Raw genomic sequence first — 72,089 nt, forward strand, 5'->3', positions numbered from 1 at the left:
AAGGAAAAAGAACTTTGCACACGCTCAGGAGCATAGGAAACTGAGTCGGACAATTGTCCCGTCTAGCTCTGCATTGGCCACATTGAGTGGCAACAGGAGTCTCCAGGATTTCAGGCGCGGATCTCTCCCAGTCCATCCCGGAGAACGCACCCGGAACTTTACGCATGCAAAACTGATGCTAAGGCCCCCTTTTAAAAAGCATTGTGCACCCTTGCTTGGGAGTGATACCCGTTGAACTCGATGGGGGCTTACTTCTGAGTAGGGAAATGCTGTTGGAGTGACCCCCCAGCTAAGTCACACTCAAGAGCAGACCCCTTGAAATCAAGACTAAAGTTACGGAAATGCACTGATTTCAACAAGTTTGCTCTGAGCTGCAGCAAAAATCAGCCAAGAACCGGGTGGTACTGTAAAAATTAGTACACGTTTTATTGCTGCCTGATAGCTTTCATGGCCTTAATCAGGTGTGGGAAACCTTTGAGCCTCCTGATGCAGCTCCCATCATCCTTGGACATTAGCCATGCTTGCTCAGACAGATGGGAGTTGTAGTTTAGCAATATCAGGAAGGCCAAAGGTTCCCCACCCCTGGCCTAGATGCATGGAGTGTTGGCCCCCATTGATATGTAAATATATGCATGTTCCTGTTGTGTTAAAAGTAAAGGGACCCCTGACCATTAGGTCCAGTCGTGGCCAACTCTGGAGTTGCGGCACTCATCTCGCTTTATTGGCTGAGGGAGCCGGCATACAGCTTCCAGGTCATGTGGCCAGCATGACTAAGCCACTTCTGGCGAACCAGAGCAGCGCACGGAAATGCCATTTACCTTCCCGCTGGAGCGGTACCTATTTATCTACTTGCACTGGCGTGCTTTCGAACTGCTAGGTTGGCAGGAGCAGGGACCAAGCAATGGGAACTCACCCCGTTGCGGGTTTTCAAACCGCCGACCTTCTGATCAACAAGTCCTAGGCTCTGTGGTTTAACCCACAGCGCCACACGCATCCCTCCTGTTTTGTTACTATTGTAGTAAAATAGTAACCTCTTACTGTTTCGTTCTCTTCCTGTTCCAATTGTGCCTTTGAAAGTGGGGTGAAATAGCCAAAGATGTGGGAAGAGCAGCCAGCCAGGAGTCTGAACTAGGTTGTCCAGATGCAAAAGAGGACAGGGATGATGCTACAGATGAGGGAATTTGCATCTCGCCTCTTGCATCTTGTGTATACAGCTTGCAGGATGTGTAGTGGTTACCTGGTATCCACATGGATGCTTCTTCAAGTATGCACCTGAGATGGGGGAAAGATGCTCGGTCTGCACTTTGCACATTACAGAAGTGGGCTTTTGCGCATTCCTAACAATGGTGATTTGGGAGTTGTCGTTGTAGATCCATGCGGATACATGTGTTTCACGTTCATCAGATACTATTCAAGGTTCAGCAGCGGAGCAGAATTCCATCACTCCGCCCATAATTCGAACGAATGGGGGAAAGTCTTTTTGTCTATACTGAAGTTAGGTTTCCAGGATCTGCTTCAGACTGCAGACAAAGCAGATTTGCAGCGACAAATGATTGGGTAAGAGAAAAAGGTTAAAGAAAGTGAATTATAAGTAATTGAGATCAGGGGTTGCTGAAAAAGTTTAAAACAGGGATGCAGAAAAGGGAGGCATGGGGAAGTCGTTGAAATTGGGTTTAAGAAAAAAAAAGGTTATGAAATTATACATGTTTATATGTTTGTTTGTCTTTGTATTGTCAGTTGTAAGGTGTTATAATTTATGTTGGAAAATCAATAAAAATTTTATAATAAAAAAAAACAGACTGCAGACCTTTCTGTGTGTATGGACGAGGCGATAGGTTCTCCTTATGTCCTTATGTTCCAGGAAGGAAAAGCGCTCTGCAGAAGCAGGCTTGTGAGCCCACAGGCATTGCAGACGCAGGTGTGCCTCTAGCATGGGTAGGCAAACAAAGGCCCGGGGGCCGGATTCGGCCCAGTCACCTCCTAAATCCAGCCCACGGACGGTTCGGGAATCAGCGTGTTTTTACATGAGTAGAATGTGTCCTTTTATTTAAAATGCATCTCTGGGTTACAGTGGTACCTCGGGTTACAGACGCGTCAGGTTACAAACTCCACTAACCCAGAAATAGTACCTTGGGTTAAGAACTTTACTTCAGGATGAGAACAGAAATCATGCTCCGGCGGCGTGGCAGCAGCAGGAGGCCCCATTAGCTAAAGTCGTACCTCAGGTTAAAAACAGTTTCAGGTTAAGAACGGACCTCCGGAATGAATTAAGTTCTTAAGCCGAGGTACCACTGTATTTGTGGGGCCTGCCTGGTGTTTTTACATGAGCAGAATGTGTGCTTTTATTTAAAATGCATCTCTGGGTTATTTGTGGGGCATAGGAATTCGTTCATTTCCCCCCCAAAAAATATAGTCCCCCCCCCCAAGGTCTTTGCGACAGTGGACCTGCCCCTTGCTGAAAATGTTTGCTGACCCCTGCTCTAGAGGCTTACAGGTATTCATCCAGGCTCTGTTGATGAAGCAGGGTGCATCTCTTTATGCAGATGCAGACATGCATCCCTACCCATGACCACCAGTTCTTACATGCAACTCTTTGGGTCTTTGCATCAGGTAAAAAGGTAAAAGTAAAGGACCCCTGGATGGTTATGTCCAGTCAAAGGTGACTATGGGGTTGTGGCACTCATCTCGCTTTCAGGCCAAGGGAGCTGGCGTTTGTCCACAGACAGCTTCCCGGGGTCATGTGGCCAGCATGACTAAACTGCTTTTGGCGCAACAGAACACAGTGACAGAAACCAGAGCACAGAGAAACGCACTTTACCTTCCTGCTGCAGTGGTACCTATTTATCTACTTGCACTGGCATGCTTTTGAACTGCTGGGTTTGCAGGAGCTGGGACAGAGCTCACCCCGTCACGCGGATTCGAACTGCTAACCTTCTGATCAGCAAGCCCAAGGGGCTCAGTGGTTTAGACCACAGCGCCACCTGTGTCCCACTGTCTTTGCATTAGAGCAGCAGGAAAGGGACACTGTGGACCTTCAGATATTGTTGGGTTGCAACATCCATCGTCCCTGATCATTGGATAGGGAATCCATTGGAGTCCCACCAATTTCTGAAGGTTTCCCATGCCTGCATCTGAATCTTTTGATTTCTACAATCCTGAAATGCATCACGCCGTTTGTTTTTTCTGCATTGCTTGTTTTCCCCATTATTTTTTTTAATTATTGCTTGTAAATCCTTTTTTTTCAAAACCACCCACCCAGCCTGTGTTTGCACTTCCTCCCGCCTTATGAAAAGGCAGGTGGAGCAGCCATGAGGAGCCGCTCCATAAATGCAATGCCAGCCATTTGCTCCACTCACAGAAGATTGTAAGCCATTTTGAGCAGATTGCAAAAGCATTATATAGATGTGTACCAATGTTTTAATATTGTTGTGAGGCTGTGGGTTGGGGCAGTAAAGGTCAATGGAACCAGAGGTAGCTTTAACAGCCCTCGCGTAGTTGCCAAGTATCTTCTTTTCTTAGGGGAATCAGCTGATGGTTTGCAGTGGATTGGAAATAACTGAGAACTGGATACCTTTCTCTTCGCGGATCTCTACACAGGGAAGAAACGCTATAAATAAGTCAGAAATCAAATAGTTATAACAAAAGAAAAAAAATGCTTTGGAAAATCACATAGATTTTTTTTTTTACTTTCCAGCGCCATCTGGTGTTGCATGTTTATAACGCATTCAAAAGTTGTTTTTTGACTAATATAGCTGAGTCCTCACTCTTTTCTTTCCACCCTTGGCTAAGGATGATGTATAATCTAGAGCAGTGTTTCCCAAACTTGGATCTCCAGCTGCTTTTATTGGACTACAATTCCCATCATCTCTGACCACTGGTCTTGCTAGCTAGGGATGATGGGAGTTGTAGTCCAAAAAAAGCAAAAAAAGCTGGAGACTCAAGTTTGGGAAACTCTTATCTAGAGGCACTTCCAGGCTTTCACTATTTTCAGGTAGGATTCAACCACACAGCAGCAAATTAAGGTTGTGCAATTATGGTTGACTGGGAACTCATGCACAACAAATCTGCTTTATCCAAAAGATAGTTCTATTTGTGGCAGGAAAATGCACTGGAGAGCATGGGATAATGCTTGCTTTGATATGGACTGGACTGGTTGGCATCTATCTGCCTTGGGAGGCAATCGAGAGGTGAAGTCAAAGTGTTGAAGAGTTACAGCGCCTGCTGTGGCTGTAGAGACCAATGTGGGAGAGACATGCTTTGTTGCAGCTGGGGCAGGTGAAGGCATCTGGCTGTGCTGATACAGGTGCACCATGGCGTTCCTTTCTGCGATCCTCCCAGCTGTCATTCCTTCTCTGGTCACTGCTACACAACTTGACCGATCATCTCCAGGCGCTGAAGAATCTCCCCCACGAACAAATCGGAATGAATGCTCAATAAACAGGCTATCCAGAAGCACCGTGGGTTGTGCTTGTGATTGCAATTTGAGAGAGAGCAACAAAGGCTGAGTTTGGGCTATGTGGGCAACTTAGAGTGTTGACTGTCTCTCTGGAGATCTGATGTTGGGGCTGTGGACTTTGAAGTGTTCAAGCTGTGCCTCTGTTGCATAGGCTGTACACAACCTATATATTTGCATATACAGTGGTACCTCGGGTTAAGAACTTAATTCGTTCTGGAGGTCCATTCTTAACCTGAAACTGTTCTTAACCTGAAGCACCACTTTAGCTAATGGGGCCTCCCGCTGCTGCCGCGCCACCACCACGCAATTTCTGTTCTCATCCTGAAGCAAAGTTCTTAACCTGAGGTACTATTTCTGGGTTAGTGGAGTCTGTAACCTGACGCATCTGTAACCCGAGGTACCACTGTATGTTGTGTGGATGCCTGGCTATTGTCTTCCAAAGCAACTACTCTATTCCAAACCTAAAAATGGAAAGTGTAATGCTGGTGGCAAAAACAAAAGAGGTTTAAAGACTCTCTCAAGGCAAATCTTTAAAAATGTAGTATAAACACCGACAACTGGGAAACACTGGTCAGCGAGCGCTCCAGTTGGAGAACAGCCTTTACCAAAGGTGTCATGGGCTTTGAAGACGCTCAAACTCAGGACGCAAGGGAGAAACATGCTAAGAGGAAGGCACGCTTGGCAAATCCACACCATGATCAACTCCCGTCCGGAAACCTATGTCTCCACTGTGGAAGGACGTGTGGATCCAGAATTGGCCTCCATAGTCACTTACGGACTCACTGTTAAAATCGTGTTTATGGAAGATAATCTTACTCAGCTACGAGCAATCGCCAAAGAAGAAGAAAAAGAAGATATATTTGCAAGCATTTAAAAACACCAACAAGCCTCCAGTAATAATAATAATAATAATAATAATAATAATAATAATAATAATTTATTATTTATACCCCGCCCATCTGGCTGGGTTTCCCTAGCCACTCTGGGTGGCTTCTAGCAAAATATTAAAATACAATAATTCATCAAGTATTAAAAGCTTCCCTAAACAGGGCTGCCTTCAGATGTCGTCTAAAAGTCAGATTGTTGTTTATTTCTTTGACATCTGATGGGAGGGTGTTCCACAGGGCGGGTGCCACTATCTTCTAATGGATGCCACGCCTGGGTAAGTTTTGTGTCCTTGGAACTTCTTGCTACTCAGAGAGCTGGAATGAGTGTTTGTCTCTCTTTCTCTCTCTGTGTATAATGCATATACTCTGCCTTGGGCTATTTTTCTCATTAAATGGAATGAAAAAGACTCCTGGAAGATAATCAGAGGCCTTTTCTCCAATCCTGTTTGCAGCATTCTGCTAGGTTTCAGAAACCTCCAACAGGATTTCTCATTTTTGTATCCAGTATACACACGCACACCCTAGTAGGTATGGCTATAATAAGTGCCTGTGACTGTGTATCAGGTTTCAAGATCCTTTAAAAAAAATCTTTATTCATCTTACTCGTGTTGTGCCAAACCAGCACACCACATTCTGGTTGGACTGCATAGTTGCAACTATCTATGGAGTCATGTTGCAATTTCCAAGCATGAAAGAGGTGTTTGGTAGTAATAAAAATGATACAGCATAGGTCTGATCCTGAACTGGGATAGGAATTACCCTGACGTAGAAACTCTGGTTTCTGGTGTAGGAGGGTTTCAGAGATGAGCCGCCAACAACGAAATTGTGTCAATGCTCGAAAAAGGATTTAAAGGAGGTTGCTCCAGACTAGATGAGGCTTTGCTCTGCTCTAGCAGGGCTATTCTTATGTTTTTAAGCAGAGGCTGTAAAATACACTTATGTGTAGATAAAAGGCAATCCTTTTGGAGCAATAATAATACTTCTTCTTCTTCTTCTTCTTCTTCTTCTTCTTCTTCTTATTATTATTATTATTATTATTATTAACTTATATCCCGCAAATCTGGCTGGGTTTCCCCAGCCATTCTGGGCGGCTTCCAACAAGAAATAAAAAATACATTAAAACATTAGTCATTAAAAACTTCCCTAAACAGGGCTGCCTGTTTTCTAAGCATCAGATAGTTGTTAATTTCTTTGACATCTGATGGGAGGGCGTTCCACAGGGTGGGCACCACTACCGAGAAGGCCCTCTGCCTGGTTCCCTGTAACTTTGCTTCTCACAATGAGGAAACAGCTAGAAGGCCCTCAGAGCTGGACCTCAAAGGAGGAATAGGATGGGGAGAATTAAAGGAGCATAGGATGGGGCTTGTTTGTCTGGAATGCACTACTGCAAAAGACCACTCAGAATGCATTCAGACCAGGCATAGACAAACTCGGCCCTCCAGATGTTTTGGGACTACAACTCCCATCATCCCTGACCACTGGTCCTGTTAGCTAGGGATCATGGGAGTTTTGTGCCAAAATATCTGGAGGGCCAAGTTTGCCTATGCCTGATTCAGACATTGCGATTATTGTGTTTGTTTTCCTGGTTAGATTCTATCCTGGTTTCTATCATTCTGTTTACACAGCAGTGCCTGCTGCATTATGGAACTGCAGCTTTTTGATCAATATGCCACCATGTTGCCCTAAAATTCATTCCAAGTGAAAATCCATTCCACCCCAACAGGTGGGCTTGCTGTGATGCAACAGCGGGCATCAGCGGGCATCAATCTCCACCATTCTGTGCCTCCATGAATCACCCACGAAAATGGCGGGAAATATCTATATGCTGGAATACCACCCCAAATTTCATTGCATGGCAGGGCCCACAAAAGCAGCGGGAAAATTGCAGGACAAAACTCCCACGATTTTCTGGGTTAACCAAGTTGCAGACTCCCCCTGCCCTTCCCCTTAATATGCATATGAGCACTAAACTTCACTAGGCTTTGTGTTGTGTGAAAAATCACATTGAACACAGAAGTTAGGTTAGGAAATTGTCGTGAAAATGGAATCGAGTGCTGCCTCAGTGCACAGCTATGGTGTTGCCTATGTGTTGGTTGCATTGATCAGTCCCAGTTTATTGAGAACAACAACAACAAAAGGGTTGCTCCAATGGAATTTAAATTCATTTTTGCACATTTTCAGCAATAATGCTTGCCGGATCATGTCCTTCTACGAAGGAAGGCAAGTGAGGAATGTCATTAGACAGGTTTCCCTTGCAGGTGGCAGCTGTTCTGTGGTCCTCTGCTGGCACACAGCAGCTGCAAGTCTTTTTCAGCTGGGCACTTAAGCCAGGAACACACTTGCTTGGGGCATTCAGACCATAGTCCCATGCAGATGGTGTGTTCCAGAGAAACTGGTCCTCCGTGCTTCTATTCACGGTTGTTTAATTTCAGTTTTGTGCTCCTGAAATCCAGCAGGGCTGGAGTTCTGCAGCAGTGAAGCGGCACAGCCACAAATCAGTCCCTGCCAGATTTTGCTTTCGTCAAAGATAGCCGTCTCATCAACGTCAAAATTTAACGGCGACCCAGTACCCTGCCGAGATTTTGCAGACACCTAAAATGAATAAAGGGATTCAGGTGGCGCTGTGGGTTAAACCACAGAGCCTAGGACTTGCCAATCAGAAGGTCGGCGGTTTGAATCCCCGCAACGGGGTGAGCTCCTGCTGCTCGGTCCCTGCTCCTGCCAACCTAGCAGCTTGAAAGCACATCAAGTGCAAGTAGATAAATAGGTACCACTCTGGCGGGAAGGTAAACAGTGTTTCCGTGTGCTGCTCTGGTTCTCCAGAAGTGGCTTAGTCATGCTGGCCAGATGACCCGGAAGCTGTACGCCGGCTCTCTCGGCCAGTAAAGCGAGATGAAGGCCACAACCCCAGAGTCGGCCACGACTGGACCTAATGGTCAGGGGTCCCTTTACCTTTACCTTTAAAATGAATAAAGTTCACTGTGACTGTAACTTCTCTTCCTTGTGCATACAAAGTGCACTGTTTCGTTTAACCCAGCTGTGAGGAAGCTTTGGCTCTTTCAAATGATGCTGAAGTACAACATCCATCAGTCCATGTTGAACTCCCCCCTGGAAAAAAGGACCCTTTCGCAATGCAGATTGAAGGCATGGGGACCCTGATCTGGATTGGGACTGCAGTGGGATGGGGGGGGGGGTGGAGAGCAAAGTTTTAAAGATGCCACGCAATCAGCTTCCAGAATTTGTTCGGGGAAATCATGAGTGTATCATAGTTCTTTAAAAGCATAGTGGACATGCGGGTGGTGCTGTGGTCTAAACCACTGAGCGTCTTGGGCTTGCCGATCAGAAGTCGGCGGTTCAAATCCATGTGACAGTGTGTGCTCTGTCCATTGCTCTGTCCCAACTCCTGCCAACCTAGCAGTTCGAAAGCACACCAGTGCAAGTAGACAAATAGGTACTGCTGTAGCGGGAAGGTAAACAGCATTTTCGTGCGCTCTGGTTTCCATCACAGTGTTCCAATGTGCCAGAAGCAGTTTAGTCCTGCTGGCCACATGATCCGGGAAACTGTCCGTGGGCAAACGCCGGCTCCCTTGGCCTGAAAGGGAGATCAGCGCCACAACCCCATAGTCACCTTTGACTCGACTTAACTGTCCAGGGGTCCTTTACCTTTAACTTTTTACCTTTTGTTATATATGCATGCCATATAAACTTCAGCAGAAATGACTTCTACACAATGGACACGATCCTGCTCAATTAAGCCCTTTTTAAAGTCCTGTTGGTTTCAGCTGGTGAGTTCAGCCTGTGTTTAACCTTCCGGTCAAAATCACTGAGGCTGTATAGGACTAGAATGTTTGGCACTGGGATGCCAAATGCACACTTAAAATTAAACACAGGCTTAAGCGCTGAATCATCTCTTAAGAATGGACATGCCTTTGTACAGACCTGTGCGCCTTTCATTATAATATTTGTTAAGGATTTCTCTGTTGATCATTGTTTCTTCCTGCTAAACAGGACTCTGTGAGTCGTTCCAAGATTCCACCCTTTTAATGAAAATCAAGAGAGTAAAACACGGGCTGTGAAACTGCATGGTGCAACATCGCAGTGGGGAAATATTTTGGGGATGGCTAAGGGTGTGGCAGGAAGGCAGGCAAGGTGCAGCAACAACATTTGAGGGGAAAAGGCATTTGCTCTGCCCTGGAGGTCTCACACACCACACAAATCTAGCATCAATACAGATCAATGCAGTGGTACCTGGGGTTAAGTACTTAATTCGTTCCAGAGGTCCGTACTTAACCTGAAACTGTTCTTAGCCTGAAGCACCACTTTAGCTAATGGGGCCTCCTGCTGCCGCTGTGCTGCCAGAGCACGATTTCTGTTCTCATCCTGAAGCAAAGTTCTTAACCTGCAGCACTATTTCTCTGCTATTTCTAGCAGAGTCTGTAACCTAAAGCATATGTAACCTGAAGCGTATGCAACCCGAGGCACCACTGTATAACCATCACTGAACTGGAAGACCTCTTGGCTATATTTAACACCAAGGAATGAGCCCCCCCCCCCAGCATTAGTGTGTTTTTCAGGGTTGCCATCGTTCCGGCTTTTCCCGGACAGATCCGGAATACTGTAGTTGGCAGCAGTGTCTGGGCAGAAATCAGGAAAATTTCCGGGACAATCTGGACGTCGGCAGTGCAGTTTTGTGCCATTTCCCCATAAAAATAGCTTGAGACTGGCAGTTTTTAAAGCAATTTTGTCCAAAAAGCCCAACAACTTTGGGCAAAACTAATAAAAGCTCAACAACTTTGGCCAAAAAAACCACACACAAAAACACAGCTCAACAACTTTTCTGTCCAGATTTTTGCTGTTTGAAATATGGCAACCCTAGTGTTTTTGAGCTTGAACACAGATTGCAGGGGTACCATACGTAGTTCTGCCGGTGCTTCCCTCCAGTTGTTCTGGACTACAGCTCCCATCAGCCTCTGCCAACATGGCTTATGGTCAGGGATGATGGGAGTTGTAGTCTACAAGTCTACTACATTTGGAAGACACCATGTTGACTACCTTCATGTACTGAGCAGAAGATACTCCACAAAACAATTGCATCTAAACTTCTTTGCCTAGGGCATTGTGGAGGATGCTGTTTCACTGTTAATTGCTCAAAAAGAAAAAGAAAACAGGGAGGAAGAGAAAGAAGCTGTGCTATTTCTGCCATTACCCCAGGGACACTTTTGGAGAATTTCTCATTTTCCTGCAGAAATTTGGTGAAATGGCCCCTCCAGTTCCTCTGCCCAAAAATAGGATACGAATTTTGAGAGCCCATTCACTCACAGTTGTTTCTGCTGTTTGTGAATGACTGTCTTTCATTGGTATGGTTGCAAAAATGAGGCGTGTGATTCACTGGAACCAAAGGCTATGTGCAAAACTGAAGAACCTTCACCCTTGTTCTTACTCTGTTCCCAAACTGACAGCTGATGCCTTTGACAAAAGAGGCAGCGCCTGCATTTGAGGAACAAAGTGTGCAGCTATATCCGAAGCTTTTCATGTTGGTGAATGCACCAGAGAGAGCTTCCAATATTTGGATGGTAAAGGCCTTGGTTATATATCTTAGACTTGCTCCATGATCCTCTAGGGATTTACCTTTGGCTTCACTGCTCTTGGTTATATGACCTGTGAAAGTAGCCCAAGGCAGAAATCTTATGCACAACTTACAAAAGAGCTCTCAGATTTTCTGTTGGGCAAACATGCTTCAGATCCAGTTGGCAATAGGCATGGACAACTCAGTATCCAAAGATGATGTATTAATTTCTCTCCCTCTTGTGTTTTCTTGGTGCATCATAATGGGGTCCTTCTGTTTAAAGGACAACTAGACTTGGACAGTACTTGGTCCTTTGCTATTTTGTCACTTTTGCAAGCCATGGGGCCGTTCCTATCTTCTCTTTCATCATCTCTACCGCCAGTAGTGCTAATTTGGCAGGCAGATGCCCGCTACTAGTCAACACCCATCCCAGAAAGCTCGTGACTCAGGTGATATCTCCTGAACTAACCTGTGAATCAAGTTTCTCTGCTCATTTAAACTCACAATTATTGTGATTCATTAACTAGCTCTTGGCAAAAGTCCCTAAGAAGAACAGGAAACTAATAACCCATTCCCCACCCACGAGGGTTGGAATTAGGGATGGATGAGTCTGTCAATCTTGGTTTCTCTCAGTTTCTCATTTTTCCAATCTTGATTTCAGTTCTCCGCATTTCCACATCTTTCTGCAGTTTTGGTTTTTTTAAGTCCTTGTGAAAATTGATCAGGGTTTGATCATGATTTTTGCCAAATAGAGTGGAACCTCAGGTTACGTACTGTTCTCCTTATGAATGCTTCGGGTAACGAGCTCTGCTAACCCGGAAGTAGGTCTCTTGGTAGCGAACTTTGCCCCGGGATGCAAGCAGAAGTTGCGTGCCAGCGGTGCGGCGGCAGCGGGAGGCCCCATTAGCAAAAGCTCACCTCAGGTTAAGAATGGTTTCGGGTTAAGAACAGACCTCTGGAATGAATTAAGTTCGTAACTGGAGGTACTGCTGTATACATATTGTCAAAGCAATCTCCCCCAACACATTTTTTTTGTCTTATTTTCACCAGTATATAAATATGCACACCTTTTTTTGCCAGTATATATGCATTTTTGTACACATCACTTGGTTGGAAAACAGTGCCGCAAGATTCGGAGAAGTGTGAATTTTGGGAGTGTTTCAGTTTTGCATCTTGTTTTGCAAAATGCGAAGTATGTTGCTTTGCCTTGAAATGTGAACTGAATAAAATTTCTCCTCCATCTCTAGTTGGAACAGGGAGACGAGTGGGAGGTGGGTGCCTGTTTTTTAGGTGAATGTAAGAAGAAGTGGGATTTCTATAGAGGACTACTTATCATGCAGTACATCATAGTGCACCATGCTATAGTCTTTATTGTGTCCTAACCTTCACAACAATTCTGTGATATAGTACACGGCATGAGAAATGAAGCCCCAGGAATAATCTCACTGACATCGCACTGAAATTTATCAGAAGCAGCCAGGCTGCTGTGTCGGAGGAAGGGTAAAGTCCTAAATATACTTACGCTGGAACCAACATGCAGGGGAATGAGTTCCAAGTGTGGTGGTAGAACAGACTGTGCTACAGCCAGTAAGGGATAATAATTTTGATTGCTTCCGTGTAGAAAAGCAAAATCAATCCTGCCTCCAGACAGAAAACCAGACCTTTACTTGTTACACTGGTTCTCTATTTGCTGGAGTTCCTAAAATACAATAATTAAGAGGGGAGCAGAATTCATAAGCATTCACTCCACCACCTGCTCTCTGAAGCTGTATTCTATTCTCATTTTTCTATATGTGTAGACCAAGCCTCAGTCCTATTGAACTCGGTGAGATGTACCCCCAAGAAAAGCTGCTTAGGACTGGCCTGTAAGTATTCTGAGGATCGGTGCCATATAAGGATATGCATACGTCGAGGATGCCCTTTCTTCTATCACTTGTGGCTTTGGCACTCATTGTGTTTGCCAGTGGTTGTCTATAATCAGGCCTGTGGATGAGCTCCAGATGTTGGAAGCAAGGAGAAAGGACAACAGCTTAGGGTGCTGTGTCTGAAGATAATGAGGAGACCTAGCAGAAGGCCCAGATCTCAAACTTCAGTACTAAAAGATTTATTGAGTAGTAAATATCCAAATTATAGTGTCATTGTTAATGTCCCTCCAGAGTTTGTTGAACTCCAAGGGCCATCAGCCCCAGCCAACATAAGGATGAGGGGATTTGGAGTCCAACAATTTATGGAGGGCCACCAGTTCTGTATACCTGGTGTATTGGAAGCAGATTCCTCTCCTAGACTCTTAGTTCAATAGCTGACCAGCACAGGGTGATCATAGGGTGTGCCACAGATTCCCTCTGGCGCCTACTTTCTCTTCTTTGGGAATTCGCAGACAAAGTACATCGTGTGATGGCACTCCGTATCATTCCACTGCCCGGTGCTGAGCATTTCCACGCAGTCTTCCTGCCCGGAGGTGTCCTGAGGTTCTCCTTCCTTCCAATTGCTGTAGCTCTGCAATGGAGTACGGTCAGCATACACGAACTGCCCTTCGTTCTCCATGTCGCTCAGGCCAATGAAGACTCGGAAGAGGCCACTTTGGGATACATAGTCAGAGATCACGGCGTTGGCAGCCTCATCCTTCGGCATCGCCAGAACCCCATCTCGAATCCTGCAATGAGTGAGCGCTTCCTTGTAGCTTTTTTCTTCCTGTACGATGTAATAGTATTTCTCCTCTGTTTCCCTGATACCTGCTAACACTTGGAAAAGAAAAACAAAAAGCCCGTTTTAACAAAGCAAACTTTTTCAGGATATCCTCAAAAGCCCCGAATCATTATTGTTGTGATTGATTAAATTTCTACACGACCGTTCATCCGAGGATAGCAGGGAGATTTACAATATAAAAACAAAAAGATACATGTCAATCAAATATTTATTACGGTCATAGACCAGCATAAGTAGGGTGGGGAACAATCATTTAAAATCTGTAAAATGTTTTGGAAAGCTAAAATTATTAAAATAGAAGGTATATATAAAAGACTATTGTATTCTAAAAGACGCTAAAAGAATGTAAAAGAAGGGTTAGAAGCATTAAACGGATGTGGAAGAACATAAAAGGTCAGTATATAAAAGGCTATGGTATAGTCACAAACAAAAGCAATAAATTCTCACCCACAGTTTAAAAGGCCATAAGTTGATTAATTAGCCAAAGGCGTGGAAGAAGAGGAATGTTTTTGCCTGGTGCCTAATTACATTTTTATGCCACCTTTCCCAAATGGCAGTTTTAGAACCAAGGAAATGAAACATACCATTCTTCACAAACTTGATGGAACTCTTGAGCCGAGCAACGTTGATGTCCAGTTGTCCAACGACTTTGCGATATTTCCCGCAGTCACAGACAGCACCTAACCCCATATAGGTATATAATCAAATAGTCTACCCAAAGCATCAAAGTGGGTAAGCATTACATAGCTGTTTAAAACAAATATACATATGATAAAGTCAGGAAGGACCTGGGTGTGGTCTGATGCCCCACACAACTCCCAGGAAGGAGTTTTCCTCATGCAAGCTGCTCTGAAGGTTCTCACAACCTGTTCGCCTGAGTCAGTTTGGGGTTGCAGGGGTAATGCCCAAAGGAAAGGAGGAAAACCCCTGTTGCATGACTGGAAGTCCTTGTGCTGATTTCCACTAGTGAAATGAGTTAGTTGAGTCCATCCCATGGAATTGCACTGACCATTTGCAGCACCCAAAGCATGGAGACATGTTGGCTAACCTTTAACTAAGGTTAAAGGGGACATTTGAATTATGGTGCTGGAGGAGACTCTGGAGAGTCCCATGGACTGCAAGAAGATCAAACCTATCCATTCTGAATGAAATCAGCCCTGAGTGCTCACAGATCCTGAGGCTCCAATACTTTGGCCACCTCATGAGAAGAGAAGACTCCCTGGAAAAGACCCTGGTGTTGGGAAAGATTGAGGGCACAAGGAGAAGGGGATGACAGAGGACGAGATGGTTGGACAGTGTTCTCGAAGCTACCAGCATGAGTTTGACCAAGCTGCAGGAGGCAGTGGAAGACAGGAGTGCCTGGCGTGCTCTGGTCCATGGGGTCACAAATTGTCAGACACGACTAAACAACAACAACAAAGGGGACTTTTGCCACGCAAAGCCAAACTATGGCTCAGAAGCATGAATGCAGAAGCATACAGGCTCTGGGAAGGGAAATAGAGGCCGCCTCGCTCCTCCCATGCCATTTTGGTACTGTGCCACACTGAGCTAAGCCATAGTTTGTTGTAGCATGTCGTCCATTTTCCCAGCCAAACCATGAGCTGTGAAGCAGAGGACAAAGCTTGCATTTAGAAGCAGTCTTGAGACTGGGAACCGTTATAACACAAGGTCCTCATTTGTAAGACCTCCTTCCCTACAGACCCTCTTGGGCACTAAAATTGGCAGAAGGGGCCGTCGTGGTAGTTTCACCACACTCAGGATTTGGTGGGTGGGTGTGGGTGGGTGTGTCCCTGGAAAAGGCATTCCCTGTGGCAGCTCCTAAATTGTAGAATTGCCTCTAGACAGGACAATGCATGTAGCACTTTCAGTGTGGAGTTTCTGTTGTATGGTGAGTGTGCACCTTTTTAACCTCATCCTTTGACACCTGATAATCATGTTTTTAGGATCCAGACTCATCTTGTGACTGCAAATTGTTTCAAACCCTTTTTAATATTGCATTTTTAAATTGCTGCAACCCAATCCGGGACCTTATGGTGAAGGGCAGCTAAGAAATTGAAATAATCATTATAATACTTCTAAGGGTGTTCAGTCAAATGCACACGGAAGCCCCCTTTTTGTTTAACACTGGAAGGTCAGGGGTAGAATGTGCAATGGGACAATTTGGACGTAACTATCCTGGCTTATTCAGCCATTGCTTCTTAATTTAGGAATGAGCATTGTGCTGGGAATGAGCTGGGATAAGGCTCCAGCTAACATGTCCACACTCTTCTCTTTTACCCACAAGGTAAAACAACTCATGTTAAACAACAAGGTTAAACAACTCATGGTTCCACATTTTGTCAGGGGACTATGGTTTGTTTAAACTCTAGTGAGGGTGCAAACCTGACTCGGAAGCCAAAGAAGCCCTGTACAGGTGCTCAGTCTGAAATGCGAAGGGCCCTTAAGGAATGTGCAGGGCTAGCTCTGCCCCTTTGGTGACACTGTCCTGAGCCTACACGTGATTGGGCAAGTCTGAAGGAGGCTACCATCACGGCAGAGTTATCACAAAAAACCCTGATTGGCCAGAATTCCTGCCCCCATGTTGGAAATTCTGTTGCTCCTTTCAGATTCGGCAAGCGACACACTGGATTGGGAATACTTCTAGTGTACTTGATGTCACTGAGAGGCGCAGAATTAATCACACACGTTCCAACGGGCCTCTTTGCATGTTTGGAAGTGAAAGCCCGAATAGGGCTAGTTTGATTCTGGTTTGTTCTCACAAATGTTTGGACGTAACAGGAAACCGTGGCTTCCATAACAACAGCAGCAGCAACAAAAACTTCCACTCTCCTCTGGTATGTGAAGGGGGGCGAACCTGCAGACATGATGCTCATCACAGCATGTTCACATAATGCAAAACATGCTTTCTCATTATATATGAACCAGGCCTCTGACTTGAAACACGGCAGAACTTTTCCCGTGGGCCTGACTCCCACAGCAGTCCAGCGGCGTTAGTCAATGTTTTTGGCAAAAGCATGTTTATTGCCGCTGTGTGTCCTCTGTCTTTTATAGGTTTCAATGTGATTATTTTACAGTCGTGTTTATAATGCAAGCTGCCTCAAGCTCCTGTGGGAGTAGGGAGGATAAAAATACTTTTTTTTGTGGGCTGGGAAAATAGGCAAGCTGTTATGGAGGAAAATGCAGAAAGCGCCTTTGCTGTCTGCCACCTGCAATCTCAACCTGTGTTCTGCTGACTTTTGCTGCTGGAGTCAGGTGAGGCTACAGGAGAGAAATTTAGTAATTTCTTTTTTTTGTGGGGGTGGCTTTTGTCCACTGTTACTGACCACATGCTACAGCAGCTGTGAGGAACCTTTGCCCCTCCAGATGTTGCAGCTGAACCACAACTCCCATCAGGCTGAGCAAGCATGGCCAATGGGCAGGGATGATGGGAGTTGCAGTTCACGTCAGCAACATCTCGGGGAGGACAAAGGTTCCTTACCCTTCCTCTGCGGCAGTGCTTCCCAAACTTGTGTCTCCAGCACTCGCATCATCCCTACCTAGCAAGACCAGTGGTCAGGGATGATGGGAATTGTAGTCCAAAAGCAGCTGGAGACCCAAGATTGGGGAACACTGCTGTAGAGTTTTTGGTACTGACGACTCTTTGGTAACTGTCCTCTCTTGCAGCTGTTTTGTCTAGTGGGCTTCTGTCATCTTGTAGCTAGAGCCTATTAGCATACTGTAATTTCAAATACACACAGTTTATCACAGCCATGCATTCGGGATGAATGCTTGTTGCAAAATGCTGAGGGCCTTTTCGCTGGACTGCTTTAGTCCTCAGCACGTGCTTCAGCTGGGCTGGCAAGAAACACCCAAAATATTCAACCTTGCAAACTGGCCTTGGATTCTGTTTGGGCCTGGCAAAAAAAAAGGCCAAAACGAAAACACCCCGGCAACCTGTACTCCTGAACTCTTTCTAATTCCCCTGTTGAAAGGAGAAGGATTAGAGTTACGTTACGCAAGATCTTTCCTTTGTTTGCATAGTACTCTCTCTGCTTTAGGGAGAATGTCAATATGTGCTTTAAAAAATAATTTGGTGCCCTTAAGAAGGAAAAAAACTGGATTTAGAACAGAAAAGCCCTTGTGTGACAAAAACAAAAAAGAGTTATGTCTTTCTTTAACAAAAGTTTTCAGTGTGTTAAGATAACAGAAATCAGGACTTAATGTGTGCCAGGTTTTAATGTTGCATCACTGACCTGGGGTTTTGTATATAACTATTTATTTATTTATTTATTTATTTATTTATTTATTTATTTATTTTCTATCTCTCCTTTTTCTCCACAATGGAACTCCAGGCGTGAATTATTGGCGGTGCCATCACTGGCTGCTGCCTGGTTACTGCTGAACCATAACGGGGCCTTCTTGGTGGTGGGTTTGTTTGTGGAATGCCCTTCCCGGTGAAGTGTGTCCCTCATTAAAACCCAGAAGGGATTCAAACACAACCCTGTTCAACCTAGGCTTTTAATGGCGGAAATATACTGTCCCCAGCAAGCCTTGAAATTCTTAGCTGCGAGGGTGCGTGGCTGTTTTTAAAATGCTTTTGGACATTCTTAATGCTTTTAAATGGTTTTTATTGTTTGACTGCTTTGCTGTTCACTGCCCTGGGAGGAAAGGAGTAATAGAAACTGAATAAATAATATTTAGTCGGGCCCGTAGGAGCCAACTCCGGGGGCCCGAAGAGGTCTTCACCCTCCCCCCAAAGTTGATGGGCACCGCCATTCAAATGTTGTGGGTGCTCTGCGTCATGTGATCGATTATGCAGGGTGGGGCATACCTCCCCCCCCCGTTACTTTATTTAAGTCAGAACCTCTGTTTGGACCCAGACTTGCTAAACTTGGGCCAAAGTCTTCTCCACTCACTTTCCATTCAAAGTAGAGAAGGAGAGGGAGTGGAACCCTACTGTTGTCGCTGCTTCCAACACCCTCTGACCTTAACCTCTGACCTTTGCTTTTAAAACCCAAGGTCTGCAAAGAGACACCAAATACTACACCATACACCTACTTGTATGGTGTCAGGGGTGTTGGTCACACCCCTGGGTGGGGTGGGCTCATTCCTCCTTCTCCACAGATACGTTGCACGTTTGGTAGGTAAAAGGTAAAGGACGCCTGGACGGTTAAGTCCAGTCAAAGGCGACTATGGGGTTGCGGCGCTGATCTTGCTTTCAGGCCAAGGGAGCCGGCATTTGTCCACAGACAGCTTTCTGGGCCAGCATGACTAAACCGCTTTTGGCACAACAGGACACTGTGATGGAAACCAGAGCACACGGAAACGTTGTTTACCTTCCCGCCGCAGCGGTACCTATTTATCTACTTGCACTGGCATGCTTTCAAACTGCTACAAGGGTTTGCATTTGATATCCCGCTTTATCACTACCCTAAGGAGTCTGGTGGCGCTGTGATGGGATGCGGGTGGCGCTGTGGGTTAAACCACAGAGCCTAGGACTTGCCGATCAGAAGGTCGGCAGTTCGAATCCCCGAAACAGGGTGAACTCCCGTTGCTCAGTCCCTGCTCCTGCCAACCTAGCAGTTCGAAAGCATGTCAAAGTGCAAGTAGATAAATAGGTACCACTCCGGCGGGAAGGTAAACGGCGTTTCCGTGCACGCTCTGGTTTGCCAGAAGCGGCTTAGTCATGGTGGCCACATGATCCGGAAGCTGTACGCCGGATCCCTCGGCCAATAAAGCGAGATGAGCGCCGCAACCCCAGAGTCAGCCACGACTGGACTTAATGGTCAGGGGTTCCTTTACCTTTACTAAAGGAGTCTCAAGGTCACCCAGCAGCTGCATGTGGAGGAGCGGAGACGCGAACCCGGTTCCCCAGATTATGAATCTACCGCTCTTAACCACTACACCACACTACACACAGACACACTACATCACACTGGAGAAATGCATACACTGGAGAGGGGCTGTGGCTCAGTGGCTGAGTCTCTGTTCTGCGTGCAGAAGATCCCAGGTTTGATCCCTGGCATCTCCAGGTAGGTCTAGACAAAAGGTCCCTGACTAAAACCCAGGATTGCTGAGGCCTGTAGAGCTAGATGGACAGAAGCTACCCCTCAGTATAAGGCAGCTTCCTATGTTCTCCTCCACCAGGGATGGGGACCTTGTAGCTCTCTTGATGCTGATGGACCACAACTCCCAAACCCTCCCAAGTTCTCCAATTTTCCTGGGACAGTCCTGGAATTGCAAAAGCCATCCCAGCTTCTGATTTGATCCCGGAATGTCCCTATTTCCCCTTCCAGTTCTTACGCTGCTGAGCTCAGGGAGGAGAAGGGGCTGGCGCTTGCCCTAAGTGGTGGCAAGGGAGCATCCCTATCAGGATTTACGACCTCCCTCTCACACCAAGACATGGCAGGCTGGTGGTTTTATAACTTTCAGATTTATTGGTATTTACACGCGGGTGGTGCTGTGGGTTAAACCACAGAGCCTAGGACTTGCTGATCAGAAGGTCGGTGGTTCGAATCCCCGTGACGGGGTGAGCTCCTGTTGCTCTGTCCCAGCTCCTGCCAACCTAGCAGTTCGAAAGCACGGCAAGGTGCAAGTAGATAAATAGGTACCGCTCCGGCGGGAAGGTAAACGGCATTTCCATGCGCTGCTCTGGTTCGCCAGAAGCGGCTTAGTCATGCTGGCCACATGACCTGGAAGCTGTACGCCGGCTCCCTTGGCCAATAAAGCAAGATGAGCGCCGCAACCCCAGAGTCGGCCACGACTGGACCTAATGGTCAGGGGTCCCTTTACCGTTACACAGTAGTTCAGTCAGAGCACACAGCTCAGTCTTCCTCACTAGATGGGTCAGTTGAGCCCACTGGAGGGTGGGCTCTTTTCCAACAGGATATACGCCATCGGCTGCTCCTCCTTCTGTGGGCTTGACGCCAAGCCTGGACTCTGCCCATCCTCCTAGTACGAGGAGACTCAGGAGCAGATTGTCCAGTTTGCCCCTCTTCCCCTGAGAACATGTCTGAGAGCCATGGCCCCTCTGCCTGCCTTATGCTGTCCTGAAAATTTACAGCCTGCATTCCTGGATGGGAGGTACTCACTTCACTCTCTGCATGTGAAGAAAGCAAGCCTCCATCTATTTCTGCCTGCCACCCCCCTCAGTCCTCAGAGCCCTCGCTGTCACTCTCGGAAGGAACGTTCCTGACAATCCCATTGCCTCTCCCTGGCCATTGCCGCTGGCCACCTCCCGTGGGCAACTTGTAGCAGTTGCTGGCGAGTGGGCAAGGAGGAGGAAGAGAGGCTGTAGCCACAGAGGCCCGGCCCTACGACTATGAGGACAAGGCAGTGGGCAGGAAAACAAGGGAAGCAGAGTGGAACACAAGGAGTCTTGATTTTATTTTAAAATGCTTTGTGTGTCCGCGTCTGATATTGTCTCTTTCTAAAGTTTACAGTGGTACCTCTGGATGTGAACGGTATCCGTTCCGGAGCCCTGTTCGCATCCTGAAGTGAACGAAACCAACGTCCGTGCGTCTACGTGTGTGTGAGTCACAATTCGCCGCTTCCGCGCATGCGCGAGCAGTGAAACCCAGAAGTAACGTGCTCCATTACTTCCGGGTCGCCACAGAGCGCAACCCGAAAATACTCATCCCGAAGCTACTTCACCCCGAGGTATGACTGTGGTGGCGCTGTGGGTAAAACCTCAGTGCCTAGGACCTGTCGATCGTATGGTCGGCGGTTCGAATCCCCGCAGCGGGGTGAGCTCCCGTCGTTCGGTCCCAGCTCCTGCCCACCTAGCAGTTCGAAAGCACCCCTAAGTGCAAGTAGATAAATAGGTACCACTTTATAGCGGGAAGGTAAACGGCGTTTCCGTGTGCTGCGCTGGTGCTGGCTCGCCAGAGCAGCTTCGTCACACTGGCCACGTGACCCGGAAGTGTCTCCGGACAGCGCTGGCCCCCGGCCTTTTAAGTGAGATGGGCGCACAACCCTAGAGTCGGACACGACTGGCCCGTACAGGCAGGGGTACCTTTACCTTTACCTTATTTTTCAGTTGTGGGGGTGAGAAGTGTCTCTATATTCACCTGAGGAATGCTGGATGGTATGAACTCTCATCATCACTGACCATTGGCCAGGCTAACTGGGCTGGTGGAAGCTGGGTGGCCAGATTGGGAGAGCTACCATCCCTGGCTTACACGCACCTATGGAATCACTGCCCGCAGACAGAAGCTGCTTGGGAAGCCAAAAAGAAATCAAAACGGCCTACCTGCTTTGCCCTTTCCTCCAGATACACCAGATAACCCCTTCAGTCCTTTGTCACCTGATTAAAGGAAGAAAACACAGGATGTACACATAAGAAAACAGAACTGCTCTGTTGAGTAATGTTTGCTGAGTGGGTTTGAGAGATGGACAGGGCTAATAATAATAATAATTTATTACTTATACTCCACCCATCTGATAGGGTTGCCCCTGCCACTCTGGGAGGCTCCCAACATAATAAAAACACAGCAAAACGTCAAACATTAAAAGCTTTCCCGATACAGGACTAAGCGGATGTGCCAAATTAAACAGGTCTGCTTCAACCCTACCGACCCGTTTGGATGGGACTAAGTTCCACTGAGCACAGTGAGACTTATTTCTGAGTAAACACACATGGAATAGCTCTCTCGGGCTTTTGTTTTAGTGGACAAAGCTGCGAGCTTTTAATAGCTGACCCATTAAAAGTTCAGAGGCTTTGTGGCTGGACGGCGCCTGGTACTGCCTTCCTGCATGTGTGAACAGCAAGTAATGGAGACAGATAATAGTTTTTCGAAGAGTTGATGGGGGTATTGTGAGAGAATCACAATTGCTTGTGATGTGCACACGCACATCCATTTATTGGGATCTCGCTATCGTTTCCAACCGAAGAGTTCTGAAGCATCCCGATCCAAACTCGGCAGGTTGCTAAATGTGTCATGACTGCAAACCACACCTGTGTTTCTTAAAATATTAATAGCAGGCACTAGTGGGAAGGTTTGTTGTTGTTGTTTTTTGCTGGAACCTCAGTGTGTGGGATGGGGAGATTTTTTCCCCCTTGTTGCAACCTCAGAAAAAAATAAACCCTCCCCCAGTTGTTATTAGCCCCGGGGTGGAAATGTCCCACTTGCCCAATAGGAGTATCCATTTATTTATTTATTTGTCATTTATTTAAGGTATTTCGAACCTGCCCTTCATCAGAACTGATTTCAGGGCAGAGTACAATGGCGTTATGCCATGAGATAAATCTCATTAAAATGATTACAAACCTGAAATCTGTGAAGTGCAAAAACAGGTAAAAACAGCTGTAATTAAAATCGGAAATTCTTTTTTTAAAAAAAACAGCACCCCTACAAATCCTTGCAAACTACAAACAGGCATCTTTCATTTCTGAAACAACCAACCTACGAATGCCTGGGCGAACTAATAGGCTTTCTGTTGACATGAAAGATGATTTAAGTGCCAAGCGTACCTCTAAAGGCGTCCCCCAAGGAAGATGGCACCACAGATGCACAGGTGTTCTGTAGGAAATTGCCCCCCACCCCAGTGCATACTATTAATTTTTAAAGAAAGACAGATGTGGTTTGTTGTACCTGCTTAGGGCCACGTCTGGTTTGCCTCTAACAAGGGGATTGTCAATGTGGTGCCTGGTGATATGAGGAAGCTCACTAGCACTCCTATGGTGCTTTCTGTAAATATTCCCTCACAAATTCACAGTGCGTGAGAAACTGTTTCCTCTTCCTGCTCAGTTCTTGCCTGTAAAGGGCAAGCAGGGAGGCACATCTGGTATGCGTTATAAGAATTTTAATGTCTCAGATACAGAATAAATTTTAAGGTCTCAGATACAGAATAAATATCCATAAATGCACACATATCTAAATATATGAACCATGTGTCTGAAATAGTATGGGGGAGCAATCCTGAAGTCATTTTGACTCATTTAACCTCAAATATTCCTCTGCAAATGGGGAAAGCCTTCCCATTGTCTTTTTGCTTGCAAATCCTGTCTGTAAGGGCGTATTTGTGTTTGAATAGGGTGAGCCTGTGACCTGGATTCGGGAACTAAAGTATTAACCATCACAAAAGAATGGCCAGGCTGCCCAGGTAATGCAATCAGTGCCCATTTTCAGGTATCCTGGCAGGCAGGATTTCTGCTGTAGACCGCCTCCTTCTGTGAAGTATGATGTTTTGGGGGGTGGTCTTGGGCTACAGGGTGGACAATTTCAAAAGTTGTTCAGGGTTCTTCTCCCTCCTGCGTGTGGTGAGTGGGGACCCTGTTGCAACAGTTCCCTGAATAAAGATCAGGCTTACTAGCCACTTTGCTTCTCAATATACTCTGGTTGGCCTCTGTTATTTTCTCCTACCTATAGGGAACCCACTTAAGGACTCTATAGGGGGTCTGGAATATCCCATAAGGGAAAGAGGGCAGAATACATGGAAAATCACAAAATTCAGAAAACAGCAGGACCTCTCTTGGGACATGCCACTGGTGGCTCTAAAGTTACCACTCTCCAAGAGAATAACTTCAGAGGAATACTTCAGCTTGAGGGTGCTGAATGGGCATTGTTAGCTAGTTTGATTCTATTAATTTAGGATTCAACCGATACCAAGAGTTTCTTTCTGACCACAGGTATTAAATTAGCACACTGAAGCTAGCAAATTGGGTCCTCCCTTAAAGAGGGCAAGTATTGCGGCGAGACCTGGACAACTGACACCCTGTGTTGTGGGTGGGTACAACTGGTTAGCCACAACACCCGATTGGTAGGTCCCTCAAAGCTGGGTACAATCTGGCCAATGGGATGCAATCTAAACGGTTCAAGGGACCTATTTATGCCCATGCACGTGACCCAGAGCTTCCTCTTTCAGTGCATGCATTCGGAACACCCACCCACCTCACCCTACTTTTAGGGCTTGTTGTGCTTGACTTTGCCATGCCGTCATGTGTCGTTGGGACAGGGGTACAGCAGGAATTTCCCCCACTTGGCTGATTGGCTGTTGCCATTTGGGTTTCACCTGCCAAGTAGCAAATCGTCACAACTTGTAAGGTTGTGGATAGGCACTGGTTCAGGTGATAGGGATGGGAGAATGTTCTCGCCATCCCTATGTGAAGGGTATTCTGTTAAAGGAATCCAGGGACTCGATGGTTTGGTAAACCCCTGTGAGGGGGTTGTGCCCATGCCTGAGTCCAGGGGGACATTTGGGTGGCAGAGTTATTCTGTGCCCGGCTTTCCGCTTATCCGGGTGTTCACCCTTGGCTGACCTATGCTGGTGCCCTGGGTCAGCACTACCTGCATGGCAGGGAGCTAGTCAAACCAGAGCCTTTTCAACCAGTCACTTTCTGTAATCAATAAAGTTGATTCTGCCAAAAACCAAACCAAAATCTTGAGTCAAGTGTGAATTTATTTAGGGGGGAGGTTTCTGGGTCTGAACACACAAAGGGTGTGTTATTGTCAATCACTGGTGTCATGAATGCTCACTGTGTGCTTGACCATTGCATAGAAATTCCAAAGAAAAGAATAAATAAATTCATATAAGATGTATTTTCAAAAACTTTTAGGCAACCCTGGTAAATCTCAGGTCTTCTACTCTGCCAGTCATGGGTTGAAGGCATAAGACCTAATGTAATTCACGACTTTCTTTTTTCTTTGGCAATAAAAGCCATCTGTTTAATTCGGGAAGCGTAAATAGCAGATGTTCCACATTTTGCTCTGCGCCATCACAACACCTTCCAAAAGTATTAAAGGCAAACCTACCCTTTCTGCCAATCGGTCCAATTTTACCCATGATCCCTTGGTCGCCAATATCGCCAACCGCTCCTTTGTCTCCTGCAAAGGAAATACAGCAACAAGTTCCCGTTTTATTCATTCTCACACCATTTTCATATGACCTTATGTAACTAGATGACCCTACCACCTACTTCTGAGAGGACTTCTGCTCTTCTTAATAGCCATGTGACAGGCAGAAATTCATCAGGGCAAATCTTTCCCCAGTGCAGTGATGGGAAAGATTTCCCTTGTTACAATTCTGATTGTCTCTCAGAGGCCCTTTAAGGGGTGGTGGTGGCAACATCAACAACACTGTTGTTTTTTTAAGAAGTGGGGACATTTAGTTTCCTCCAGCGAGCCAAGGCTTCAGCCATGATGCTGAAGCCATCTGTAGAGCTGAAGCTGTGAACATTCATGCTTTCCCTTGTTTCCCAGCCGAACAGTAGGTTTCCCATATGCTCTGAGAGCCCAATCCAACAGAGGGACTGTCTTTGATTCACCGGCACTGGAGGTTCTGAGCCGACTGGCAGCAGATGGCTCTGCGCACCCACCACCGGCACTCTTGCAGAAGAAACAGTATGAAATTTCAAAGCTTATTTGCCAAACTAAAAGTTCCCAGTTGAGGAGCCTGGAGGCATCTTTTTTTGGTTTTGTTATGTTTTTGTTTCATAAAGCTTTTTTCTTTCTTTTTTTAAGGACAATGCTGAAACCAGAATGTGACAGTCTTAATCCACAAGCCCCTCTAGTGCTTACTGATTACCAGCAATGTGCTTTCCATAATGATGGTGCTCAGGTTGTGTGTGTGTGTGTGTGTGTGTGTGTAAAAGGAGTATTGCCAATGGCCAAGGCTGATGGGTGGCGTTGGTAGATGTAAAAGCATCTTGATGACACCAAGTTGGGAAGGCTGTTATTCATGTCTCCTCGGAAGCAAACCCCACTGAGATTAAAAGTGTCTTGAGCCACCCTTTGCAAAAACTGGATAAGTGTGGATTTCAAAGGATGGCTGTGTTTCTGTTCATGTATGGAGCGGGAAAGGGAGACCTTAATGCAGGGATGGTTGCCCCACTCCATGGCAGTGCTATGTCTTTTTAACATATACTTTAAACCCCAGGTGCACTATACAGTGGTACCTTGGGTTACAGGCGCTTCAGGTTACAGACGCTTTAGGTTACAGACTCTGCTAACCCAGAAATAGTACCTCAGGTTAAGAACTTTGCTTCAGGATGAGAACAGGGATCGTGCGGCGGCAGCAGGAGGCCCCATTAGCTAAAGTGGTACCTCATGTTAAGAACAGTTTCAGGTTAGGAACGGACCTCCAGAACGAATTAAGTTCTTAACCCGAGGTACGACTGTACTTTAAAGTAGTATCGTGCCACTTTAAACAGTCATGGCTCCTCCCCTGCAAGAATCCTGGGAACTGTATTTTGTTCAGGGTGCTGGGAGCTGTTAGATCTCTACCCCCCCCCCCATAATTCCCAGGGTTTCCTGAGAGGAGGGATTGATTGCTAAAGCACTCTGGGAACTATTGCTCCATGGGGCGGGGGGGATAGGGGTCTCCTCACAACTCTCAGCCCCTTTAACAAACTATAGTTCCCAGAATACTTTAGGGAAAGACAAGACTGTTCCAAGAGCTGTATGATACTGCTTTAAAGATATAGTGCAGACGGGGCCTTAGTTTCACAACACATGAGAGGAATGTCCCAGTGTCTTCCTTCAGCGTCTCCTAAAGCTGCAAACCACGTGAATAAATGGAGCAGCCCTGTTTTTGTAGAAGCGGCAATTTAGGTTCTTTTAAGAGCCAATAAATGTGTATGGCAGGCAGCCTATCTCCCCCCACCTGACGTTCAAATCCCATTTTTGCAATATGAAGCAGCGTCGCACCAGAGAGTGTTTTATTATAGCTGCGTATTGAACGTATTTCGGTCGTAAAATCTTATTGATCAAAAACCTGAAGCGTTTAGGCCATTATAAATGTGTGGACAGAATTTATACGGCCATTATTTGCGCCCAACTAGCTGTCTGAAGTACGAAGCAATTTTGCCGCGAAATTTTACGCTGAAGTCACAGCCAGCCTACGGAGCTGGCATGGGGGCCATTGGTACAATAAATGGCCTGTTTAGCACCTTATGTTCTTTGGTCACCCTTTGCCCTATTTTATCCAACTTCCTAATAGCTCAAACTGTGGCATCTCCTCCCCACACCTTGATGTGTAATGTATTTGATGTGTGATCCCCTTCTGTCTCCACTGTGGGGCATCTCAACATGTGGCAAGCTGCTTCCTCTAAACAAGCTGCTTCCTCATCCTGGTGTCCTTCAGACGTTGTTGGCCCAGTGGTGTAGCATGGATTGCCAGAGTCCGGGGCAAGACGAGTATTGCTCCCCCAGAGATCAACAGCTCTACAGAGCCAGAATCAGCTTCCCTTTGCAGATATTCTGGTGTGGCAGGGACGCTCATTCTCCCATGGCACAAACTTCTCCTCCTATTCCATGTTGTCGCTGGCACTGCCAGCAGCACCAGCTGCCAAGGGGGTGACAGAGCAGGGTGGGGCTCTTCGGTACCGCCTGCTGATAGGCTGGAAGGAAGTGTCAATAGCTCGGCAACCTACCTGAGTGGCAGTCGCAGCACCCCATGAATGTCAAGCACACCAGAGAGATGGATGGGGGGTTGGTCAGGGGTGGGTATCTTTCTAAAACCCTGCAGAGGGCACCCTAGCTACTGGCTGTCACCCAAATCCATTCCTCAGTCCATCCATGCAAACATTGGGAGATTTACTGTGTGATGGGGAGGGTGCGCTTTTTATTATTTTTTTATTACTATTTTCTCTCTTCTTTTTTCCTTTTGAAATTTTGCACCCCTAAGAATTTTGCGCCCAGGGCTACCACCCCTGTGGCCCTGCCCACACGATGCCAATGGAAGGCACCAGGATGGTGAAGGCTGCTCTCAAGTCTCAGTAGGCCCATTCAGTTTGGCCAATGAGGCTGTTCTCCACAAGCCCTGCCCACCTGCCCCACACCAAACTGACATCAGATGTGGGACAGCCATGGCTGCAAGGGAAACATCTGGGAGGCTTAAAGTGTGTTTGATTGTTCCTCTACAATCAGGGCTTGCTTTTGGTGCTGAATTTGAGCATCTCACCCACTGAAGGAGGCCACTGATAATTAAAAGCCAAATGGCTGCTGTAAAAGAAATGTTTTTGCTGGTGCATAATGACAGCATTATGATAATGATGCATAATGATCAGAAGGCTGATCGCCGAATAATTGATGCTTTTGAATTATGGTGCTGGAGGAGACTCTTGAGAGTCCCATGGACTGCAAGAAGAACAAACCTATCCATTCTTAAGGAAATCAGCCCTGAGTGCTCACTGGAAGGACAGATCGTGAAGCTGAGGCTCCAATACTTTGGCATCCTGATGAGAAGAGAAGACTCCCTGGAAAAGACCTTGATGTTGGGAAAGATGGAGGGCACAAGGAGAAGGGGACAGAGGACGAGATGGTTGGATAGTGTTCTCGAAGCTACCAGCATGAGTTTGACCAAACTGCAGGAGGCAGTGGAAGACAGAAGTGCCTGGCGCTCTGCTCCATGGGGTCATGAAGAGTCGGACATGACTAAACGACAACAACAATGACAGCAACGATGGCGCCAGGTTTGGGGAGAGCATTCCACAAGCAGGGAGCCATCGCTGAAAGGTCCCGTTCTGATGTTGCATCCTAATGCACACAGAAAAGGGCCTCAGATGATTATTGCAGGGTCAGAGTTTATTCTTTTTTCCATTAATCCAGAGACATTACTGAGCACTTGTGAGAGCATTCCAAAGACAGATTGAATATGGGAAGGTGGAGGGCGCCCAAGACATTTTCAGGGCACAGCAAATAACCACGTGCACCTTTACCTTTGGATCCTGTGGGGCCGAGTTTCCCGTGCTTGCCCATTTCTCCTTGGTCTCCCTTTTTTCCTTCATCTCCTTCAAAAACAAACACACAGAGTGAGTGGGCAGAGAGGGAGAAAACAGACACTATGATACAAGTCATATGATACAGCTCACCTGCCCCACACTTGATGTCAGGTGTGATACAGGTAAAGGCATAGCTGCAAAGGAAAAAATCAGACGCCTTAGAGTGCTGTCTTAATTCTTGCATGCCAGCATACTGTTTAAGGCAAAGCTGTCAACTTTTCCCTTTTCTTGCGAGGAATCCTATTCGGAATAAGGGAATTTCCCTTAAAAAAGGAGAAAAGTTGACAGCTATGGTTTAAGGTAGAGGATTAGGGCAAACAGAGGAGGTGCCAACCCTGCTGGCAGTGTGTTAGCCAAGTTGTTATTATCAGCAAAAGAAAAAAGACTAAACTATGACCACCTTGAATTGATTTTTTTGTCCGTGGAAAACTATCCTCTCCAAAGAACATTCTCTCAACACAGAGTTTGAAGATGTACCAAGAGTTGACTCTTGCTGCCCTCTCATGGTGTATTTTGTTGGTTCAAAACTCACCCATTTGCTTTTTCTAGAGATGTGTAAAATTATTCCTTGAAATCCTTCACCCTGGGGTAGATCTATTATGAACCTAACAAAGTTTAAGCTTCAGGGGCTCTGATCTCAGAGGGGGCCCATAAGTGACTTTAGTCTGCCTACAGCTTGACTTCACCCCCAAAGGCACAGTCCTCCGTTGTCTCCCGAGACCGACAGATGCCAACAAGAACACCAGACCCAGTTTAAGTCGCATTGAATCGAGAGATTAATTTTTGTCTTTGTCTATATTTCAACAAAGGGACACGGGTGGCGCTGTGGGTTAAACCACAGAGCCTAGGACTTGCCGATCAGAAGGTCAGCAGTTCGAATCCCCACGACGGGATGAGCTCCCATTGCTCGGTCCCAGCTCCTGCCAACCTAGCAGTTTGAAAGCACGTCAAAGTGCATGTAGATAAATAGGTACCACTCCGGCGGGAAGGTAAACGGCATTTCCGTATGCTGCTCTGTTTCGCCAGAAGCGGCTTAGTCATGCTGGCCACATGACCCGGAAGTTGTATGCCGGCTCCCTCAGCCAATAAAGTGAGATGAGCGCCGCAACCCCAGATTCGGCCACGACTGGACCTAACGGTCAGGGGTCCCTTTACCTTTACCTTTATATTTCAACATTCCCAAAGCTTGAGAGTCGGTAGCACAGATGTTGTAAAGGTGTGGCGATCTGTCGTGGAACAACCCCATTGAAGAAGATAACGGTGGTTACCTAGACCTTGTTGCTGGTTGTGAAGGGGTCCTCATAGAATTGTGGAGTTGGAATGGACCATGAGGATCATCTAGTCAACATGACAGTTCAAGCTTCAGGGGCCCCCAAATGTAGGTCTGCCACGGCCTGCACCCACTTTGCTGGCAGATTGGTAGCAGGAAAGTAGTAGAACTCCATTTCTCCAGGTGCATAATAAATTATCCCATTGGAGATCCTTATATCATGTCTGGTGGGGATGTGATAAAATTTTAAAAATTTGGGGAAATATACATGAGGAACTGAAAAAAAATGTTCAAAACATCAATTGGTAAGAAGCCAGAAACATTCCTTTTAGGAATTATAACAAATGACATCCCCAAAGACATGAAGAGAATCTTTTTATATGCAACAGCCGCCGCAAGGTTATTGATTGCAAAGAAGTACCAACATTGAAAGATTGGCAACATTTTTTTGGAAATGATTGCATTAGCAAAAATGATGGCAACAATTAGAACGCAATCTAATCAAAATCTCAAACAGGACTGGAAATGTGTAGAAGAATACATGACCAAAAGATGCTCCAACAAGAATATATTGATATGTATAGGCTGATTTCACAAAGTTAAGTTTTAAGTTAAGCTAAGCAGATTAATAATAATAATAATAATAATAATAATAATAATAATAATAATTTATTATTTGTACCCCGCCCATCTGGCTGGGTTTCCCCAGCCACTCTGGGCGGCTTCCAACAAAGATGAAAAATACACTAAAATGTCACATATTAAAAACTTCCCTGAACAGGGCTGCCTTCAGATGTCTTCTGAATGTCAGGTAGGTGTTTATTGCTTTGACATCCGATGGGAGGGCGTTCCACAGGGCGGGCGCCACTACCGAGAAGGCCCTCTGCCTGGTTCCCTGTAACTTGGCATCTCGCAGTGAGGGAACCGCCAGAAGGCCCTCAGAGCTGGACCTCAGTGTCCAGGCAGAACGATGGGGGAGGAGACGAATGTTTGAATGTTTAATTATTAAGATACAAAATTACAATCTCAATAATAAAGTAACAAAATAATAACAAGGAAGTCACGCACGGGTGGAGGGAAGACACAGGGCAAGAAATAAGAAATGGATAAAATGTTGGTACATAATGAAATGTGAAAATGTGAATTTACGAATATAATGTATATGTATCACTATGTAAAGATCTCATATATGTATTGCAACATTAATAATAAACAAACAAACAAACAAACAAACAAACAAATAGACTAAATAAATAAATTATCCCAATGGTTTCTGAGGGCAACTGCACTGCCAAGAGAGGCACACACACACATACGCCGCTCATCTCAACACCAGTATGCTACTGAATACCTTTTCCTGGGGTAGGAGGGACAGTGACATCGAGGGAGTACTGTTGCCTTTGTGCCTTTGTGCCTTTGGCCAACCCAAGGCACAGAGGCTGCACAGATCAGCTGTGGAGAGAGGCCACATTCTTGTGTTATGCACTTGCGTGTCTGCTCGAGCCAAAATCAAGGTTAGCCTTCATTACCTGCTCTTGGGGCTTCTGTAGTTGGAGGGAAAGACCCAGGCCGAAGCCACAAAGATCACCAGCGTGACTTTGGGCCTGCACTCTTTCTCCCTCAGCCTAACCTACTGACCTCACAGGATTGTTGTGAAGATAAAGTGCAGGGAGGGTGGGACTTCTGCGCCTTGCACCTGCACCAGAGGGTCTCAAGCTATCGTCTGTAGAACATAGGTGGCCTGGAAGTCCCATTTAGGTGGCATGTGGAAGGTTAGTCAAATAGTTGAGAATAACCTGTACTTGCCTCTGAAGTTGATTTTGTTTCTTCCTGACTCAAAAAGTTGATTTCACAGGCATCCTTGTTACAAGACGACTGTTATTAAAATATGAGTAGGAAGCTGTCTTATCAGAGCGCTGGTTGATCTAGCCTGGTGTTGACTACACTGCCTGGCAGAGACTCTCCAGGGTTTCAGACTGAGGAATATTCCCAGCTCTAGGTGCTGTTTTTGATTTTTAAAGCCCTTTGTGGCTTAGGGCCCTCATATTTACAGGACCGCCTCTCCTGGTATGCCCCGCAGAGGACCTTAAGGTCCATGAACAATAATAGTTTAGAGGTCCCGGGCCCTAAGGAAGTCAGATTATCCTCCACCAGGGCCTTCTCAGTGATGGCTCTGACCTGGTGGAATGCTCTGTCCCATGAGACCAGGGCCCTGCAGGATTTAACTTCCTTCCGCAGGGCCTGTAAGACAGAGCTATTCCACCTGGCTTTCAACTTGAACAAAGCCTGATCTTTTATTCCCCTTCCTTCCCTCCCACTCCCCTTTTTATGAAGATTACCCGCTCTGGGATCCCACAGCTAATTCTCCCCTGGTCTCCACACTGGCCCAAATAGGACTAATTTAGCCAGTTAGCCTATTCCCCCTAAAGTGATTTTTGAATTCTGAATTTATTGTTCTTCACATTTTATGCTGTTTTTTATGCTGTTTTTTGTTGCATCAATTGTTTTAAATTTGTTGTTAGCCACCCTGAGCCCGGTTTTTGAACCGGGAAGGGCGGGGTACAAATATATATATTTTATATAATTTATTATTATTATTACGTAGCAATACCAGAGATTGAACCCAGGACCTTGTGTGTGCAAGCCAGATGCTCTTCCACTGCAGGTTGCAGATTTTCTCGTTGCAGAATTTGGCACGGAATTCGGATTTTTAATTAAATTTTTTAAATTATTTTTTTTTAAAAGCATGGAGAACACATAGGTCAGAAAAGAAGGGAGTGATGACAGAGACCACAGGAACAAGAGTCCGGCCAAGAGCCCTTGAGGATGTGGGGTGAGGTCCTTCTGCACTTCCAACAGGGAGCTCAGAATGTGGCAAACTCCGCTTCAGACTGAGCTCACCCTTTTCCAGAAGCAGAGCTGTGCAAGTGCCACTATCAGGTCTGGAAGATGGTCAGCAGCAGCAGCGGTGACCACAAGAAACAGGGCTTGGAGGCACTGACTGATGTCAAGGAGTTTATAATTGACATTTGTCAAAATAATGAAAGGCGAGCGTTCCAAAACACACCACATAGCTGCAGGGTGAACTCCCATTATTCCCCTTCAAATTGCCTTCCATTCCAGTTACTGAACACATAGGACCCAATTCAGATTCCTTTGAAGTTCTCAGCAACAAGCCCGCCAACCTTGGCTGAGGTCACCCATTCCTTTTCTTTTCGACGCGGTGAACCGATCGTGCAATTACTTCAATATGTTTCCGGAGTCGCACCTCTCCTACGTCCTCAGGAGGATTCGACGAGGACGCAGCATGTTGCAGTTTGGATAGTGCTTGAACAACAACACGACTCCTTCAACATGTTCCAGGGGTGTTGCCGTGCTGGTTCATGCAAGGAGTCATGAGGCACCATTAAAAATGGAGAAAGATATTGTGGCAAATGTGCTTTGGGTGATGCCATGCATTTGTCAAAAGGGGGCTCTGGCTTGTGAAATAAATTGATTATAGTCTTTTGAGGATGCCGTATGAATGTAAGAAAAGCCTTTCCGGATGAGACCAAAAGCCCATCTTGTCCAGCATCCTGTTTCACACAATGGGCAATTGTTTATTCCATTAGATGGTGATGATGATTTTATTTTACTTGTACTTTGCTCATCTGACTGGGTTGCCCCAACCACTCTGGGTGGCTTTCAACTTATATAAAAGCAGAATAAAACAACAAACATTAAAAACTTCCCTATACAGGTCTGCCTTCAGGTGTCTTCTAAAAACAACTGATGAACTCCTTTTGCCGGTCCACAATAGAAAGTGTCCTTTCATATTGTATCACAGTGTGGTATGCTGGCTTGATAGCCACGGACAGAAAGTCTCTATAGAGGGTGGTGAATACAGCACATGATGTCATGGGCTGTTCCTTGAGTCCGCTAGATGACATCGCAAGGGATCGTTGCCTTAGGAGAGCGAGAAAAATTCTCAGGGATGACTCACACCCAGGTCATCACATCTTTAATCTTCTACCCTCGGGCAGGAGATATAGAAGTACAATCAGCCGTACCAACAGGCTAAAAAATAGCTTCTATCCGTGGGCTGTTAGGCCGTTGAACGAAAAACAGCATAGCGAAATTGACTTGTGAGGTGGTGTGTTGTTTGATAAGAGACTGAGTGTTTGGGGGGGAGGCTCATTTAATTTCATTGTACACAGGTTGTACAATGACAATAAAGGTATTATTATTATTATGTATCGTTCTTTAACTCCTTGACATCTGATGGGAGGGCATTCCACAGGGAGGGCGCCACTACCGAGAAGGCCCTCTCCCTGGTTGCCTGTAACCTCACTTCTCACAGTGAGGGAACCCAAGGTGGTGCATCTGTGGTTCCGATGCTGTCTCCCATCCAAGCCCTGCCCATACCCAAACCTGCTTATCTTTAAGAAGGTGGTGGTCTTATTTGCAGAAGGTCCCAGGTTCAATCCCCGGCATCTCCAGGTAAACCTGGGAGAAACTCCCTGACTGAAATCCTGTAGGGCCACTGCCTGTCAGTGCAGACAATCCTGAGCTTGATGAACCAAGGTAGAGTTCTAAACTGCTTGGGTGGGACCAAGCTACCTGAAGGACCACTGCACTTTATGTAACCCTGTGAGAGAACTGATGAATTTTAACAGGGAGAAATGTAAAGTATTGCACTTGGGCAAAAAAAATGAGAGGCACAAATACAAGATGGGTGACACCTGGCTTGAGAGCAGTACATGTGAAAAGGATCTAGGAGTCTTGGTTGACCACAAACTTGACATGAGCCAACAGTGTGACGCGGCAGCTAAAAAAGCCAATGCAATTCTGGGCTGCATCAATAGGAGTATAGCATCTAGATCAAGGGAAGTAATAGTGCCACTGTATTCTGCTCTGGTCAGACCTCACCTGGAGTACTGTGTCCAGTTCTGGGCACCACAGTTCAAGAAGGACACTGACAAACTGGAATGTGTCCAGAGGAGGGCAACCAAAATGGTCAAAGGCCTGGAAACGATGCCTTATGAGGAACGGCTAAGGGAGCTGGGCATGTTTAGCCTGGAGAAGAGGAGGTTAAGGGGTGATATGATAGCCATGTTCAAATATATAAAAGGATGTCACATAGAGGAGGGAGAAAGGTTGTTTTCTGCTGCTCCAGAGAAGCGGACACGGAGCAATGGATCCAAACTACAAGAAAGAAGATTCCACCTAAACATTAGGAAGAACTTCCTGACAGTAAGAGCTGTTCGACAGTGGAATTTGCTGCCAAGGAGTGTGGTGGAGTCTCCTTCTTTGGAGGTCTTTAAGCAGAGGCTTGACAACCATATGTCAGGAGTGCTCTGATGGTGTTTCCTGCTTGGCAGGGGGTTGGACTCGATGGCCCTGTGGTCTCTTCCAACTCTATGATTCTATGATTCTATGAACTGAGACCTTCCACAGAGGCCCTTTTCATGGTACCTTCAGCTATTGGTAACCCAACAACACACAAGAGGAAAAATGGGGGTGGGGAATAAGAATGTTATGTTTCTGGATAATATGTTTTGTTTTAATTTTGGAATAAAAAAGTTTTTTTAAAAAAAATAATTTATCCATGCAAGGCAGCTTGGTGTGTTCATATGAAGGAATCTTGTATGTGAGGCTAACTGCAGTTTGGAGTTGAGGGTGAGTGAGATCAGGGAAGCAAGATGGGATGAAAGGGTTAACCGACCCTCCTGCAGCTGCTTTTAGGTGAAAAATGAGACCTGGATCTTTTCTGGCTTGATCCTTAACGTGTTAATAATCTCCCAAGTACTTCTCAGTGGATGAAGTACAATTTTTCACTCATTTCTTCGTCCTCATAGCATTCCTGAGAATTAGGCTAACACAATGGAAGTCACCAGACCACCAGTGGCCTGCAAACTTCATTCAGGTGCTCTGGACTCCTGACCATTAGGTCCAGTCGTGGCCGACTCTGGGGTTGCGGCGCTCATCTCCCTTTATTGGCCGAGGGAGCCGGCGTACAGCTTCTGGGTCATGTGGCCAGCATGACTAAGCCGCTTCTGGCGAACCAGAGCAGCACACGGAAACGCCGTTTTCCTTCCTGCTGGAGCGGTACCTATTTATCTACTTGCACTTTGAGGTGCTTTCGAACTGCTAGGTTGGCAGGAGCAGGGACCGAGCAACGGGAGCTCACCCCGTCGCGGGGATTCGAACCGCCAACCTTCTGATCAGCAAGCCCTAGGCTCTGTGGTTTAACCCACAGCGCCACCCATGTCCTCTGCAGCATACCTGCATTAAATACCCGAGCTTCTTTTATGACTAATGTACAAAAGACACATCAAACCAGAGTGACCCACCTTATTAGAGTCTCGGTCATTTTATTTCTTTGATAAAGAATTTAATCATTTCACAATTATTGTATGAGCCTGGAAAAAAGCTGCAGAGGCCAAGGTTGGTCTTGCCTGCAGGAAGTGAGAGTAGCACATTTAATATTGAAATAGGCCTGTTGATATGAAGGTCTGCAGTACAGGTATCTCTCGTGGCCACCTGGGGGCAGCCTTGAATATCTATTAAGCAAGGGGTTTCATCAGTCCTTTTTATTAGGCACTTTTTAATTCCAACCATATCTTCTCAGAAGCCAGTCCTATTTGATTCAGTGCTGCTGCCTCCCAGGTTAGTGTGCTTAGGACAGCAGCCTGAGCCATTTGCTCTTATCAAGGACTGACTTTTAAAGCCAGTGTGGGCCACTGAGATTATCAGGCCTGCCCTGAGTAATCCTTGCAGTGTATTTTTAGCCCACGACTTTTATCACAACCGTAACTTCTGGGTGAACACACAGAACTGAGGAGGAAATGCACCTTGTTTAGCAGCTTGCAGGGTGCTTTGCAGAATAAAAACGTAAGCAAAAGGCAGGTCCCCTGCCCCAAGGAGCTTACAATCAGAAACTGGCAGGGAAGATGCTGTTCAACGTCTGAGGTCTTGTGCTCCTCTTGGGGCGGCGTGGAACCTGGAGCACTTACGGGAAATGGGAAGGAAATTCTAGTTTTGGTATTGTATCTCGGTCTTTACAAGACTGTTTGGTTGCATTTATGTTGTATTTATGTATACACTTAGGTAAAGGGTAAAGGGACCCCTGACCATTAGGTCCAGTCATGACCGACTCTGGGGTTGCGGTGCTCATCTCGCTTTATTGGCCGAGGGAGCCGGCGTATAGCTTCCGGGTCATGTGGCCAGCATGACTAAGCCGCTTTTGGCCGACCAGAGCAGCACACGGAAACGCTGTTTACCTTCCCGCCAGAGCGGTACCTATTTATCTACTTGCACTTTGACGTGCTGTTGAACTGCTAGTTTGGCAGGAGCAGGGACCGAGCAACGGGAGCTCACCCCGTTGCGGGGATTCGAACCGTCGACCTTCTGATTGGCAAGTCCTAGGCTCTGTGGTTTAACCCACAGTGCCACCCGTGTCCCTTATGTATACACTTACTGGGTTTTAAAATGCAAAGCGGTTTAAAAATGCGTTTCAATAAGCAAAAAAATAAACAAAAGTATGAGGGTTTCATGTGTACCACAGTGAGACAGACTAAGGGAGTGCTCCTACTCACGAGGAGTTGGCGTTAAGCAAGTAAGCCGGGATAAAGTTGTGCCAGATCCAAACCCCATTCAGGAGCAAGGCTGCTGCTGGCTACGCAGTTCCAAGCCTCTCAGAGCGAAAACAAGTCTTTAAAATAGAGTTTGGCTGTAAAAACACCCTATTTGCCAGGTCATGTGACTGAGCTGAACAGAGTTAGGATCCTGCATAAGCCCCACTGCTTGGATTTGATACTGACATATTCCCAGAATGGTCCTTTTTTTTTGCCAAGATGACAAAGCTGTGCTGGTGTATCTCTGGAACTGCTCTTCCTATTCAGAAATTTCTCCTCTTCTTGTTCAACTGAAAACTACCCCAGATCTAACCCTGCCCTGTGGGGAAACAGTGAGCACATATCTTTGCCCTCTTATTTTTTATCTGCATGACAGCCTTGTGAGGTAGTCCAAGCTGGGGCAGACTGATTCATGGGGTTCCCCAACAAGCAGCGTAACTGGGCAGGGATTTCCAACCTCAATGTTTCATATGCTAACCAAACAGCCACTGCCACCACTGTGCTGCACTAGCTTTTTTTATACGGTGGAAATGAAATCATAATCATAGAACACTGCTGGAACTGAGGCAATGTGGGAAAGAAAATAGTTGACTCTCTCCTCCAATTGGGTTGGCAGGATAATTAAATACGGACCCCAGAATTTCGGGTCCCCTATAAACCTGTGCCCAAGTTTTGCAGTTGTTTTGCAGAGGAAAAAAACCCATGTTTTGCAGCACCCCACAAACTGGGTACAGTGGTACCTCGGGTTACATATGCTTCAGGTTACATACGCTTCAGGTTACAGACTCCGCTAACCCAGAAATAGTGCTTCAGGTTAAGAACTTTGCTTCAGGATGAGAACAGAAATCGTGCTCCAGTGGCGCGGCGGCAGCGGGAGGCCCCATTAGCTAAAGTGGTGCTTCAGGTTAAGAACAGTTTCAGGTTAAGTACAGACCTCCGGAACGAATTAAGTACTTAACCCGAGGTACCACTGTAATTGATACATCAAACACAGGGTTTGTAGTTAACACCATCAGTGTCCAAATCACTCCAAACCAGTGCCAACAGTTTTGCAGCAAAAATCCCATGTTTTGCAGCACACCACAAACTGAGTAACTGCTCCTCAAACCAGGGGCATAGCCCTGGCGTTAATTCAAGTTAAAATATTTCCAACTACAGGGGGCAGGGAGGTGCTTAACCCTTTATAACCCAAACAAACACTACATCTTTCTTCTGCTCCATTATAATTTACAGTACTTTACTTTTCCCCAACCAGATGTTTAGATCAGGGATGAGGAACTTTTGTCCCTCCAGATATTGCTGGACTCCAACTCCCATCAGCCCCAGCTAGCAGGACCAGTAATCTGAGATGATGGGAGTTGTAGTCGAGAGAGAAAACAGAACAAGACTGGAGGGCCACCTGCTTCCCACCCCTGGTTTACATAATAAAACACTGATTAAGCGTTGTACAACTGACATTTGAATTATTCTTCCACAACAGGCATTGTCTATCAGATTAAAATGCAATTAAGTTTCCCGCCTGCTCTGTGAAGGATTGCCAACTGACTAGCAAAATTCCTGAGCTTGGACCTTCAGCGGCACCAAATCTGATGCAGCAAAAAAAATATAAGCTCTCACCATGATTAGCTGCAGAAGCCTGCAAGGTCTTCTGCTCTTAAAGGCACAGTTGCAGAAGCAGCCAAAAAGTTGGCAACCTTCCTTCCCCAATCCTATGTGACACAAGAGCTGGGGGGAGAATCATAAGCAGTGCATTGGTTTCCCCTGAAGCACACACTGCTGTGTCTCTTCAGCAACAGCAAAGATGTTTAGCACACAGAAGGCTCACCTTTCGGTCCTGGTAGAATGGTATGAGTGGAACAGATCTCCGTCGCTGACCGGTTGTCATCATCCAAACCAAAAATCTGCACTAGGAGGACAAGAAAAAGCAACAGGGAGGTTTCGTGTTTCCAAAGTTGGTTCTTCATGCTGCTCGCGCCGTTCAGCTCCACAGGAAATGCCCTTCCTCGTTCCAGCCTTAATAATTGCTAAAATAAGATTTCCCATATAACTCTGGAAAGCAAGCTCAATTGAAGATCCCGCTTTATTAGAGCTAAATAGAGAAAGGCCATCAAGAGGCCCTGTGTGTGTGTGTGTGTGTGTGTGTGTGTGTGTGTGTGTGTGTGTTAGCATACACTGTGCAATATATTTATGCAGCAGTGACAGTTGTTTATTAAAGTTTATCTCTTGGCTGTGAAATAATTAAGTGCACTGGCCGGAGGAGATGGCTTGAATGCACAAGCCGGCCTCTGTATTTGCCTGCTGGAATCTGAGAGCTGATTTCTTATGTTCGTCAGAGAAATATAATAGAAAAGGCACTAAGGCAGCCATTCTAAAGACACTGCCTGGAGAGTAATCCCTGTTGGAGATAATGGGACTCCAGGATGTGTAAACACACCTTGCACTGTAAGGCTGACACGGCCGTCTCTACCATTGGACAGAGAGAGACATGGGCACTTCAGAAAAAAGGATGCTGGGGAGTCAGGGAGCAGAATGAGGTGTTGGAGGACAGAGCTGCCTATGGCATTGCCTGCTAAGGTGACCTGTGCCTCTTAAGTGCAGTGGAAGTCCCATTGCCATTCCGCCACATCTGTGCATAGAATGTGAGAGAGGCAGTGCCATCTTGCTCTTTGCCTCAGGCTGCAAAATGGCTTGGACTGGTTCTCAGGGGACTCAGCTACATTAGTCAAATAAATATGCAACACCAGATGGTGCCAGAGAGCAAAAAAATTCTATGCAATTTTTACATAGCGTTTTCTGGCCCATGTGGGGAGGAAGGAACCTGCGGCAGAGAACTGCTATATTTTGTTCAGCCTTTTTGAGTCCACGGCTCCCTCCCTACATTCTTTCTGCAGCACCCCTGTGGGGCTCAGGAGCCCAGTTGTGTCACCCCCTGCCTGCCGAGCTGGCAGCCCCTCACCCTTTTTCAAACACCCTCCCTTGTGGGGTGCTCCCTCAGCCCCCTCTCCTTGGAAGCCCTCTGAACAGTCGCTGCAGCCCCCCGGTCTCTGAACTGCCTCAGTTCCTGGCAAACCAGCACCCCCTTGCCAGCCCCAGAGGCAGCAGTAGCTGCAGCAAACAGCTGTTCAAGCCTTTGGGAGCCCAGGATGTGAGAGGGCAGCAGGAGGGATGGAAGGAAAGAAAGAGGGACAGAGGCCAGTCTTGTCCATGGCACCCCTGACCATCATTCAAGGCAACCCAGGGTGTCACAGCACACTGGTTGAAAACCACTGGTTTAGTAGATTTCTATCCTGCTTTCCAACAGGAGTTGTCAAAACAACCAACAACAGTGGATGCACCAAGAACCACATGCTCACGAAATAAAACAGGCCTAAAAAGGTTGCCGACCCCCGCTGTAATCGATCTACATGTCCCAGCTTAGTTTGTGTCAGAGCTCTTAGATCTAAAGTTTAAAATAAACGCTAACTTCCATGACCTGATAAAGCTCTGAAGAGAAAAAACTACCCTGGGAAAATATTTCCTGCTTCGTTTTCATAAATATTTATGCAATTCCTTCTGGAGCACCCGTTTCGCCTTGAGAAAAGTGAACACACGTCTTCCTGTCGCAGAGTTAACTGTTTAGATTTGAAGCGGTTTGCTTAGGCTGAGGGGAGATTTAGGGGCAAATGCTAATGCCCACCTTGAACAGGTTCAGAAATTTTGCGATGGTGGTGGAAGGCTGTTGCGTGTGAGGGAATCTAATAATAAACATGTGTTATTTATTCATGTTCACATTTTTATCCCCTCCTTTTTCAGTTTATGGTAGATAGATGACAGTGCAAGAAATACAAAGACAGCGTAAACATTAAAGGGGAAATCCTCTGGGAAGACCTGTCAGGATCAGCAGCTTACAGTGCAGAAGATCTCCAGCTCAGATGGCCGATTCCCAGATTCACCAGCTTGGGTCCTGCTTGTGGGCTTCCCATGGGCATCTGGTTGGCCACTGTGAGAACAGGATGCTGGACTAGATAGGCCTTTGGCCTGATCCAGAAGAGAGGGTCTTTTTATGTTCTCATACCCCCGAGAGCCGAAGAATTGATGCTTTGGATTTATGGTGCTGGAGGAGACTCTGGAGAGTCCCATGGACTGCAAGAAGATCTAACCTCTCCATTCTGAAGGAAATCAGCCCTGAGTGCTCACTGGAAGGCCAGATCCTGAAGCTGAGGCTCCAATACTTTGGCCACCTCATGAGAAGAGAAGACTCCCTGGAAAAGACCCTGATGATGGGAAAGATGGAGGGGACAAGGAGAGGGGGATGACAGAGGACGAGATGGTTGGACAGTGTTCTTGAAGCTACAAACATGAGTTTGACCAAGCTGCGGGAGGCAGTGGAAGACAGAAGTGCCTGGCGTGCTCTGGTCCATGGGGTCACGAAGAGTCGGACACGACTAAACGACTAAACAACAACAACCCCTGAGAGCAGCCACTTTCTTTTGTGCCATGCGCCATTGGATCCATTTTATGACTGGCACCCACAGCACTTAATTTGTAAAATCAAATTAAACAAGACTAACAGAATCAGCTGCCCAAGGCAGACACCTCACTCTGTCTAATGGTGGGGCCAGCTCAGTTGCTGCAGTTTACCTGGCCACCGTTGGGCTAGGTTGCCTGATGCAGCAAAACAGTTCTTACTTTCTGATTTACCAGATCAGAGAGATTGGCAGGCTAGCGAGTGAGCCTTAAGCAAATACAGTGGTACCTCGGGTTAAGAACTTAATTTGTTCTGGAGGTCCGTTCTTAACCTGAAACTGTTCTTAACCTGAAGCACCACTTTAGCTAATGGGGCCTCCCGCTGCCACTGCGCTACTGGAGCACGATTTCTGTTCTCATCCTGAAGCCAAGTTCTTAACCCAAGGTACTATTTCTGGGTTAGCAGAGTCTGTAACCTAAAGCGTCTGTAACCCGAGGTACCAGTGTACCACGTTCCATTGGAGGACTACTGAGCAAAACATTTTGGAAATGCCCTTGTAGTACAGAGGTTAGCAGAAGATAGGCAGGCATGAATCTAATGGTAGATCTTTGGGTGACTTTTTTTTTGGGGGGGAGTCTTTTCCACCTGGCTCTGGCTGGTGGATCTAGTTGGGTTAAAAAACCCAAAATGTATCCCGCAAGCCTGAAATGTGTCCACCCTTGATATAGCAGATGTAGCTTCAAAATGTTTCCTTAAGGGTGAAATTAATATGATACAACAGCAGATCACAGGAGAAGCTCAGAGTTAAATCTGTTTTCCAGCTATGTATCACAAGCCAAGATTTCGTTAGGTCCCACAGGGACAGTAATTTTCCTTCTACTGGAAACCAAAGAAACTGGAAACCAAATCAAATGATGGAAAGCTCCATTTGATGTATAGCTGGGGTTGGGAACCTGTGAAAATCCAGATGTTGTTGGACTACAACTCCCCTAATGTTGGACCATTGGCTTTGTTGGCTGTGGATGATGGGAGTTAGGAATTCAACAACATCTGGAGCGCCACAGACTCTTGCTATCAGGCCATAGGGCAAGTGGAGCCCTTTTCATAAGTAGTTCCACTTGTAAGTATGTCCTTCAACCTGCCGGTTGATGCAGCAAGTTGGGATGCCTGCAAGTAATTTCTCTGCTGCTGTTTTGTGTGGCCGGCCCTACCATTAGGCAAGGTGAGGCAGCCACCCTCAGGTGGCTCTGTGTGCCTTATGCCAGTCATACACTCCCTTAACTAGCTTGTGGCCCTCAGGTGCACTGTGGGATGCCATCCCATTCAAGTAAATTTCAAGTGCTAGTCCAGTCAGCTTCTACTCATGGAGGGGGGTGGGTGGGGTGCAATCTTGCCCTTTGCCTCAGGCAGCAACATGGGAGTAAGGTGCAGGCTGAGGGGGCCTACACACCACCATACATTTAAAGCACATGACGAAGAACCCTGGGAACTGAATTTTCTCTGTCACAGAGCTACAATTCGCTGCTCCCTTAACAAACTACAGTTCTCAGGATTTGGGGGGTGGACGTCATGTGCTATAAACAGCCCCCTAGGTATGTAATGTTTTGTCTCCATATCCCCCTAATAAGCCATCTCACCACATGCCTTTTGAGGTCCCTCGCAGCACCTTTGAAGATCTCATGACTCTATTTAAAGGTTAGCTGATGAGTCCCATGTTCCCAATTCTTTGGAGCGCCAATTTGTCCAGCACAGAGTGTCATTCGCCTCCCCGCTCCCCAAGTTCTTCTCTGTCTCGGTTCTGTGCATGCATTTTTAACATTCAGCAGGCTAGGTGCCCAAAGAACGCTGCTTTGTAGGCAGATACACAAACATTCTTTTTTAAGGTCAGCTTCCATACCCTTGCTGACCTCCCGCTGTTCCTGGGTTTGTTTGGAGAGGGGTGGCCCTGTGGTTGAATTTCTAATTGGCTGTGTGCCACGACTGGTGCTGGGAATTACATTTTGGTGGTGTGAGGCGGGATAGGAAAATGGCACAGGGATTCCCAGGGGGCATGGCATCAGCAGCACACACGCCGCGGCGTTATGTGCTGGAAGACGAGCTATTTCTGAGCATCCAAGGAGGAAGCTTGTAATTACAGCACTCATTCAGAAGGTCACACAGAGGTCAGATCGTGGCACCCTAAAAGACAAACACATTTTATTACTACACAATCGTTTGTGGACCAGGATCCACCTCATTTATTTGTTTATTGCTTTTATATCCAGTGGTACCTTGGTTCTTGAACCTAATCCTTTCTGGAAGACCGTTCGAGTTCCAAAATGTTCGAAAACCGAGGCGCAAAGGGCTTCAATTGAGAAAATTGAAAAACATGCAGCGGGAGCCGTTCGACTTCCAAGGCAGGTCCGAAAATGGAAGCATTTACTTCCGGGTTTTCAGCATTCGGGTTCCGAGATGTTCATCAACTAAGACATTTGAGAACTGAGGTGCCACTTTACTGCCATTCGTCAGAAGATCTCAGGGTGGTTTGCAAAATAAAATACAATACAATACACAAGTAAATAAGTAAACCAAAACAATAATCCCTCCCTTCCCACAGACTCATTTAAAAGGCTGTATAATAGTAATTGGGACGTGGGTGGCGCTGTGGGTTAAGCCACAGAGCCTAGGACTTGCCAATCAGAAGGTCGGTGGTTCGAATCCCCATGACGGAGTGAGCTCCCGTTGGTCGGTCCCTGCTCCTGCCAACCTAGCAATTCAAAAGCATGTCAAAGTGCAAGTAGATAAATAGGTACCGCTCCGGCGAGAAGGTAAACGGCGTTTCCGTGCGCTACTCTGGTTCGCCAGAAGCAGCTTAGTCATGCTGGCCACATGACCCGGAAGCTGTACGCCGGCTCCCTCGGCCAATAAAGCGAGATGAGCGACGCAACCCCAGAGTCGGCCACGACTGGACCTAATGATCAGGGGTCCCTTTACCTTTACCTTTATAATAGTAATCAAACAAAAACCAGTTGAAGAGGAACATTTTTGCCTGGCACCTGAAAATATATAATGAAGGCACCAGGCAAAACTCCATGTGGAGAGCATTCCACAAACTGGAAGCCACTACAGAAAAGACATGTTCTCAAAAAACAAACAAAACAAACCAGTGTCCTTTCTGTTGGGGATAACCCAGACTGAAATTCCCAAGTGTCAGAAAAGGTTATTCATGTACGCAACAACTGCGGCCCATGTTTTGTTAGCCATAAAATGGAAAGCGAGCGAGGTCCCAACTAAAGAGGATTGGCAACTCAAGTTGATAGAATATGCACAACTTGCAGATTTAACATACAGAATAAGAGAGCAATAATAAGAGAGCAAGAACATATGTTTTAAAGAAGATTGGAAAACGTTTATTGAATATATGGAAAATAACTGTGTACAGCTGAAAACTCTGGCAGCATTAAAGTTAAATTCAACAGAGTGAATAATTCTTGATGGATGTAATAGTGGAAAATTGATTTGAATGGTTATATAGTAAAATATGCAGGGATGTAAGATATGCAAAATGAACCAAGGGAAGAGAAGAAAGGAAGCCACAGGATATTTTAAAGTTTGTAAAATGTTTGTTTGAAATTGTAAAACAGAAAATTTAATAAAAATTATTATATATAAAAAAGACACATTCTCATGTTGCCACCCTCTGGACCTCACACAGAGAAGGCACATGAAGAAGGAGCTCAGATGATGAACGCAAAGTCTGGGGCAGTTTATATGGGGAGAAGCAGTCCTTGAGGTCAAAACCAACACTTTGAATTGGGCCTGGAAGTAAATTGGCAGCCAGTGCAACCAGGTCAGGATCAATGAAATGTGCTCAAACCGTCTCGTCCCAATGAGCAACCTGGTTGCTGAATTCTGCACCAGCTGAAACTTCTGAAATGTCTTCATTTTAGATTAATAAAGGTGGCTGATGTAAAATGGTGGGTAAGTAGTGAGGTTCATAGGGAAACAAAATGTAAAAAAGTACAGATGGTGATAATTCAATTTTAGCTACAATGCGGCAACACTTTTCAACAGCAGTGCGATAGGTAATAAACCGATCACAGCAGCATTAAGTGGCCAAACAATCAATGTTACTATGCAGATTAGCATCTGTAGGCTGGCCCAAGACAAATTGGCACCTAAGGTGAATCCCAAGACCCTGATGTTGGGAAAGATTGAGGGCACAAGGAGAAGGGGACGACAAGATAGTTGGACAGTGTTCTTGAAGCTATCAGCATGAGTTTGACCAAACTGCGGGAGGCAGTGGAAGACAGGAGTGCCTGGCGTGCTCTGGTCCATGGGATCACAAAGAGTCGGACACGACTAAAAGACTAAACAACAACAAGGTGGATCCCAAAATGGCAGCCCCCTCCATGCCAGGGGAAGAGGGGCGAGGGAAGATCTACATCAGGAACAAGGGGGAAAGAAATATCAACATCAGGATCTCGTTGCCCCTGGGAATCCTGCCGCCTGAGGAGGTCATCTCACCTAGCTTCATGGGTGCGCTGGCTCTTGAGTCGAAAAGTAAACCATTGTCTCTGTTCAGACCTAAATAAATTGTAATTCAGCAATGCCATGCTGGGGCCTCCCTTTGGAATTCTGATGCCAGATAGCAAAGGAAAAGGAGGCATTTGGAGGCAGTAGACTGGATGCAGGGGTGTGCATGAGACTGAGGTGATGGCAGAACAGCAAAGGGATAAATTATATGCAGAAGGGGAAATGGAAGGGACAGAAGATGATTTGGGATGGATAAAAGAAAATACGGTGCATAATTTAACTATGAGGTGAATATGCTCCTACAGGGGGCAGTGTTGGCCACCACCTTGGATGGATTTCAAGGTGAATTAGGCAAATCCATGGAAGATGAGGCTGCCAAGAGCTGCTAAGAATGGTGCCTATGTTTTACCTTCACATTATCTCTTAGAGATCTCCAGTTCCTATGACTGAGCTTTTTCACGAAACCACTGCAAGCCTGTGGCGTGGATCTGACCAATCAGAACATTGGATCTGTGCTTTGATGTGCATCCAGCTACAGAACTATTGTTGACCGTGTCCTGTCAATGGCCATATATGTGCAACGAAACCCGTCCATGCATCTTCAGCCACATTTCTGGGCTTGGAATTCTTCCCCAAATGCCGCTAGGCAATGCCCACATATGGCTATGGAGCGGCACACTCCACGCCTGGCGGGTAACGTGGTATGAAGCCTTCGCGCTAGTGTGGTAAGCCAATTCCTGTAGGGTGCCGATCTCCACCAGAGATGGATTTTGCTTGGCAACCGGCAGCGAGAGCAACCAATTGTGGCTCAGTCGTTCTCCGGCCTCCGGCATGCTTCACAAGCAAGCACAGCACCAGAAAGAATTTCCCCAAGTGTGTGTCTCTCTCTGTGTGTGTGTTCTCCTCTACAGAGTATCAGCTACAACAGGCATGAGTCAGTAACCCGCAGAGTCTTTCCCCATCATGTGTGGGCGACAGGATACCCACCACAGCACAGCACTTTGCTTTCTCTCCATCGCAGCGTCATTAATGTGGACTTCTTTCATATGGACTGGGCACTCTGACAAAGGGTATCTTTATCCTCTGTGGTAGCATTCCAAATTGATGTAGCAATACATGGACTTTGAGACTTATATGGTCAGGAATGAGAAGTCAGCTTCCCTTGCCTTTAAGCATTGCTTTTACCAAGCGATGCACAAATATTTTACTGAAAGGACCTTCACAACATCTTCTGTCCTTGCCCCCATCCTCTAACCCGTAAATATGTGTTTCACATCAACTCAGAAGACCAGTGGACTGTTTGATAACTTGGATATTACTGAGAGCAGCCTTTCTGAACCTTGGGTCCCCAGAGGTTATTGGACTACAACTCCCATCGTCCCCGACCGCTGGCCCTTCTCACTAGGGATGATGGGAATTGTAGTCCAACGGCATCAGGCAACCCAATGTTGTGAAGGCTGCCCTAGAGTTTCAGACTGATTGTTCCCACTCTAAAAATCAGGGACAGTAGAATTGCAATACCTCTCCTCATTTCACCACACCTTTAATGGGATGCAAAATTGGGGGAGGTTTTTTTGGAGATGGGGAGGGGAGGGGCATGACGAGGGGCAAAGTGTTTGTCCCACTTAGGGGTGGTAGCTTCAAATTCCCTGCTGCTATTGAGTGACAGTTTTCTTTGGAATCTCTTCTACCCATAAGACACCAGGGGAAAGGAAGGAAGCAATAGTTCCATTTCCTGCTTCTGTCCTCCCTCTAGTTTCAGAATAGCACAAAACTTCCTGCTCTTGGCATAGGCTAATCTGTCAAATTCGGTTTCTCATTTTTCCGATCTCCACATTTCAGTTCTCCACATTTTCACAGCAGTTTGCAAACTTATTTTTTTAAGTCCTCGTGAATATTTGTTAGCATTTTAGTGCAAATTTATCCAAATACAATATACACATTTTTTTTTGTATGAACTTTACCCTAATATATAATATATTTTGTACTACTAGAAAACAGTTTTTTATTTCACTGTGAGTGAAACTAAAGACAATTTTTTCTCTGGAACTTGATTAAAATTGATTTGACTGCCTGAGGCCAGATGAAATTTATTTTTATTATTTATTTGTTGAAATTAAATACCACCCGTCCTCCCAAAGCAGCCCAGGGCAGCAAACCAACAAGTGATAAAACAATCTTTGAAACATCTTTAAAACAATTTCAAGACAGATTAGTAATATTATTTAATTTATATACTGCTTATATGCCAAAATGGCTTCAAAGTCATTTACAACTATAAAATCCATCCATGATTAAAATACACAGTAACTTTAAAAGACCGTCAACTCTTCATATCTATAGTTATATCTATATCTATCTATATATCTATATATAGAAATAGATATATATAGCTATATATATCTCACAGAGAGAGCAATAAACAGCAACAACAAACAAACAGCATTTTTTTTGACCTGGACAGACACTGGAGTTAGTCAGTTGCATGAGTCATTACGGAAAGAAATCAATGTTGAGATGGCATGGTCCCTTAGGGCATGACTAGTAGCTGCATGCAGCTTGGGTAAACTTTCACTGCCGCATCAAAACAAACCCTCGAGCCCGAAAGGTAACCACTGAAACAGCTACCGCTCAGCCAAATTATAGTGCTTTTAATTGGAGCGCAACATAGAGCAGTGTGAGTCACCCTACCGTTACTTTTCAGCAAATACCACTGCATTGTGGATAACAGCTTCAGTGTGTCCCAGTGGCAAAGACTCCACCAAGAGGCTTTGCGGAAACAAACCCTGATCCAAATAGAAGTTCCCTCACTTTGACCAACCTTTACTCATCACAGCTACTACTAATTCCTAGTGGTCTACACATATCCAGAACTGGAGGTCTGTAGCAATGAAAGGCTCATGCAGCTATATATCTATATTTAAGATGCTTTATTTAAATAAGTTTATACACACAGAGAGAAAGCCAATCGTGATTCATAGAAAGACACAACAAACGTTGTGAATGGAACAATCCAATCACGCTAAAGAAAAAACATCTCAAGTTAGTGAGCCACTACATTGACATGCATTTTATACAGGTGTAATATGTTTTTAAATTTATTCCAGTCCAATCTACATCTTTCCCAAAGCTCCTTCTTGTATATATCTTGCCCATAACAGGTTGAGGAGGTTCCTGGTATGCCTAGATAGGGCTGAGAAAAACTCCCAGCCTGACACCAGAGCACTTTTTTGTTCCAGAGCTTTCCCCTGCTCTTTACTGCTGAATCGGAGCAAACAGCAATCCATGGTAAACCTGAATTGCTGTCCGTTGCGCTTCAGTTTTAACAAGCGGGTTTTCATAGGGAAAGCTCTGGGGTGAAAAAAGGAGTGTTCTGACACAGAGCTTTAAAGTGCAGACCTGTGTCTGCTTTCTTCTTTCTTTCTTTGGAGATCACTCGTAGCCGAGTAAGATTGTCTTCCATAAACAAAGTTTTAACAATGAGTCTGTAAGGGACTGTGGAGACCAATTCTGGATCCACATGTCCTTCCACAGTGGGGACATTGGTTCCCGGGCAGGAGTGGATCACGGTGTGGATTTGCCAAGTGTGCCTTCCTCTTAGCACGTTTCTCCCTTGCATTCTGAGTTTGAGTGTCTTCAAAGTCCATGACACCTTTGGTAAAGGCTGTTTTCCAACTGGAGCGCTCGCAGGCCAGTGTTTCACAGTTGTCAGTGTTTATACAGTGGTACCTCAGGTTACATATGCTTCAGGTTACATACGCTTCAGGTTACAGACTGCTAACCCAGAAATAGTGCTTCAGGTTAAGAACTTTGCTTCAGGATGAGAACAGAAATCGTGCTCTGGCGGTGCAGCGGCAGCAGGAGGCCCCATTAGCTAAAGTGGTCTTCAGGTTAAGAACAGTTCCAGGTTAAGAACAGCCCTCCGGAACGAATTAAGTACTTAACCTGAGGTACCACTGTAGTACATTTTTTTTAGATTTGCCTTGAGACAGTCTTTAAATATCCTTTGTTGACCACCAGCATTACGCTTTCCATTTTTAAGTTCGGAATAGAGTAGTTGCTTTGGTAGACGATAATCAGGCATCTGCACAACATGAGTTTGGATGGGTGCTTAGCCATGTTCATTCATTTCAATGGGTCTACTCTGAGCAAAAGCTAGACGAGTACAATGCCGAATAAGTGGACTGACCCTAGCAGATGGAGACATTCATTTGGAGCATATGTGAGCCTCGCCCTCTTTTCTGTTTCCCATTTTAGAGAGATGCTTTTGAAGCTCCTCACTGTCTGTTTGAGATTTGTCCAAAGCTTATGCCAGCTGAGCAAGGGCTTGGTAGGCTTCAGCATCCAGCAATAACATCACCATCATTTAAGAATCAACTCCTTCATAGAAAAAAATATTCTCTAAATGGCCTTGTTTGGAAACCACTGAAACACATTATGATGGTGAAAGACGTGCTCCTTACACTCAGTAGGCCTGGTCTGTTTCTACTTTATCTTTTCGGTTAGGAGGCCTGAGGTCCAACCATTTTTGCTTACTGCTGCAACTTCTCCCTTTCGACTTGTTCCAAAGCTATTTGCATTGGTGGCTTTCAGTTTTCCACTGGGTCTCTCATGTGGTAAGACTACCAAGAGGTTGCCTGTCCTCAATAAACTCCCTACTGTTACTCTATGCAATGTCTGGTTTTCGTTCTTTTTTTAAGAAGTGGATTTGATGCTCTCCTTTCGTGATGCAGTTACCCGGTGCAGAAATGTGTACAAAAGTGTGCATATTGGAGGAATGCTAGTTTTAAAATACAGATAATGATGAAAAAATTGCATACGACAATGCATTCCATTAGGCAAAATTGCATACACAAAATGTATGGAATTGCTCAGGAATTTTTGTGAGGACATACACACACATTCCAAATTAATGTATAAATTCAGCAAATTGAAACTAAGGTTGATAAAACATAAAACTTTGAGAAAGCTAAATTGACATAAGATTGTAGCTTAAATGCACTTCACAAAAATACAGACAGGAGTGAGAAAGATCTACCACAGGCATAGGCCCACTCGGCCCACCAGATGTTTTGGGACTACAATTCCCATCATCCCTGACCACTGGTCCTGTTAGCTGGGGATCATGGGGATTGTAGTCCCAAAACATCTGGTGGGCCGAGTTTGCCTTTGCCTGAGGCCCTGGGAAGCTGCGCTCTGCCAGTTAAAATACACCAGAGATGGGGAATTTGTGGCTTTCCAGATCATGCCGAACTCCCAGTTCGCCTCAACTCCAGCTACCTTTTCCAACCGTTGGGGATGGTAGGAGTTGTAATCCATCTAGAAGGCCACAGGCTCTCCATCCCTGATGAAGACAATGCTGAGCTAGATAAACCAGTTTCAAACATTTCCTTCTTTCTACTCCTCCTGCTCATTCCCCTCCCTAAACCCTTCCCCTGTGTGCTTCTCTCCTGCTCCCTCGATCCCTGGCTCTGAGACTGGGAAGTATCCCAGCTAGAAGGAAAATGGTTCAAAAGAGAATTATGGGAGAATAGCTGCTGGTGGGAGAAGGTTTAGCACTCCGCATCTTGCCCTTCTCCCCTGCAAATGCCCCTCTCTTCACAGAATCATGGAATTGTGAAGTTGGAAGGGACCCTACTCTAGTCCGACCCACTGAAATGCAGCAACATGCAGCTGTCCCAAACAAGGATTGAACTTGCAACCTTGGTATTATCAGCACCACACTCTAACCCATGGGTAGACAACCTAAGGCCCAATTGCCTTCTAAATCCGGCCTGCAGTCGGTCCAGGAATCAGTGTGTTTTTACAGTAGAATGTGTCCTTTTATTTAAAATGCATCTCTTGTGGGGCATAAGAATTCATTGATTCCCCCCCCCCCAAATATAGTCCGGCCCCCCACAAGGTCTGAGGGGGGAAGAAGAAGAAGAAGAACGGGAGGAGGAGTTTGGATTTGATATCCCGCTTTATCACTATCCTAAGGAGTCTCAAAGCAGCTAACATTCTCCTTTCCCTTCCTCCCCCACAACAAACACTCTGTGAGGTGAGTGGGGCTGAGAGACTTCAGAGAAGTGTGACTAGCCCAAGGTCACCCAGCAGCTGCATGTGGAGGAGCAGGGAAGCAAACCCAGTTCACCAGATTACGAGACTACCACTCTTAACCACTACACCACACTGGCTCTCCAGTGAAAAAGTTTGCTGATCCCTGCTCTAACCAACTGATATTGTATTTGCACTCTAACCAACCACTTATATTAAGTAGAAAACACAGCACTAGGAATCCTGAGTCTGCTGCATAATGTCTGGGACCAGCCTGAAATATGTGTGTGTGTCTTCTTTTTTTTCAGAAATAAAGAATTTATTGCAAACAGGACATTAAGGCCCCTGAGAGTCATCTGGATGAATCCCAGTTAGAAGAAAGTTCTAAAAGCATCCTTATTGACACAGCACATGCATCAGAGTTAAGTTTAGGTCAGAAGTTCTGGAGGCCAGTGGAAAATGCAGAAATGTAGGCCGGCCTCCAGACAAGATGTCCCAAAGCCCAATTGCTATGAAAAACAATGTATTCCCAAACAAGAGTGTGTGTAAGCAGCTATCCGCAATTGTGGGTGGGGAATCGGTAAATTTGTGGATGGGTTTGGCACACTCATGGGATACCAGCAAATGCCTCCTGGGTGGAGATGAAAGTGTCATTGAATTCTACTCAGTACTGATCCAAAGCAGATTCTAATGTAAAAACCTAAACACGTTGCAGGATTCCAAAAAAATAGACCAGAGGAAATTTATATTTCATCCAGCAGAGCTTTACTGTTTCTGAAGGCAAATGAGCATAATGGTCACAAATCCAATACAATCAGGATTGGCACTGTCCATAAGAAATCCAGTTGCGGCAGACTTAACTTAAACTTACAATGACTTATAATAAGTCTAAATCTTAACACTAAGCATACTATGTACAGAACACCACACCAGACGGAAAAGAGATAGAAAGAGAAAGTGAAACCCAGGCTCGTTCTGACCCTACTTTTATAGTCAGCATATAAGAGCACCAGTTTAAATCAGCTGTACTCAGCTTCTCTAAAGCTATAACCCAAACATTACGAACCTTCTGTTTGTTTCTTTCACACAGAGAAGCTTCCAAAACCATCTTGAATTAATTAGAATAGGAAAGATCTCTACACATCAGATCAATACTTTCTGCACTAAGAATGCAAACTGACAGAAAGGATCTATTAATTTTGGTTCTCTTCATTTCTCATTTCCCCAGTCTTAAATTCAGTTCTCCACATTTCTGCAGCAATTTGCTTTAAAAACAACAACAAAAAAACTTCATGGAATTTCTTCAGCATTTTAGGGTGAATTCAATCTAAGTGAAACATTTTGGTATGCACTTTGGACTGATGTTGACGTTTTTACTAGAGATTTGTCCTAATATCATGCATTTTTGTATGTTATTTTCACTAATCTGTTCATTTTTTGTGTACTTTTCCCCCTAATATAGGTATGGGAGGGGGTAAAAATTGTTTGGAGAACTTCATTCAGGAAAATTCAGCAAAGGGTGGATTTCAAAGGATGACTGTGTTTTGGTTCTCATGCTGTTTCAAAAAGTGCAGATTTGATAGTAAAGGTAAAGGTCTAGTCGTGACTGACTCTGAGATTGCGGCGCTCATCTCGCTTTATTGGCCAAGGGAGCCGGTGTACAGCTTCCGGGTCATGTGGCCAGCATGACTAAGCCGCTTCTGGCAAACCAGAGCAGCGCACGGAAACACCGTTTACCTTCCCGCCGGAGCAGTACCTATTTATCTACTTGCACTTTGACGTGCTTTCGAACTGCTAGGTTGGCAGGAGCAGAGACTGAGCAACAGGAGCTCACCCTGTTGCGGGGATTCGAACCGCTGACCTTCTGATTGGCAGATTTGATAGTGTGCTTTAAATACACACTGAACTGATCCCCCCCACACACACACATCACAGCTGTCAACGTTTCCCTTTTTTAAAGGGAAATTCCCTTATTCCAAATAGGATTCCTTGCAAGAAAAGGGAAAAGTTGACAGCTATGCCCCACATCCCTACCACCTGCTTAAAACACCTGCAATCCTTCAGATGTTGTTGGACTGCAAATCCCATCAACCCCAGTTTACCCTGGTCAGTTACTAGGGATGCTGTAAGCCGCTTTGAGACACATGTGAAAAGTGGGGTATATGCCCTGCTCTGCCCCTCTATAATTCAATCACTACCCCATATACTATTGGCAGCAAGAGATGCATTCTCATGCTAATCCTCTTACCAAAAAAGCAACTTTCCCAGCAAGAACTGAAATGTTCCCAGCCAGAATGACAGGCACAACGTTTCTTCTTCCCTGCTATTATTTGAGCATTACCAACTCACTGGAAAAAGAAAGCGTAATTCTAAACTTCATTTTGGAAAATCCACATCATCTGTGGAACGGCAATGTGGACGATCCCTTCCTTTCTTGTGTCTGAATTTGGTCTTTGTCTGATGAGAGTCTCTGTGCAAGCCCTAGAGATGTGCCAAGTAAGAAGAACTGGCCTTTGGGAAAATGCCTCCACAGACATCAAAGCTCCTTTTCACGGAATGGGGCGTGATGTTCGCTCTCGCTTTTGTTTTTCCTTGAAATTATAGAGTTCAAAATTTGCTTTTCGCCACGGCGAATTTTCATCAGACATCGGATCAGTAATGCTCTTTCCGTAAATGGGCTGGGCTCAGGATACAGACTGTCTGCAGCTATTACATGAAACTCCCCATGTATGGCGTCCTCCTTCATCCATCAGACACTACTGCAGGCAATGAAGGCTTATTGCAAAACCACAAATTTTGAATTCATTTCTCGGCAAGGCCCACCAGTTTTCTTTCTTTCTTTTTAATAATATTTTTATTAATTTTAACATATAAATTATAAAATGTACCACAAAACTTATCACTTATACAATCTTTTTGGACTTCCATCAGCACCTCTGATGATCCACTGTTTTAACCACTTCTTATGCATTTCTTAACTTTATATTGCCTTTACATCTCTTAACAAATCATCCTCCCCCTTGTCCATTTTTACAATACTTCCAATAATACTCCTCACAAAACTTCTTGCAACCCTACAAACGTCATCTGTTCTTCACAATTACTTTTCAAATAGTCCGCAAATTTACTCCAGTCTTCCGTGAACTTCTGGTCTCGCTGGTTTCGAATCCTTCCTGTTAGTTTATCTAATTCTGCATAGTCCGTTAACTTCATCCTCCATTCTTCAATCGACGGTAACTCTTCTTGCTTCCATTTTTGGGCCAATAATATTCTTGCTGCTGTTATTGCATATAAAAAGAGCTTACATTCCTTTCTATTTAAGGCCCACCAATTTTCAATGGTATGGTTGAGCAGTTTGGGACAGGTGTTAAATCTTTTGTGGTTTTACCTTTCTTTTGAGCGTCTGGTTTGTATGAGGCAGCTGTTTTAATGGTCTGACACAGTATAAGGCTGATTTCTCTGTATCCCCTCACCCAACAACTGGAAGCAGTGTATCGAAGAGTCAGCACTCATCCCAACATCTCTAGGGAGGCTCAAACTCTCATATATATTTTTAATTTGGTTTTTCAAATTAAAATTTTACAGAGCTATACCAAACATAAATCATAAAAGCAAGATTCCAAGGAATCTCCTGGACTTCCACCCTCCCCTTTGTGGGTCCTTTTATTAATCATTTCCTCCTGCATCTTTTATGATGATCCAAATCTTTTACATCTCCATTGTGTCTAAAATTCACCATTAAACTACAAGCGATATTCCAATCCTACTCACGATTTTAACGGCTTACAATGGTCTGTAAGATAAGTTATAAATTTTCCCCATTCCTTATTAAAATGTTGGTCTTCCTGATTTCTGATTCTTCCAGTCCTTTTAGCCATTTCAGCATAGTCCACCAACTTGATCTGTCATTCTTCTCTGGTAGGAACTTTATCTTCTTTCCTTCTCTGGACCAATAACATCCATGCAGCCGTGGTTGCATGCATAAATAGTCTTTTCTGCTCCCTTGGGATTTCGGCACCCTCCAACTCACATTTTGTGTCCTGGCCTTGGTGATAAGGCCTTTTCTTCCCTGTATGGGTCTCGAACCTTTGACCTAAGAGGGCAGCAAGTCCAGGTCCGGTTCCAAATCCAAGGATTCCATGAAGAGTTAGTCTGACAGAGCCAAGGCAGGAAACCAGGCTAGGCCAGGCACAGGGTCTCAGGCAGGTTCTGGCAAACAGCAACATTGCTCCCGCAACCTGGAGCGAGGTCCGACAGCCTTTTATCTTTGTCGGGGTAACGGCCGGTCCTGATCCCCCGGTGACTCACCTCCCTGTCTCGCCCGAAGGCGAGCACTCCTTCTGCGAGTACTCAGGTCTCTCCTTATCTCAGACCTCAGTCTCTGCAGCTTGGGAGATGTCGGTGGGTTACTAGACCCAGAGGCCGCCTCAGCCTCTCCTGACCCAACCAGTAGTGGAGCAGCTGTAAGTGATTGTCCAGCTGAAGGCAACGAGGTCATCCCTGCATCTGGAGCCAGGGCAGGCTCAGGCCCCTGACTCAGCCCAGCTGGTGCTTGTTGCAGGGGAACCTGTGCAGACTGGGGCTCTTCAAAATCAGGCCCCAGACTTGGTTCAGATGCCGCCTGAGGCAAAGGATCCGGTGTGGACTGAGACTCCTCTGGTTCCGAGTCCAAGCCCAAGTCCCAGGCCATCACAGTGTGTGTGTGTGTGTGTGCTCTCTGCAGGTGTCTTGGGCAGTGAGCCGTATGAATGTCATGTTGTGTGGCCTATCCTTCCCCTTTGTGTGCTGCATGCTCCTGAAACAGTGTCTGTGAACAACATAAGAGGAATCGAACCCTTGGCTTGAGAGATGCCTGGGGATGATTAGCACGGGGACCAGTCGGTCTGGCTTCTTGCATGGTGTTTCTGCGGTGATGGAGGTGAAGTGGGTGTGGGTGTGTACCTCGTCTTTATGAGTTCATTGGCTCCATATGTGGGTGGCATTGCTGGCTCAGTCCCTGATTGGTGGGCACTGGCAAAGTTTACAGAGATGCCTGCCGTTTTTGTGCTGTTTTTTGTATTTTCTACTTGTGTGACCTTCTGGGCTGAGCACACATTGGATACATGGCGTAATATCAGCATGGGATTGTCAAGTGTGCTCAACTCTTAGTTGCGTTGCTGCCTTAATTAATTGCACATGATGCTTGATTAAAACTTGGGGTCCTAATAAATATGACCAGAGGATTCAGCAAAATGCAGTTAACACAAGTGATGGGCTGGAGGGGGGGCGGTTCATTTTCACGGATCAGCTACTTGTGTTACATTTTCCTTGCTCCTCTCCAGGTTCCTGCGCCAAGTTATGCAACATTTTTGCAGTAATAACCGAAACCTGTTTTCATTTAAAAAACCATCAGCCCACAAAATCCAAAACACAGCATTGAAATTGTACACGTTCTGTCCTAAACAAATTTGAGCATTCAGATCTTACTAGTGCAAGCACATCCTAGATGTTTCCCCAAAAACATGGGAGTCAGTTATCTGGGAAGTGATACTCATCAGGTCTTTCTTGTCGAATTTGCTCTCCCTGGCACAGAATGGTCCTGAGGCTATGCAGAATAACTGAATATCCAGCAGGGATCAGGGGGAGAAATCCAATTCTGTTTGCATTATAAGGAGAAATTTCCTAAGTGTTGCTTTTTTGAATATGTGAACCGGAATTCGAATATTCTTCCAAATTCACATCTCTCCAACCAAATAGTGTGTTATGAAAAATGTGTATGCAAGGGTAAAAAGTGTGTAAAATGCATGTATTAGCGAAAGCAACATACAAATATGCATTGCATATTAGGCAATGTTGCTTGCAGAAACATGTTAGTCAAAAGTAGGAGAAATTTGCATTAACAGGCTGGAAATGTTCAGGAGAAAGTGAATTTAACAGATTCATCCATCCCTAATAGGCAGTCCTTCCGTGCCTGTTTAGAAGGGTTATTTACACCTTTGGCCAAGTACACAGGAGCTTTTCATAGACAGGTGGCTCCTGTCCAGCTGAGAGAAAGGCCAGTTATACTGTGTGTCGCTGCTGATGCAAGGCTGGCTCCCAGAGGACCTCTAGAAGAGGAATATGTCAGATGACTAGAAGCTGGGCAGGAGCTCAATACAACCTGGGCTTCACTGAGGCCTGTTTCTATCAGCCAGCTGATATTTCTCATTCATTCTTTCAATTGTTTTGCCTTAACCACAGCTTCCTGACCTAGAAAGAATGCTATAACCCTGGATATGATATGAATGATATGATATGCTATATTATAGAGTTCTTGTTGTTGTTTCAATTTATTAGTCACTCGACTCATAGAAAGGCTGTAAGCAATGTAGAACATTTCAAAAGCACTGACATAAAATCAGAAAAACAACAATACATCCCAAGACAAAAACCGTATGGCAAACTCGATAACACAGCAGCACAAACATAGCAGCAATAGGCAAAATCACGATAACCCATCTCAACACTAGAAGGAGAGAGAAAATACTCGGGACACAGGCCCATGGCACATAGTTGCATAAATTTTGCATATGCTAATTTATGTGTATACACACAAATTAAGGTCCCTGAGTGGCTGGGGTCTCTCCATGTTACTTTGTTTTTGCAGCATGTTCATCAGTCCTGTCAGCTAATTAAAAAGGAGCCAGAAAGGTTTAGGGACCCAAGTAGATGGAACCTGGAGCTCAGTCGTCCCCCCTCTGGGACACCCCCTAAAAATGTAGCCCCTGACTACAATGGGGGGTTGTTCATTCTGTCTACTCTGGAGAACAAAATATTGGAGCTGCGTGAAAGGGTAATTCCAGTAGGTAGATAAGATCTTTGAGTCCTAAAGGTGGGGTTTACATTAAAATGATAGAAATGGACTTTGTTCTAAATGGGAAGTATTACGAGACAGAAAAATCGGGAAGTGCAATACCCTTTTGTCTCTCACAATGCTTGCTACTCAATGTCTGTCTGTCTGTCTGTCTGTCTGTCTGTCTGTCTGTGTCTCTTTCCTTGTACAGTGGGTTTCAATTGAAGGCTGTTGCTTATTCCAAGAGGATCTCAGTTTGCATACCCTGCAACACGCCAAGACGAAAAACCGGGATACAGTGGTACCTCGGGTTAAGAACTTAATTCATTCTGGAGGTCCGTTCTTAACCTGAAGCACCACTTTAGATAATGGTGCCGCCGTCGCACGATTTCTGTTCTCATCCTGAAGCAAAGTTCTTAACCCAAGGTACTATTTCTGGGTTAGCGGGGTCTGAAGCATATGTAACCCGAGGTACCACTGTACGCATCTTCCGAGGCTGTGTTCCTGCATGAGTCACATGACCCACATGAGATCACGCCCCCCCAAAAAGTGGTTTTTCGGAGCAAGATCACAACACCCAAAATGGCTACTGTGCTCTCATGAAGGGACAGAGGAAGGCGGTGTGGTAGGGGTGGTCTGCCCCAGGTGTCACCCCTGGGGGGTGTGACAAAATGTCGGGCAGCACTCACTGCGGGGCCTGCAGCGTACCCAAGCCATGGTGAGACTCGGTGGCTTGGGCGCGCAGACTCCGTGCTGCCCAAACGGTCCGCCCGCTGCCTCTCCCCCAGCTGTTCTCACATGAAGAAACAGGATAAAACTGGGAAAGTTGAGGGATGGGTATGCAATTTGTGAGGAAGTTCATCTCTTCCATCTCTAGCTGCAACCAACTCCAAAATCGCAACCCATAGATATGGGGCTTAGTTTGTTCTTTTCCAAAAGTTCTCATTGGCTTCTTAAGGACATAATGTTCATGGTCTTGGTGGAGTCCCGTTCCAGATTGCAAAATGCAACACACGTTAGAGATTTTTAGGGAGGCTAGAGAGTCAACTGTAAGCACTTGGAGAGGCTGAGAGCACTTAGCTGGCCTGGTAGGAGCCAGAAACCCTGCAGGGGGTCCACCCAGCTGCTTTGGGAACGTGACGCTTGTTTCCTGCTTGCTCCCTTTAGGCTCTCTTTGTATATATTTGCCAATTAAGCAAATATTACAAAGGCGCCATTGTTCCAGAGCTCTCTCTCCCACATCCAAACGAAGCCCAGCAGAATTATCTTTGGACTTCTCCATGACTGGGGAGTACTTATATAGCACGGCTAATTAAATTTGTTCACAAGAGGGATGCTTTCTCAGAAGACTTGCAGTGTTTGCAGCGCAGGTCTAATTTTATAAGATATAAATGCTGGCAAATGTGTTCCAAATGGCTACAGATCCTTCTTTTCCTTTGTTTCAGTTCATTGGCTTCCCTCCGGTTTCCTCCCCTTAAGCATTCCTGCTCCTTAGCATCCTTTCAGGCACATCTTGTTTTTGGCTCTGATATGGTATGAAAAGCAGAAAACATTCATTGTTAATGTGGACAAGCGTCCCTAAGGATGTGGGTATTTAATGTGAATGAACTGGCTGGAGCTCATTATTCTGAAATAGTCTATGTGGATTGGTGGAGGAGGTAATGAATGCTTTCCTTCCAGATGTTGTTGTAACACCCACCGTCCCTGGTCATTAGCTAAGCTGGCTGGAGCTGAATGGGAACTGGAGTCCAACAACTTCTAGAGAGGACCACATTCACTAAAGGCCTAGACCAGTGTTTCTCAAACTTGGGTCTCTAGCTGTTGTTGGACAACAACTCCCATCATCCCTGACCACTGGTCCTGCTAGCTTGGGATTTTGGGGGTTGTAGTCCAGGGGTCGGCAACAGGAGGAGGAGGAGGAGTTTGGATTTGATATCCAGCTTTATCACTACCCGAAGGAGTCTCAAAGCGGCTAACATTCTCCTTTCCCTTCCTCCCCCACAACAAACACTCTGTGAGGTGAGTGGGGCTGAGAGACTTCATAGAAGTGTGACTGGCCCAAGGTCACCCAGCAGCTGCATGTGGAGGAGCGGAGACCCGAACCCGGTCCACCAGATTACGAGTCTATCGCTCTGAACCACTACACCACACTGGCCAATGGGGGTCATTTAACCGGCTCACGAGCTGCCCCTGAACCAAGCCGCCCGCTCAGTGAGTCCCCGTGTGCTGCGCTAAACCGGTAAACCTTGCCAACCCCTGTATGTATTCCAACAACACCTGGAGACCCAAGTTTGAGGAACATGGTCTAGGCTAAGGGTTTAATCTAGGTTTAGAAAACAGTGCTACAGGAAGTAGAGCTGCTGGCATTGGTGGCTATTGCTCGTTGGGACTGGTAGGGCAGGAAACCAGGAACCCAACAGTAGGTGGCGCCAGAGGCGATTGCAGGCAGAGCCAGCTAATTCTTTTTTTTTTTTTTATAATAATTTTTTATTACAGATTTTTATAACAACACAAACATATAACAAATACATAAACAAACAAAAAACACAATCAAAACAAAAAACATGTACCATTTCATATCTTAGTTTCTTACACCTTTCTTCCCCGACTTCCTCATGCCTCCCTTCTCTGTATTCCAAGTTCTTATCAATTACTCAGCAAATCTTCCCTTATTTTAATAAAAATTCAAGCTAATCTTCCTTATTCTCCTTGTCTTAACCATTACTAATAGTAACCATTTACTTTCCAATCCAACATCATTCTAACTCTCATTAATTTTGTAGTATTTCTTTAAATAGTCCTTAAACTTTTTCCAATCTTCTTGCGCTGCTTCTCTTCCCTGGTTTCGGATTCTGCTCGTCATTTCTGCCAAGCCCATGTAGTCTATCACCTTCATCTGCCATTCTTCCAGTGTGGGTAAATCTTGCGTCTTCCAGTACTTCGCGATGAGTATTCTAGCTGCTGTTGTAGCATACATGAAAAAAGTTGTATCTGTCTTTAACACCCCTTGGCCGACAATACCCAAGAGAAAGGCCTCTGGTTTCTTGGTGAAAGTATATTTAAATACCTTTTTAAGTTCATTATAGATCATTTCCCAGAATGCCTTAATCTTCGGGCACGTCCACCAAAGGTGAAAGAATGTACCTTCCTTTTCTTTACATTTCCAACATTTATTATCAGGCAAATGGTAAATCTTTGCAAGCTTGACTGGGGTTATGTACCACCTATAGATCATTTTCATAATATTTTCTCTTAAGGCATTGCATGCCGTAAATTTCATCCCGGTGGTCCACAACTTTTCCCAGTCAGCAAACATGATATTATGACCCATGTCCTGAGCCCATTTAATCATACTTGATTTAACCGTTTCATCCTGTGTATTCCATTTCAGCAGCAAATTATACATTTTTGACAAATTTCTAGTACTGGGTTCTAACAGTTCTGTCTCCAATTTTGATTTTTCCACCTGGAAGCCAATTTTACTGTCCATTTTAAACACTTCATTTATTTGATGATAATGCAACCAATCTCTCACCTTCCCTTTTAATTTCTCAAAACTCTGCAATCTCAATTTGTCCCCTTCCTTTTCCAAGATTTCCCAGTATCTTGGCCACTTTGACTCCATATTAGACTTTTTAACAGCCTTTGCTTCCATTGGCGATAGCCACCTTGGAGTTTTGTTTTCCAGCAAGTCTTTATATCTGACCCAGACATTTAATAGTGCTTTTCTGACAATATGGTTTTTGAAACTTTTATGTGCTTTAACCTTGTCATACCACAGATATGCATGCCACCCAAAAATATTGTTAAAACCTTCCAAATCCAAAATGTCTGTGTTTTCAAGAAGCAGCCATTCTTTCAGCCAGCAGAAAGCTGCCGCTTCATAGTACAGTTTGAAGTCTGGCAGGGCAAACCCCCCTCTTTCCTTTGAATCCGTTAATATCTTAAATTTAATTCTGGGCTTTTTGCCCTGCCAGACAAATTTAGATATGTCTTTTTGCCACTTCTTGAAACAGTCCATTTTATCCATTATTTGCAATGCTTGAAACAAAAACAACATTCTTGGCAATACATTCATCTTTATGACTGCAATTCGACCTAACAAGGAAAGCTTTAAATTTGACCAAATCTCCAAGTCTTTTTTCACTTCTGTCCAAGTTTTTTCATAATTATCTTTAAATAAATTCACATTCTTAGCTGTCATGTTTATACCCAAGTATTTCACTTTTTTAACCACAGTCAACCCTGTCTCATTCTGAAACCTTTCTTTTTCAACCTGTGTTAGATTTTTCTCCAATACCTTTGTTTTTGACTTATTCAATTTAAATCCTGCCAATTGACCAAACTCTTGGATTATTTCCAAAACTCTTTTCGTACTAGCTTCTGGCTCTTGCAATGTAAGTACTAGGTCATCTGCAAATGCTCTCAGTTTGTATTGTTTAGCTCCGACCTGAATCCCTTTAACCAACTGGTCCCTCCTAATCATATTAAGCAAAACCTCCAGGACCGATATAAAAAGTAATGGGGAGATAGGGCACCCCTGTCGTGTCCCTTTTTCAATCTTGAACTCTTCTGTAACCACATTATTTACAATTAATTTTGCTTTCTGTTCAGAATAAATTGCACCTATACCATTCTCAAACCCTTGGCCTACCCCCATCCCCCGGAGGTTCTTCAACATAAAGCTCCAAGAAATGTTGTCAAAGGCTTTCTCGGCGTCCACAAATATCAAAACAGCCTTAGTATTTATGTTCACTTCCAACTTCTCCAAAATGTCAATTATATTCCTTACATTGTCCGACAAATGCCTTTTCGGGAGAAAGCCCGCTTGGTCCCCATGAATCTCCTCCATCAAAACTCTTTTCAGTCTCTTTGCTAAAACATCAGCAAAGATTTTGTAATCCACATTTAGTAACGAGATGGGTCGGTAGTTCTTAAGTTGGGTCTTTTCAATCTCTGTCTTTGGTATAAGTGTAATATAGGCCTCTCTCCACGTATCGGGTGCCTTCCTCCCCTCCATGATCTCGTTGCAGACTTCCTTCAAAGGTTGTATAAGCCCTTCCTTCAAGACTTTGTAATATTTGGAAGTCAGTCCATCCGGTCCAGGTGATTTGCCCAACGCCATGTTTTGAATGGCATCTTCTATTTCCTGTGCTGATATCTCCTGGTTCAAAATTGTCTTGCTTTCCTGCGAAATCTTTTTCAGCCCATTTTTCTCGAGGAATTGTTGTATATCTGTTTCTTTTTGTGGCCCTTGTGTGTAAAGTTGTCTAAAGTAGTTCTGAAAACAGTTCCTAATTTCAGCTGGGTTACTTATATTCTTTCCTTCCACTTCTATATTTGTTACCGTGTTGAGTTTTTGTCTCTTCTTTATTTGCCAAGCCAATAGCTTGCCACATTTGTCAGCAGATTCAAAAGTCTTTTGTCTCATTTGCTTAATTTTCCACTCTAATTCTTGATTCGTCAGTTCCATATATTGTGTTTGATAAAATTTGATTTCTCTTAAAATCTCTTGTGATTTTGGCTTCAATCTTAGTTTCTTTTCCCCTTCTTTTATCTTTTCCAGAATTTTTTCCTTCCTCTCATTTTGTTTTCTTTTCTTTAATGTATTTTGTTGTATCAGAAACCCTCTCATCACGGCTTTGCTTGCGTCCCATACTATTCTTTTTTCTACTTTAGTCCTTAGATTGATTTCAAAATAGTCTTTCAAAGTTTTTTGGGCCTTCTTGCAAATCTCCTCATCTCTAAGTAAAGTGTCATTCATTCTCCATCTGAAGGAGCCAGTTGTTGTTTGCCTCATCACCATCTTTACTGCATTATGGTCGGAGAAAGTTTTTGGGCAGATTTCCACTCTCTTTATGTTCTGCGCCATACTGCTAGTCACCCAAATTTGGTCGATCCTTGTCCATGTCATTTTGGCTTCAGAAAAGAAGGTTCCCTCTCTTTCTAATGGGTGTTTTGTTCTCCAGATATCTATCAAATCCATATTGTCAGTCATTTCAAAAAAGGTCTTTGGTAGTCTTCCATCTTTTGTTACTACCTGTCTTTGTGCTTTGTCCATATTTGTTGAAACCACTCCATTCATGTCTCCCATCATAATTAGATTATAATCCATGTAGTCCATCAAAGTCTCATGCAACTTCTTGAAAAATTCGGCTTTCCCTTCATTTGGCGCATAAACTCCCACTATCAGATACTTTTCTCCTTGAAATTGGATTTCAATTGCCAAATATCTTCCTTGGTCGTCTTTGAAGATTTGTTTCGGTTGCAGCTTTTCCTTTGCATAAATCACTACTCCTCTCTTTTTTACTCTGTCTGAAGATATAAATTCTTGTCCCAGTCTTTTATTTATTAATAATTTCCTATGTGCTCTTGTCACATGGGTCTCTTGTAAGCAAATCAAGTCCAATTGGTCTTTCTTTAGAGCATGAAATATATTTTTCCTTTTTCTGGGAATGTTCAAACCGTTACAATTCCAGGTTAGAAGTTGCAGAGCCATGATGGGGTTATTTACTCTTTCCTCCTACAGCTCCCAATTTTTGTTCCTCGTTTGTCGGTGGTTCCGTGTCCGTATCTAGTGAAGGATGCCCTTGCCCTGGAAACGTCTCTTTCTGTAGGTCTTCTTCGTGTTCTCCCAAGAACTTGTCTTTATCACTCACTGTCTTTATTCTTCTTTTCTTCCCCTTGTATTTAAAAGACAAGCCTTGGGGAAACTCCCACCTGAATTGAATGTAGTTCCTTTTCAGCAGTATCACCAGGTCCTTGTAGTGTCCTCTTGCGTTCAAAATGCTTTTGGGAATATCTTTAAAAATCTCAATGTGAAAATCTTCAATTCGAAGGGTTGTTTGGTAATGCAGGTTCAGTATTTTGTCCCGTTCCTCCTTTGATCTCAGAGTTATTAAACAGTCTCTGGGTCTGTTCTTCCTCTGCCTTGCTCCCAGTCTAAATGCACTTTCTATCTTAAATTCTTCTTTGTTCAGCTCCTGCTTCCAAAAGTCAGAGAATTCTTTTGTCAAATAGTCCACCAGGTTGTCTTCTTCCTTTTCCGGCACAAGTCTGATCCTTAGGTTCCTCTCCTTGCGTTGCATATCCTGCATAGAAAGTGCCAGTTCATATTCATCTAGTTTCTTAAACACTGGTGGGAACTTTCCCTCAGCAGCAGTTGCAATTTCTTTAGCTTCCTCAGCTATCTTTCTTGTTGTAGATGATTCTTCCAATAATTTCCCAATTGCTTCTGCATTTGAGTTCACTTTATTCCCAAGGTCAGTTATACTTTTTGTATTTGAATCAATTTTCCCAGAGATTTCTTCAATTTTCTTATTTGTTTCAGCAACCTGTACTTTGGTTTCTGCACCTTGCTTTTTTAATTCCTCTAAAGAGTCATTTATCTTCTCCAATACCTTAGCAAAGGATTCTTCTGAAGACATTGTTTTCACTTTTGCCTTTGGAATAACTGTAGTGCCAGGGGCTCCTGATACAGAAGCCCTTCTTTGCATAAAAGATTCAATTTTGTATTGTCTGCCAGATCTCAAGGTTGTTTCTTGTAAATCCTCTTTCTTGTGAGATTTCTCTTTACCATCTGCCATAACAAAGTCTTTTACTCAAGGTCATTCCCACACTCTTGAGCTGTCAGACAAAAGTTCTCAGATTTTAAGCTCCACTTGTTGCTGAAACAATGTATAAGTCCTCTAGAGGGCGTACCGTCAATTCTTTACTTTCAAATTTAGTCCCCCACTCTCCAGAAAGTAAACAAAGTTCTTTTCTATTGTTCTTTCTCTTTCTAAAGAATCCAAGTCAATAATGTCCTGCAAGTAGCTTTACTGTGCAACAAAATAAATGTTTCAGGTTAAGAGTAGCTAAAGTCAATTAAAGATACTTTTTTGCCTTCTTATATCAACAATCCTTAGCCGGTGCCTTTTCTCCGGCAGTCCGATCCCCAGGTACAGGAGCAGCGGTGAATAACTCAATTTCTTTTAAAATGGCAGGGAAACACTTTAAAGTCTTCTCCCCCCCCCCTCCTGCCTTCGGGGAGGGAGTTCCTTACTTGGTGATGGATTTATTAGTTCCCACCACTCTCCTTTCGGACAGTTACAGCTGAAATGCCTTTCGCTTTGATCTTGCTACAGAACGGAAAGCAGACTTCCTTTTTGGTGCTTGTCCGTCTCGGTATCCAATTTCTTTAATTTTAGTGCCCAATTATATCTTAGCAGTCAATCCTACTCACGGATAGACGTTCCTTTTAGTCCAAATTCACTGGAAGAAGTCAGCGCTCTCCGCTAATGGCGACGCGGCTTCGCTTCGCAGGCTGGGTGAAGACGACTCTCAGCACCGCTCCACACACCCTCCGCTGATCCGCAGCCTTTAAAAAGGCTATTTCACAGCGTCGGGGGGGCGCAAAGGTGCCCGCCGAGTCTCCAGTTCACAGGCTACGCGCCTGTGATTTTTGGGGGTCCCCGCTCCGCCGTAGCTGACGGGACCCGAACCTACGAAGCAGATCTCTCCCGGAGCTCCGGGAGAAATCCGCCATTAAGCGCTGGCGCTAACCGGAAGTCCCAGAGCCAGCTAATTCTAGTTTTGTCCCCACCCTCCTCCTCCTTGCTGAATTCTACAGGGGCGACACTGAGACCAAGGAGGAAGGTGTTGACAAGCAGTGTAACCCCTGGACTGGTTGTAGGTCAGAAGTCAGGCAGGTGGGGGCTGGCTGAGGGCAGACAGGTTGGTGTAGCAGTGCCTCATTTGCCTTAATGGACAGGCTGTTGGTGATTCAGATGCTAACCACATGAACCCAGCAATGGCAGCTTCCTTTGTTTCTGTGGGTGGGCGGCGACTTTCAGGTGAGTTGTGAAAAATGAGATCCTGACTCCGAAACCACTTCACAGGAGATCAGACAACTTGCGCTTGCAAGAATAGCAGTGTCTGTCCTGGTCTCCTGGCCAGCATTACGCTATGGAAAAATCACCTCAATTCTTTTATTGCTTTAGCAGGCCAGGGCTCGCTCGTCTTTATTTCCTTCCCATCCATTTGTGTGGTATTGCTGGCACCATGATAATAGCTGCTTGTGTTCCTAAAACAGCCTGGCTATTCTCAAGGGTAGCTAGCTATAATTTAATAGTTGGTGGAGCGATTTATGGGCACCCTGTTTCTCTCCCCCCGAGGCTTGCAGGCTTTCTGAAACAAGGATAGCTGGGAAAGGGTCTACAGTAGCTGAGAGTTTCGAGCAAGCATTACAACGCAGCAACAAGATGGGCTTTAATCCATCACATGGACACCCTCCCACATGGAAATGTTACATGGGGGCCTCACAATTTCTCAGATGCTAGATTTCAGGCAGCTCCAAAGAAGTTGCCTGGGCAACTCATAACCATGGAATTTTGGAGGCACTTGGGTGAATGTTTGAAGAATCACAACTTCAAAAAGAAAATGTCCACCCTGGGGTTGTATTAAAGGACCCCTGACCATTAGGTCCAGTCGTAGCCGACTCTGGGGTTGCGGCGCTCATCTCACTTTATTGGCCGAGGGAGCCGGCGTACAGCTTCCGGGTCATGTGGCCAGCATGACTAAGCCGCTTCTGGCGAATCAGAGCAGCACACGGAAATGCCGTTTACCTTCCCGCCGGAGCGGTACCTATTTATCTACTTGCACTTTGATGTGCTTTCGAACTGCTAGGTTGGCAGGAGCAGGGACCGAGCAATGGGAGCTCACCCCGTCGTGGGGATTCAAACCGCCGACCTTCTGATCGGCAAGTCCTAGGCTCTGTGGTTTAACCCACAGCACCACCTGCGTCCCAGGGGGGTTGTATTAAGGCACAGTAAAATAACTGCATTCTCTCATTAGGTAGGCTAATCATTCAGAATAACCTTCTGACAGGAAGAGCTGTTCTACTGTGGAAGGGACTCCCTCAGAAGCTAGTGGACTCTCATTCGTTGGAGGTTTTTAAACAGAAGTTGGATGGCCATTTCTTAAACTAGGAGCTATCCATGCCATACATTTAAAGTACATCTAATGCGCATCGTAAGCACATGACTTCCCCCAAGAGAATCCTGGAAACTGTACCCCTCACAGGGCTACAACTTTCAGCAGCCTTAACAAACTCTAAACCTGTATTAGAGCTCTCCCAGAATATAATCCCTTTAAAGGAAACTGTTGGTTAGCGATATGTGTAGTCAAGGTTCAAGACAGACAAGAGAAAAACCTGTTCTTTGAAATGAGCAAAAATGCAAAGGAATCCAGATTAGTTAAGCTTCTGAACCAAGCCTGATTTTAGCATGCAAACCTAAGCTTGCAGTATGTCTGGCTGTGCACCTAACGCACTAATGAATAATAAGCAAAGACTTGTGAAAAAGCAGGTATGATGGGGAGGGGAGCGAAAGGAATCACAGCACTGTGAAGTTACGTCTCCTTTTTCCAACTTCCTTCCGCTAGCCCAGCCGGTAGTAAGAGTAACTGCGAGATTTCCAGTATCCACGCCCCCTTAGTTTACAGCCTACAGTTCTTGGAACCAGGAACACTATTTGAATTCATGCTAAAACTGGAGAATAGGAGCTGGGATTTAGTCACTTCAGTCACTGCTATTTATAACGTCTATTTGTGGAGGACACAGGTGGGTGCTTTGACTCACTGCACACCATCACTAAATATAGCCAGGAGCCTTTTGGAAAATCCCATAATGATGTCTCTCTGGTGTCCCTGGAAGACAGCGAAGGAACTGACAAATGAATGCAAATTGCACCATGTGAATGCAGAAACCTCTTGTTGCCAAGATACATGTGGCCAGGTGGGAAATATTTTTTTAAAAGCAGCATGAAGGAGACTGACGTTCACTGGGTCATATTTTTTTCCAAATCTCTTTCTTCTTCTTCTGAGAATGCACCTGTTTTTTTGGCTCTAATTGTAGTCTGTCACGGACTTTACACTTGCCAGGAAAGGGAGTTTTCGTTCCTCTATTGATCTAAGGAAATGAGGAATATAGGATGTCTGGAATGCTGCTTGATTAGGGGATATAACTCATATAGCAGGGATGGGGGTCGCCTTCTTCTCTGGGCAACCTATCAAGGGCCAGAGCCAGAGGCCAAAGTGGATGGAGCAACTCATGTAAAATGTTCCTTTATCCCGTAGCCTAGCTTCTTCACACACTTGCACACCCTTCTCTGTCCTCCATGCAGGCATTCCAGAGAGGCAATAAATGCTCAGGGTGCAATGCAGGGCCAGTAAGGGGTGTGGCCTGGGCAGAGTGGGAGTGGCCTAGGGAGAGTATTGAAGGCCGGGCAGAGAGGACTGGAGGGCCACATTCAGTCTCCAGGGGCAGGTCTACACTCGTGGTTTTTAACATTAAGGAAGGGTTAAGGAATGGTTTTGATAATGTAGATGGACACATGATGTCCTACTTTTTACGGTCATAACGTGTTATTACCTTGTCTTTTTTATTGCTTAATTTTTAAATCATTTTATGCTGCTAAATCAGTGAAACACTGCTCATATGTAGTGTTTTACCTTTTTTTTACTGCATTCAAACTCCAACACACACACCCCCATGGTATTCGAGGGGCAGATAATAAAGGACACGGGAGGGGAAGGAGGGAGGAAGAATTAAAATATGACACCAGATAGATAGACAGACAGACAGACAGATGATAGATGATAGATGATAGATAGATAGATAGATAGATAGATGATAGATAGATGATAGATAGATGATAGATAGATGATAGATAGATAGATAGATAATGATGATGATGATAGATAGATGATAGATAGATAGATAGATATAGATAGATAGATAGATAGATAGATAGATAATGATGATGATGATAGATAGATAGATGATAGATAGATAGATAGATAGATAGATAGATAGATAATGATGATGATGATAGATAGATAGATGATAGATAGATAGATAGATAGATAGATGATAGATAGATGATAGATAGATAGATGATAGATAGATAGATAGATAGATAGATAGATAGATAGATGATAGATTATAGATGATAGATAGATAGATAGATAGATGATAGATAGATAGATAGATAGATAGATAGATAGATAGATAGATAGATGATAGATAGATAGATAGATG

General features: G+C 45.1%; 1 protein-coding gene across 1 annotated transcript; it reads right to left on the minus strand.

Moving 5' to 3' along the window:
* Positions 1-12,261: 12,261 nt before the first annotated feature.
* Positions 12,262-40,556, minus strand: COLEC10 (collectin subfamily member 10). Its single transcript, XM_053395388.1, has 6 exons — positions 40,027-40,556; positions 29,253-29,324; positions 25,348-25,419; positions 21,846-21,899; positions 14,200-14,295; positions 12,262-13,650 (listed from the first exon to the last, which is right to left on the minus strand). Exons 1-6 carry the CDS (start codon positions 40,163-40,165, stop codon positions 13,259-13,261), a joined length of 825 nt encoding a protein of 274 aa, XP_053251363.1. The 5' UTR covers positions 40,166-40,556; the 3' UTR covers positions 12,262-13,258.
* Positions 40,557-72,089: the final 31,533 nt, after the last annotated feature.

The sequence above is a fragment of the Podarcis raffonei genome, chromosome 7, assembly GCF_027172205.1.
Source record: "Podarcis raffonei isolate rPodRaf1 chromosome 7, rPodRaf1.pri, whole genome shotgun sequence".
Lineage (NCBI taxonomy): Eukaryota > Metazoa > Chordata > Lepidosauria > Squamata > Lacertidae > Podarcis > Podarcis raffonei.

Excerpts from the sequence above, each read along its gene's own strand:
- COLEC10 (XM_053395388.1), bottom strand. The coding sequence starts at position 40,165 with ATGAAGAACCAACTTTGGAAACACGAAACCTCCCTGTTGCTTTTTCTT. Across the intron at positions 29,325-40,026 it reads CATTCTACCAGGACCGAAAG|GAGATGAAGGAAAAAAGGGA; the intron begins GTGAGCCTTCTG and ends TTGTTTTTGAAG. Across the intron at positions 21,900-25,347 it reads TGGACCGATTGGCAGAAAGG|GTGACAAAGGACTGAAGGGG; the intron begins GTAGGTTTGCCT and ends TCCTTTAATCAG.